Below are 65,091 nucleotides of genomic sequence, written 5' to 3'. Positions count from 1 at the left end.
TTCCTCCCCTTATACGCTACTCAGAATACCGGTCTGGTGCGATAACCACTACGCTACCGGCGGGGCGATTTTCCCATTCACTTTCTGGGGTATTTATGTTAGGTATGTTTGTTTCCTGTGCTTGGGGGTGGTAGCCAGCGCCATTCGGACTAATCGGGGTGAAGGGGACCTTCTTTTTCCACTCATTGTTCCGTTACTCTTGACTCCTTTCATTTCAAGATGACAGCCAGCGCCACCCTCATAGTGGCGCTGGCTACCCTCAAGCGTCAGATACACTTCTAGTAAATATAAATAGCCCAGAAAGTAAAGGAGAACACAGTCGCCCAGATAGCCGAATTGGTAAGGCATTCGACATGTAATCGAAAGGCGTGGGTTCGGTCCCCACTCTGGGCGCGTGTTTTTCTTTCTTTCTTCTGTATATTAAAAAAATGTTTACTTCATTAACCGTAGTGAAAAAGAAAAGAGCCTAACCACACCCCTATGCCTCCTTTGGCATTGTAGACTGCCGACCTATCTTTCTGTATTTCCTCAACTAGCCCCTCATTTCCTTACTATATATATATATATATATATATATATATATACAACCACATAAGGGGTCCCCGCTTTGTAGTGCAACAAAAATTTATTGCCCTGCTCAAGCAAAGCCAGCCACAATATGCAACGTCTTTCTCAGCTGCAGACAGTGAATTTCCTGCCATGATGCTCTCAAAATGTCTGAGCACACCTTGCCTGAAACTTACGGACGTTACAGCTGTACACCGTGAACTTGAAAAACTTTTCCCTCGCTATTTCCCTCGTTCAATAAGCCTAAAGTTCTAAAGCACACATTGTTCAAAATTTTTTTCCTCAACTTTCAGCCACGTCTTCCAACAAATTGTTTCAGCACATACCCACAGTGAGAGAGGAGGAGAGAGCGAACACTGCAGCGGTGGCACCATCGAACGACCACCAGCCAAAAGCCGTTTATTTAATAAGCAAAGGCCGACGAATTCTTAGACTCTAACAGCTTCCACATGCTCGGCTGGTAGACTGGCAGGTGACTCAAGAGTTTACCTGCTAGCTGCTCTACAAAATGTACAGACACTGTGTTTGTCTCATGAGACATTGGATGAGACATTGGTGAAATTACATACTCGCAAACTGTCAAAGACTGTCATTAAAGGGACAGACAACCGATTTTTGTCGAGTATATATTCTCTATCCCAAATGAAAGGGCATCACTTAAAGCACCTTGACGAGAAACGGTTTTGCTGATAACGCTCTAGAACTTTTTAAATCGAATTTTCTGATCTACAAGCCGTATGTGTCCCTCCCAAAACTAATGCTGGCAACAATGATATAGAGTAGCTCGGCAACATACTTTTGTCTGTATGCGAAATAAAAAATGATATTTAAAAACTTGTTCCCAGCTAAAAAAAGTGTGAATCGCAGGCTTTCCTGTTCCTTTATGTGTTTTTTAATGCAATGGTCTATGGCTGCGTCTGCTGCAACCCGGGGCTTCCGAGCCGATTCCCCCCGAACTGGCTGCTGCGCCCCACGGAAGTGACGTACATCAACAAAAAAATTGCGTAATTGCATTACATTGCAATTACTTCAATAGTATTGCATATATTTTTGGCAGTGATACACTAATATTACAATATTAAGATTTATTTTTAGTCTGAGTTTATTGTCTTTTAATATGACGTCACCTAGTTACCGTGACGTCATAGACATGCTTTGTAGATGTTTGCATTATATTTTTCTCTGCGAAACTCGAGTTTGTTATTGTTTTTGACACTCGCGTAGAAGAAGTTGTGTAAACAAAGCACTTTTTATAGATTCGCCACGGGTTTTACGGATGACCTACCGACGAGCGGCATGGAGAAGAGGCCGAATTCCATCGAAGATCGAATTTTGGCGCCGTATTGGCATACATACGGGTAGAGTTCACTCTAGTACGGGCTTGTCTGTTCCGAGTTTGTTCCGTTGGCCTATTTCAAATATTCTGGCTTCGCGTGGTGCCGAGGCAAGCAAGAATGTTACGAGCGTCGGCGTTGTGTGGAATCGCTCACGAGTGGTGCGGTGCTGCCGTGCTGCGCTGTGTTTTCGTTTCATGTGAGCTGTTCAGCTCCAAGCCTGTGTCACCGCGCTTGTATCTTCTGCAGTAATTCGCAGTCTTCAAAGTCCGATGACTATTCGTGGCAGCAACGGGAAGTGCTGGTCAGCGCTTGCGCAGAGCGCAATGTTTTCATATCAAATACGTACGTATCAGAACCAAATGTTGCCCCAAAATGTGCAGTAAAGTACGAAGCACCGTGTTGCCTTGAAAACGTGACCGATGTGTGTGGTGCCTCATAGTTTTCCATAGGTTTGTTTGTGTGAAGCTGCTGGCGCCGCAGTCATCGATGCTATCATCACAGTCATTGTTATACACGGTGTTGTGTCGGCATCACAACGCGAGGCAAATACTTTGAAACTGCTCCGTACTCGACTTGCAAGTGACCAGATTCGTGTCGCTGCAGGAGTGTATACGTGAATAATCTAGAGCCCCATCAGCTAGCAATGGTGCGTCGCAGTGCAGCGAGTTTTCGTTCGTTCGCTTCAACTTGCCATGATCCCTGTCGTTACAAGCGTGGCCAAAAAATGCGCCGGATATCTGTCGTGAGTTACTGTGGCATTTTCCGTGTGTGTTGTGTTCGTGTGCTCCAAAATTTACGATGTCGCCAAACGTACGTGATCGTGCCCATTTATGACAGGCTAGGTGATGCGTCAGTGGCTTCAGCAATAACAGATGCTACGTGCTGTGTTGAACTGTTATATCTACCTTCTAAGCATACCATCTAGGTGACTCTGCGTAGTTGTTGTTTTTATTTGCTCTAACCTCAGTTGCCTTGTTCATCTTTTTTGCAGGGTATTTTTATTTACGTGTGCACGCAGCATATTAGCACTAAATCAACCTTACACACTTACCTGTACATGCCATAACCCTCTTTGTAATCACGTGTGCATGTGCTACTGTTACCCTGCAGTATTTCGTCAGCTACTGTGCATGCTAGCAAAGATTGTTTGCATGTCGTTCTGAACCATTGCTAATAGCCTGAATTTCCTTTAGTATTACTAGCATACCTTTTTCTTTCTCACCTGCTGGCTTCGTGTTGCTTTTAAAAGGAATGAATGATTCAACGCTTATGTCGGACAAACTTGTAAAAAACAATGCACGGGATATACCTGCTAAATTTCTCAATGGCACAAAGCACGTAGACTGATCGCACAGGCTAAAAGTATGTCTGACGTGCTCCACACTCTTCGTCTGCCCCTCAACGCAGTCATGCTTGATTTTTACCCACCCGGCAAAACCACTTCTGCTCACTGACGAGCCAGGGTCACTGTCACGCCCACTTCACAACATATAGTGAAAGCAGTCTGTTCTGATTTTTACCCAACAAACCAAACCACTTCCACTCACTGACTAGCCATGTAGAGTCACTGTTAATGATTAATCGTTACTAATAATTAAAAAAATCCAGATGTAACTGTAGCGATGGTGAAGGCGGTAGTGAGAGTCCAGGGTGGGCGACTTTGACGGCGCTTGTGGGTTTCAGTGCATTTGGACTAAGAACGGCTCTCACGGGGTGGAAGCCCTAACATCCTTCTGCTCGCAAATCCATAAAATATTTCTCTGTCTCGTTGTTTAATGCAATGCAAAGTTGAGGCCATTGAAAAGCAGCATCAGAGAAACATGAGAAAGCGTTGCTTTTGCCTTCGTGGAATGAACCAAGGTGGACCCGCTAGGTATATCTGCATCCAAGCATACATTGGGTGCTACTGCGCAGCTGACTGGTACCCATTGGCAAACCTGCTTCCCACACAACAACACAAACACATGCCTGTTGCATGCGGCCTGTGCGCATTTTGTATGTCTGCGTGGAATGGAATGGCTGTGCCAGCAGGAAATAATTCATGAAGCACTGCAGGGCAGTGCAACAGTCACCAAAAAAAATTTTCATCGGCAGACTCGCATACTCGAATGGCAACTGGCAGGCTCCATGGTTCAACACAGTGGTAATTCCAGTGTGCCACCAATGCAACAAGTCTCTCCATAGTATCAGGAGATTCGAATATAGGTTGACAAGGGCAGTGTGACAACTGTCGCCGTGCTGAAAAATGCCACAACAGGGCTGTATTGTGCACAGATTTTTGTTGCCACTCCCATCCCACCTAGTTGTGCCAGCTTCCAAGTTTACCCCGTATCATTTCAAATTAACTGACGTTTGCTGGTGTTTGATTGATAGATGCAAGCACTAGTAAAGTGTGTCTGTCATCTTTAGCACTAAAATCATGTTCTCAAGGGGAAACCGAGTTTAACGAGGTTGCGGACATGAAAGCTGGCAGTGCTCATGGGGTCGTAGCAGAAAAGTTGCAGCATGGCGTCGCGCTGTTTTTGCTATGTTGGTGTTATAAAGCGCATGGTATTTATATGGGTCATACGTTTCAAACAAGGCACTAGCTGGAAGTCGTTGCTGTCCCTTCCCTTTGTTACACTTTGTAGTCGTGCTCTTTGTTTGAAAAAATTATTAGAAACTAGCTAGTGTAATTACAATTATAGAACTAATTTTCTGTGAAGGAAATGCTGCCTTGTGCCGGCTAAAGGATATACACTGTTTTGGCTACACACATCATAAGACAAGATAGCAATGAAATACTCTACAGAGCCCGTGCACAAGCTGCTGCCTTGCATTGGTCTGACCCACAGAATTGACAGGAACAGCTCCCCAGGACTGATCCCGAGCAAAGGTTCTGGCTCGCTCATGCCCCTCAACTTCACAGAAGTCAATAAAACCTTGTTACACAGGCTGCGGCTTAAAGTAGCATTGACCTGAAAGTATCTGCACACAATCGGACGCGAGGACAGCCCAGACTGCCTTCTGTGTAAGGCTGTACAGAGACAATTGATCATTTGCATAGTTTTTGACCAAAGTATACTAGTGGGTGAAAAGACCTTGAAGCAGCCTTACTACACTTGAATGCTTACCCTCTGTCTGAACGAAAGATTTTTGGCACATGGGCTGACACGAAGAAGCAAGATCGAGCTGTCAAATCGCTGCTTGTCCTGTCAGGACTCTTGGGTCTATGTGGTGAAAGTTCACAAACTGCGGAACTTTTTTTTATGGTCGGTAAATAAGTTATGCAAATTATGCAGTGATTAGTCTGTTTCTGCGCCCCATACATGCTGTAAGTGTACAAAGTTCATTGGTTGATTTCACTGTCATTTCTCATACCCTCAGTATTCAGTACCTTCCTTGCCCCAGTGGGATTTAAGTAGCAAGCCCAAGTTCAGTTTCTCAGGCTGGCCTCTTCTCCTTTCAAAAATCTTTTACTATCTCTACCTCTCTATTGCCAGCATGCCAGGTGCTTGTAGTGGTTTACTAGGATTCGCAACGGTCACCATACGATAAAAATTTCTTATGACTACTTTCATTGCTGAAGTTCACTGCACTCGGTGTACTAGGGTGTTTGGCGCACAATAGTAATTATGACTGCAGACAGCCTACAGTTCTTAAAGCCCACATCGAAATCCTGCCACGGACTCGTTCTTGCCTTCACTTCGATAAGGCTGTCACAAATGGGTTGATCAGCCGAACCTGCTGGAAGGGATGTTATGTTTTTCTACACTCTGAATTAATGTTTGATCATTGTGCATACATTAAATACATTAAAGCATTTTTGCTGGTTCTTCCTTTTTATCTCTTGACACCCAGTGCAACCAATGGGCTGGTAAAAGCTGTGGCTTATTGTCATATGTGTTTCCAGTTCATAATGGTGCATTCTGCTTGTTGCCAAAGCCAACTGCAGAAAAGTTCTTCAGCCACAATGCAGTGCTGGCGATGGTCTTTTGTGGGCTATAAAAGCAAAATGTACTGGTTGTTGGTCAAATAAAGTGAGCCAATTTTAAATGTTTCTTCCCAATGCCGGATGTGTTTTCTTGGAGGTTGTGTTTGCTTAGTCCTTTTGGGAACAGTTGAGCATGTATGGCTCATGTGTTGGCCATGAGACTAATCAGCATTTGAAGGTTCATGGGGCAGGTACAACTTGTACAGCTGGTGAGCGAAGGGATATAACTATTACATTTCCGATTTTCTTGCAACATGTCACTAGCATACAACAATTAGGATTTATAATTTAGCTGCAGTTCTTTTTTACGACAATACTGCTGTTTGCCCATTATAAAATTTATAGTAATTAGGACCAGCCGCCATACGTTGCTGGCCGTAATGTGTGCGGCGTCATCAGAAAACATGTCATAGTTACTCCCGCCGTTTACCCTGCACGCGTTTTGCGATGAGCGTGCGGCATCAACCTGGCTTGCCCGTGGTGCTCGGAAAAATACCAGGAAAACAGTCACGTACGTCTGCGCCACAAGGATGAGCACAAGACACCTCGCAGACGCCCAGCTCGCGAAGCCGGTTCTACCGCGTGCCGACGCATTTCACTTTAGGAGGAATGGGAAAGCCTGCGGACAAAGCAATCCGGGTCAGCCAGTCATGCATGCGGAAGATGGATATGACGATAATTTTATGGACCTCATGACTACTACTGCCACAGTGAGAAGCGACGACGGAACACGTAAATAAACAAATTTCGCAATACGGTGGTGTGTCATTCAGTGCTTCAGGAGGATCTAAAAAGAAATCCTCCAGCTCGCCTTGCGTCACTTAGTGCAAGTTTCGCCAGTTTTAAAGACGAAGGTGTAACATCAAACGCGAAAACTGACCGTACATATACGTGGCGTCGGCGGGGCCACCGCTGTATGGACTGGTGTACTTGAACTCATTTCGCCAGAGCAGCAGCCAAATCCTCTCACTACGGCGCTAAACCGGCACCTTGGCAGAATGGAACCTTGCTGCCACGTGCTGCCAGCTGCAGGTGCACGTGGCAGCACGTATACGCGTAAACGGATGCGCACACACAGCTCTGACTGCTGGGGAACTTCAGCGTGATGAGCATCCAGTCTGCTTTGTCAGAAAACGAAGGCCTGTATGCTTCTTTCTTTTTGGACAACAAACGTCACATGGTTGGCCGGTTCTTCATCACTTGCAGTGGTAGGCTGTTGGACAGCTGCTGCTATGACGAGAAGCAACATGCGCACTACTTACATGACGTTTGTATACAAATTATGTGCAACAACGCTTTTATCAATTTGGTGTTGACAGGAGCTGTGGGCACAGTTTATGTGGGAGACTATATTGGCGCTGCCCTTACCAGCGTGTGGTACAGCGCTGTGCTCTCGCTGTTACCAGCACAATTTTTACAACGGTGTGTTGGTGAAATGAAGTACAGTGTATCTCCTGGATTGGTCGGTGCTTCCTGCTTCGGCGTGATTCTTTCCAGGCCATCACTAACAAGGTTGGCAAAGTTGTGCTTGTGCCAGAAGCCAAATTTTTTGACACTTTAATTGTGATCAGTACTTGTAGCACTGCAGTGTACCTTGTAACTTTGGAAGCTCGGAAAAGTCGGTACAACATGACCAAATATACAGAGTTGTAGGCACGACGAAAAGAGGCATATTAACAAGCGTTACTCCAAACATCTTTTTGTCACATCTAATATAATTCAGGCCTCTTTTGTCCCAGCTGTGCTGATTTCACTCCCCAAAATAAGGCACCTGCTGGTCTTTTTATGCACAGAAAGTATGGTGAGGTTTCAAAACATTTCAGGCTGCTGCGCCAAAACTATACGGACAAAAATGCTGGTGTTCAGCGGCGCGTACTACAGTGCACCAGAGTGGAAGATCAAGTGCACTGGGCACCAGTAATCTAGACCCAAGAGAACTCTTGTCAAATGAGGGCCTTCAAAGGTATTCCTTTGGCCTATTCTTCTCCCCACAAAAGCCAGAGATTCTATGATCTAAATGGGAGCGCAAGCAGCCTTTTAGACCTTTGCCGGCAGAGTCTTCAGCCAGTTCCCACGTTTGAGGACACAGACCCATTCTTCCATGATATGGGGCGCGCACACACCTTCCAAAAAAAAAAAAAGAAAGAAGTGCGGTTACAAAAGCCGGCGAAATTAAACGTGCAACACAATCCTCCGAATCCTCCACTCGGAGTGGTTTTGCCTTGCCCGCAGGTGCGCCGTAGATACTACAACACGTACCGAACGACAGCGGATGTACCGAGGAGGAGAGTTATCAGCCTGCGCTTACGGCGCGTACAAAAAGCGCGTGCTTTTCATCGTAAACAATGAAAAGCACAGCCGACCTAAACATGAGTGCCGGCACGGCCGCTTTGCACGGCCGGCATGGTACCTCTTACTAGTTTCAGCGATCAACAACGACGACCAAATCCAAGAAATAATAACAAAAACAGGTGACGTCACTTCCGTGGGGCGCTCCAGCCAGGCCCGATCGGGGCTGGCTGGAGCACCCCGGGGGAAAGGATCCCCGGGGTGCAGCAGCCTTTGCCATGGTCTATTTTGCACGAATGCGCCATCTGTTGGGGTAGACGATAGGTAGAATCTGGCTTCACGTTGTGGAGGCGGGAAGTGCGACTTTTTTTTTTTTTTAAGCTGCCGTTGGCGTATTTGGAGACTGAAATCAAATATTTTGGCAGAACAAATGCCCCTGACTCAGACAGAATCGTCAAAGCTCCTTCGCTGGGTCTGTTTACTGAACGCTGCCGTTGATTCTGGGCATGGTGGCTCAGTTAGCCACACTGAGAGCAACCCAGCGGCGGCGGGCGGCGTGTCTTTAGAATTTTCAAAGTAATGTTTAGAAATACATATACTATTTAAGCTTGTACAAATACTTGTGTTAAAAGGTTTTCAATACGTAAATAAACGTTTCAACAGTTACAGTAGCTACTAGGTTTGCAGGTCACGTGACAGGGACACATATTGTAGTGTCAAGTTTCGACACTACGAACCGCCACCCTTCCGATTTCAGGAAGTTTGCTGCCAAATTAAAATTATTTCCGCCAGTTTGTTTAAAAATTGCTTGTTGTTACCGGACTATATAAAACGCTGGCTTTCATATGAGCTAGATAACATATACGCGAGAAAAATCGGTTGTCTGTCCCTTTAAGGAGGAGTATGTCCACCTAAAAACCAAAAGGGGGACATTTTCAATCAGGAACGCACAATAAATGCCACCCAAGCATCCGGTCATTAGCCGCGTTTACATGAATGCGACAGAATGCGATTGGAGCGCGTCACATTTCCTAGCGCATCACGAGTAATGCGATGCGCTAGCGTTTACCTGTAGCGCATTACCTCGGGTGCGATGGTGGCGCCATACGGTGTCGCACATCGAAGGTAAAGCAGCGTTTCTGGCGCTTCCAAAGCTTCCGGCACGGCTGAATCTTGTTCTTTTTTCACGACTCGCATTTTCCGGCGTCTTACACTCGATTTAGACGTTTTTAAATGCAAAGCTGCGTTTGCAGGGCTTACTTTTCTTCTCGGCATAATTCCTAATGCGATGCGCTCACGTTTACATGCACTTCGAAAGTCGACTTACGCGTCTCAATCCACCCCTGTTTGGCGCATTAATGCGGCGCGCTTTCCTAGCGCATTAGCCCCGTTTACATGGATGCGATGCGCTAGAAAATTGATGCGATGCGATGCGCCAGTTGTCGCATTCATGTAAACGCGGCTATTGCGGGCCAGTTTCATTAGATTTTTTTACATAACGTAACACAGATAACACTTGTTAGCAAATCAAGTCCCTCCGCTAAAGCGAAGTTCTGACCAGACCGACCGATTTCTGCGCGTTCTTCCCGTTTGACTCAATACTACAGTAGAGTAAAAAATAAAGAAGCCCAAGTAAGGATTCACTACATACGCAGTGTATCCGTTGATCATACTAGAGTAGCGAACTATAACCACGTCGAGCCAGCCACACCGCCGCTTTAGCTTGGTCGTGACGCTGATCTCGCCGCCGATGGTCTGCAGACGTTCGCCAATTTCCTGTAACGCGTGATGAGCAGTGGGAGACGTTCTTACTAAAGGAAATCGAAAGGCGTTACTGCATTCAGCCTGGCCGCTGGAATGTTGTGACTTCCCAAACATGACACACAAGAATGTCAAACTGCAAACCTGCCTCTACTGTCTGTTCTGGTGGGACAGTCAATTTTCTTCCAGTCTTCTTAAACCTCAAGATGTCTTTTTACAAAACGCATTTGACAAATGTTTCAAGACACATTTACAATTAATTTACGTGTGCCTATTGCTTTCCTTCATAAGGACGCTTCCACAACCTCACAGATCTTGCTTCAACCATTCAACATGTGATGCTGCAAATCGTTGAAGCATGTACGAGGCAGTGAAACCTGTGTTTAAGAATTCTGCATGTTTTTGGTTATTAAACAACTGATGTACTTCTGGAAACACCCGCAGCAGACGGAAACTTTCCCAATGCAATTCGGGGAGGTTACTAGCGAATACTCCAGAACCTATACTACACAAACAATAACGAAAAGGAGTTATTAAAAGTACAGTATTTAGAACGACACGACATGTTGGGTTACGTTGTCCACACCTCATTTAACGTTAGCGCAAACAGCCAAGTATATTATAGTGACAGGACAGCCGCTAACTCTCAGCTATTTTGCTGGGATAATCTACATGCTCTATAAAACAATGCTAGACACACAAAAAAAGCATGTGATGCTTGGGGTGAGAAATTCGCCCAATCTTTTGATGCAGACAGCTGAAATCTCTTACTGGGCTGGGACCTCGAAAGCTCACGTTATTCCTACGCTGCAATCAATCAATCAGCCTGGAATATTAATAAAGCACTCTGCATTGAAAGAAAGGGGCTTGCTACGTGTTAAAACGCTTTCTGTGCCTGAAATTAAGTGCGCTTTTCAAAAGTGGTAAATTTCTTGTCTGAAATCTTGTATGCTTTGTGTATATGCTGCTGCACTTCAAAGCCCACAGATTATCGCACTAAAATAGGCTGGGGATCATGCATTTCCTGCCGAGTGCACATTGCTGTGTTTGGGCCAGGGTTCATCAACAAAGCAGAATACTTTAAGTCAAGACAAACAAATAAGACCCTGACAACTACATCTCCAGACATAAAAACTAATCTTCAGTTTCACAGAAGTGATCAAGGTGAAGCCCGACAGTACAAGGTAGAGGTGGCCAGTGCGAAGTTGACTGAACACATGCAACGAATTCCACAACAAGGAATGAGGACAGATATGCCACTTACGTTCTTCTGTTCCGTAGGGAATGGCCCCTCACCGAGCCGAGTCGTGTAAGCCTTGACCACGCCGTACACGTTGCCGATGGCACACGGTGGCATTCCGAGACCCGTACACACTCCACCCACAGTGCAGTTTGAAGACGTCACAAACGGGTAGGTCCCTGAGGCAGGCAATCCAATCGTTGCGCGAAGCACCTCCTCAAGTACAGTTGCCACGAACAGTTTGTAGAACACGAGAGTGCTCACACATCCTTTAGCACGGCAACTGCTTTGTGCAAATGTTTCTTTGACTACTAGTAAAAAGACTCAACTATGTGCATGCTAGCAAGATAGGGTGAATCTCAGCTAGTTGGTGCATAGCTCAATATAACTGAAACGAGACAGCAACATAGGAGAATGCCCGCTCATCTGTTCATTACTGCCTTGTTCCAGTACTCGTACGAGACCCTTTACGAGAAACACACATTTAAGGTGTACAGCCCAACACGCAAACCGAAAATCTCCTCAAATTAGCACTCCTTAAACAGGCCATGCAGACAAAACACAAGTTTGGTTTATTCGAAAGATTGCCTCGTTAGAATCACGCTGACACCACTTTTAATGCACTCTTCGCTCAAATAAGCTACATAATTAGGAAAAAGGGAAATGGCCGTGCGACCCATCAGCTCATTTCCCGCAACAGAACCTATGACGTCTTACGCGCCAGCTCTGCGACTGGCTGAGCCCGGCAAAAGAAAAACCAAATTAGTTAGTGCTTATAAGCTTGCCGAACGAGCTATTTGCGCTTAAATTTCGGGCAAATTCTTTTTATGGGAGCAAGGATGGTGGGATAAACAGTGGAAGCTACAAAAGCACATGTAAGCATGGGAGTACTGATGCGTTTTGCTGTTGGTACTGCGCACACTATGCTTGTCCTGGCTGCACAGCACTGCGGCGCAAGCGACGGCGTCTTACAAGACCATATTTGTCGAGTGAGCACCATGTTTCACGAAACAATTATTTTCTCCTTGAACATAAACAAGCCAGGTACAAATACGGTCAAAAATAAGCAAAGGGAGAAAACGGCCCACTGCGGTATGGTGGCGCCATCTAGGTTGACTAATAGTAAACAAGTCTGGACTTCACACCAAGTTTAGCTTGAAGACCCGTTCTTATAATGTCATTGCAGACGTCGTTAAAACACATTATTGGGCGGGGGATTCAAAATTTTAACTTAAACAGATTAATTCCGCAGTGAATAAAGCATCGTTTGCTTCCGGACAAGCGCTGGAGGCACTATAAAACACAAAATCTTTCAAATAAGACAAACTTGTATTTTGTTTGCATGTCCCCTTTAAAGCCTCAAAACAGTGGCAATGCCCCCCCAAAAACACAGGGCACCAGTTAATGAAAGACTGATTAATTGAGCCATCCATTATGAAAACAGCTGTAAGAAACAACATGACGTAAATTGAAGTAAGGCTGTAAGCGATGAGGGTCATTCATAAGCAGAAGCAGAGATGCTAAGTTTTTAGACGACTTCTATTTCGACGACACTTATAGACAGGTATTGCCCAACAGCGTCAGCATCCATGACCGTAATAAAACTTCAGCAAAGGTTTTATTTTATAGTCCTTTGCATGACCTAAGACAAAATCCCCCCCGCCCGCCTTCTCCAACAAAAAAAGCATAATGGGCGCTAACAACAAAACCTTAGAGGAGCTTCTTGTGCCATTCTTAACTATTCCGGCCAACTAGCACGAGTCAACCAGTCAGGGCAACTTGGACAAGAGGAACTTTTGCCAGCGAACGTCACTCACCAAAGTCAATGTCCAACAGGCACGCGTTGGCCCCTTCCACGAGGATGTTCTTCCCCTCGGACAGAGCCTGGTGCAGGTACGAAATAGTGTCCACAACAAGTGGACGCAGCTTCGTCGCAAGCTCCTGCATTCCGGGAAAGGGAACAGCAGGAGACAAGGAGAAAATAAGCTCTGCACCTTCAAGAAACCTTTGAAACTGAAAAATAAATATAAAGTCTGCATTGGTGCTAGCTAACATCCCCGAAAGGTTGGGGTATCAAGTATTCCATTTTTTTCTCCCATATACAAGCGACAAGGCCAAGAACGATCGTTTGTTTGAGTGTCACGTTCCCTGCTAGGTCATGACTTGCGACAGTCTAGTCACCTGACAAGTGACCGTGTGACGACGTTCAGTCGTGCTTCATGTGTTAGCTATACTTTTTTAAAAAAAGTAGTCCCTGCTAAACACGCCGCATAATGCAACAGTTAGTGAAGTGAAAATGGCGTCTGAAATATGGACCATGTTGAAACCGTAGCAAAAGCCAACACTACATTGCTTACAGACCTCCTGTATCAAAATAACACAGGTCACAAATTTTTGCATCCTAACGGAATCTCAGTGCTACGGGGAAATATTGTACCCACCTTGTACTTTGCGAGCTCTGCATCGAGATCAACCTTGAGGGCAGGGAAGAGGTGCTGATGCGTTGCCACCAGACTCCGAAATCTGAAAAGAAAAAAATGGCCAGAGATGAGAAAATAAAATTACAAATTGAATAAAATCTGAGATCCGCGACGTTTACACTAGACTCGCTTAAATAAAACTGGAAGAGAAACGTGTTCAGGTCCGAGATACAATAGCTTCTCTGTGCATTGCATGTGTAGGAAACACGCCAAAAAAAAGCCCAACTTCCGATGTGCCTAATTATGCAAGCATAGGGTTTGTGCAGTATTGAGGGACAAGAATTCAAGGATATTCCAGGACTTTCAAGGCCCTGCCAAGACATATTCAAGGTTGCAGGGGAGCACGTGTACTAACGTTTTTCTCTGTTCTCTGATGCTAACCTTTTGCTTCTTTATATCTAACAAAAAATGACCTCAAGGAAAACCTCTTTGGAACAGCTCCACCCTAGGAAGTGGACAAGCTTGCCCCCACCCACAGTAAAACTGCGGGAGTTTACAAAGGCCTCGCCATCTTGAGCTTTTTCAAGCACTGCAAATGCTCTCAATACACAGTCTTGAATAGCGAGGAATGGCGTGGAATGCTCTCTGCCATTATCATCCCCCGAATTTCTGTGTTCATTAGGGGGGGGGGGGGGGCAAAATAGCTAGATGCACTGTGTTCTCATATTCGGAGTTCTGCTCATCTGTGCTCATTCTTATTTCACCCTCGAGTGTCAGCACCATTCGTTTTTGAAACTAGTGGGGCATAGCTACAGCGGGGCACAGCAACGGGAAGATATGTAAGTAAAATGAGTAACTGGATGAGGCAATGCAGAAAGCAGTATACAGTAAAACCTCGTTACAAGAGACACTCAAAGGACCCAAGAAACATGTCTTTCATAACCAAGGTCTCTTGTACGCAATGTTGCTAACATGTCAAACATAAGCAAACCAACCAAACCGTCTTCATTGAAATGTCTCTTATAATCAAGTGTATCTTGTAACAGTCCCTCTTGTAATGAGGTTTTACTGTAGAAATTGGAAGGGGACCTATGCGAATTTCTGCCTCGTCCAATGCGGGGATTTCGTTCTGCATGAGCCATGGTATAAAGCAGCACGCCTGTGCTTCCAAGCTCACTTTAAATTGTAAAAGCTGTGTGAAGCAGCACTACTGCAGCCGCAAGCTGGATTTAAATTGTAAAAGCATGTTTTGGATGAGGAGTGTGCAGGGCCCCACTGATATAAGCCACGAAAACCCGGTCATGTAATTGGGCCTCCTTTTTGTTGCCCAAAGAAATCAAGGGCTTTCAAGGAAAAGGAAAAAATTCCAGCCTTTAAAGGCCTCTGAAAAATTAATTTTCAATTTCAAGGGTTTTCAAGGACTTGTACGAACCCTGTAGGCAAGAATCCAGGCCTCAGACGCCATTTATTAATTAAAGCAATTGCTGTTACAACCAAGGCCGGTTAAAAAATCTACCTTGCTTGAGTCACCATTAGAGTTTTGAATCAACAATTTTCATGCGCTACAATGATGCAAATACCTTATAATTTGATTTGAACTAATACTATATGAAAAGGCTGCGTTCCACCGGCACTGAAAGTCTGCGTGAATGTGAACGGAGAGTCAGTATTTGATTATAAAATCCTGGACATACAAAAAGGGGCTTAGAATATGCAGTGAAAAAAAGCCCTAGTCATGCATTACAGCAATTATATCCAGCTGGACCCTCATTGCTTGCCTGTTAGCAATCTGTTTTTATTCCGAGCCAAGTACCGATGCTTCTCGCATAAGAACAAACACTACGCAAGAAGGCAAGAGTGCCCTTTTTGTGCCTTTGTGACCCAAAGCCAGCCTTCAAACAACGCCTTATAAGCAAGCACTCCAATTGTAGCGAGATAACGGTTGCGATGGCCGAGCAACCGTTGTGTTATGACTTCCTTCACGGAATACAGGCACGCGACCGTACTATCAGCTAACACGCCAAGCAGACAGTACAAAGACGCTTGGGCCGCCGACAAGACACCATTAAAGAGGACACTAAGGAGCGCTATAAACATCCTTGAGTCCATTTGCCGGTTTAGAGTGTTTTAAGCCCATGTTCCGAGCTTTTCTAACAAATAATCGCATACTCCTACCGTGTGCAAAAAAGTGTGCTGTAAACACGCCCTTTTCCTTTCGCTAACAATTTTTGTGACGTTGGCGGCGATTTCGCGCGCAGAAGTCCTAAAAACCGTGCTCAACGAATTGTAAGCAGGAACGTCCTCAACTAATTCAATAATAATGAAGTGCAACATCAAAAGTGGAAGGCTGAGAAGGCATTGGGCAGCATTAAAAACCACTGTGATACTGCTACATTAGTTAGTGTTGTAAAGAGCGCCAGGGTGTTTCCCAAGCTTTTGGAACAAACCAAAGGACAAAACAGAGTTGGACTTGCCAGGTAACAAAGACCTAGCTGACAAAACCTCTGTTTGCCAACAGAAAGTGGACACACGATGTTTATGCACTGCTAATTCGCTAGGTGCTATCCTTCGCCACAAGAAAGAATTGTGCCCTCAAGGTTTTAAAGAACTACCAGCGCCATCCATCCAAGCTTACTCACTGTGCATTGCTTGCATACTGTGCAGGACATTGTTTGAGCTCCCGTCATGACTTAAAGGGGCCATTCAGACAAACAGCAAGTTTGGTTCTTTCGAAAGATTGCCTCGTTAGAATCATACTGACACCACTTAACGCACCTTTCGCTCAAACGAGCTATATAATTGGGAAAAAAGGCAATGGCCGTGTGACCCACTAGCTCATTTCCCACAGCAGAACCTATGATGTCATATGTGTCCAGATGTGCGATTGGCTGAGGCCGGCAAAAGCAAACGCAAATTAGGCAGGGCTTATGCTTGCTGAGCGAGCTATTTGCGCCTAAATAATGCCTATTCATTTTACAGCAGTAAGAATGGTGGGGTAAACAATGAAAGTTACGAAAGTACACGTAAACATAGAAGTACTGATGAGCACTGCTGTTGGTACTGGGTGCACTATGCTTGTTTTAGCTGCACAGCAGTCTGCCGCTTTGGAGTTGTCTTACACGATGTTGTCTTACGTTACCCTGCTTGTCGAGCATACCCATGTTTTACGAAACGATTACTTTCTATTGTAACAAAAACCAGCCAGGAGTACATACGGTCGAAAATAATTGCAGACCACACAAACACGATTTAGCGTGAAAATCAAAATTTTAACTTAAATAGATTAATTTCTCAGTGAATAAAGCATCTTTTGTATCCTTACAAGCGCTAAGGGCACTATAAAACACAAAAATTTTTCGAATAAAACTAACATGTATTTTGTCTTCCTGGCTCCTGTAAGGGGGGACATGGCTCTTAAGACAACCTCTTTAATTTTCAAGTGGACACTGTGAAACCTGTCAGTCTTGCTGCTTTCTTCCCACTGATTTCAAATATGCCATTATTTTTTTAGTCAGGCAATTAGTTCCCGAGATAATTAGGGATAATTAGACTTCTCTGGAGGAACGATAGACAAAACAGTGGTGGTCATAAAACTGTAATCTTTATGTTTTCCGATACTATGAAACCTGGCGTACGCAAAATTCGAAGTGGTTTTTTGGGGCATTGGTTGGAACTAATTTTACACACCAATAAACTTCGGTATTTGAAATGGGCATTTGGAACGGTTCCTTGCCACTGGTATCACCAAAGTTTATTGAGCTGTAAAATTAGTTCCAAGCGATGCATTAAAAAACCACTTCGTTTATTACATTCACCAGGGTTCATAGTATTGGGAAATATAAAGATTACAGTTTTATGACTAACACTGTTTTGTCTACTGTTTCTCCAAAAATGGCTAATTATCTTGGCTATCTTGTTATCTTGGCTAATTATCTCTAATTATCGCGGCCTGACTAAAAAGATAATGGCATACTTGAAATTAGTGGGAAGAAAGCAGCAAGACTAACAAAAGGTTTGCTTGAAAATTAAAACAATTTATTTTAAGAGCCACCCACCTTAGTAGCTAAGGGTGAGCACGAAGACACGAGTTCGATTCCTGGCCACGGCGGCCGCTTTTCTGATGGAGGCGAAAAGCAAAAACGCCCATGTGTGCGAGATTTCTGTGCGCGTTAAAGATCCCCAGGTGGTGAAAATTATTCCGGAGCCCTCCACTACGGCGCGCCTCATTGCCTGTGTTGCGTCGGCGCGTCAAACCCTACAATCTATCCATCGTTTTATTAAGAGCCGTACCCCTGTAAACAGCTGTTGCCCCTAACAACTGTCTGCTAACAGAACCAAACTGTCCGCAACCCCTCTTCGAACTGTCCAAGCCTGCACACACCACAACACACGAGAGCAGACGACATCTAGCAGGCATGCTGAGAGGCGCAGGGACCTCACCTTTGCTCAAACACAGCAAAGTCGCTGATTAGATCATCCATTCTGAGACCCGTCCTCGAAGCCTGCAAGTCGAGAAAGGGGCAGATTCAGTCCTCAGTCAAGTTTCAGTCCCAGCAAAGCACAGATTTGTTGCTAATTATCCCAGCCCCCAGCTCACTAAGCGGCCGGCAGAACAGTCAATGAAACTCAACAGAACAACACAGAAATTCCCGGAATTTTCAGAAGCTTTAGTTTGCGTAATATTGTGTCAACTTTGACGTGCTTTAGTGTGAGGCTAACCATATTTTTTTTTTAATTCAACTTTTTGTACGGTTATTACTCGTTTACACCCAAAAGGGGCTGCAGACCAGGAAATGTACTATTTCCTTCAAGTAAAAACCACCATTAGAATTTGCTCTCGGGGTTTATTTAGGCAATTTAAAGAAAACCCCATAAAAACGGGAGCATTTATGAGCAAGACAATGCCCATAAACACTGATAAATCCTCCTAGTCTTCATAAATTTTCCTAAGCAATGAAATTTCTGCAAGCAAATTGATGTTAAAGATCATACATATATGCGAAGATGCAACATGGCCCAATGTTTCGGTTGTGTAGCTTTACTTTTTCCGCCGTTCTCAAGACGCATATTTGAAGAATGAGAAGACTTTGTACTTAGCATAGCCACTATATTATGACCCTCTAACAAGCTGTATAAAAAAAGCAATGACAGCTTTGATGCTTTTGCACAAGTTGGGGCATTTGTTGAAAGACATACGAGGCACTAAAATGCCTTTCAAGCAAGACATCAGACACAGAAGACCGCACTGTGTGTGGTGTCAGAGAAATTCAACTTGCCCTAAAAAAGAAGCTTCCTCTTGCACATACGACAGTAACAGCCAAAACCAAGATTCAACACGTTAAAGCAAGACAGGCTGCCTAGGCTGCAAGGTGCTCTACAAGCGAAGGGAAAAGGCGCCATTGTGACAACCTCTCAGTGCACGCCAAGCACTGCGCACGCATGCCTTCTTTGTTGTGATCGGCTTTGTTCGAAATAAAAGAAAAAATAGCCGTCAAAATCCGGCTTTGAGCAAGACATCCTGCTTCCACCACTTACTTTGCAGGCATAGGTAGGACCAATACCCTTCTTTGTGGTGCCCAGACTGAAAGAAAGAAAGAAAGAAAGAAAGAAAGAAAGAAAGAAAGAAAGAAAGAAAGAAAGAAAGAAAGAAAGAAAGAAAGAAAGAAAAAAAGAAAGAAAGAAAAAATAAATAAAAGGGGTAACAAGCACACCATCACACTACAAAACACTAACTGTCCATGCGAATAGTCTTCCCAATCATTCTATGAGAGGAGTTTTCAAAGTAGAGTTGAACCTAAAGCTCTATTGTTACGACGTAAAACTGAGCAATTGTTTCCTTTCGACAGTGATCAAGACCACGAATAATCTTTGAGAGGGTTTCAATCGAACCCCCGCTACATGAACCAGCGCCACCAGTTACACAACTGGCTTTCCACCCCTCACCTGCCTTTGACATGTGCAACTTCGCATTAGTGAGTACCGTACTTGAACGATTCTAACGTGCCCCTTTTTTGCTAAAAGTAAGCTTCAAATTTGTGCGTGCATTAAAATCGGGCTCAAAGCCGAAATCGCCTTCTAAGCGGCCAGCAGCATGTCGATGCACCTTAACGCATTCAAAAATACAACTCAATCCAATCAAAACAATCTTTTCTTCGAAAATATTTACACAAAACTTTCCTGCGCATCACAATCGAGGGCGCGTTAGAATCGAGAAAATACGGTATTACGGAAACGTAATGTTCTAAGTCTGTGCTGTCAACAGTTCTTGCGAAACATCGACAAGCCCCCATGTTTCGCAGGCACCGAAGCTGACCAACGAGTTTTCTCTTCTTCTTTTTTTCTTTTTTTTTTGTTCCCCCGCAAAGCTCCTCGCAGCAATCTACAACGTGGAACAACTTGAACGCTTTCACCCTGAGCGAACACGCAGCTTACCTCCCGGAACCCTTCTCAATCTCTTGAAGGCCGTCCACGGCTTGGTGGAAGTCGAAGACTGCGGAAAAACAAAACAAGTTTGCCCGTTGCAGTTTACCCCACTACGTATTGGCCTCGAAGACATACCGTGGCGCCACCTATGAGTGACGTCCCTTGTAGGACGCCGGGTCGTGTTGTCGTCTGCTACAACACAGTTCCTGTGCGTATGCGACCTAGTGTTTTTTAAATGCAGAGCATTTCTTTAACTCACGATGTCACCCGGCGTTGGCGTGCCTCGGCGTCCGCAACAGCCGTTCCAGGTGCGCCCTCTCCCCTACTCCTCCTCTCCCGCATCACGCTACCCTCCTCGCTCTCAACAACAGGTCCGCACCCCTCCCCCTACACTATATAAAAAAATAATACTTACCGGCGCCTGGTTTCGATCCCACGACCCTGCGAGCGGAACGCAAGGTACATGGTGCTCTACCCACTGCGCCACAAAGCCGACACAGAATTGAAGGCTACGAACGCGCCTTATATCCGTGGCTCATTCAAACTACGTCAAGAAGCTGCTGATACAACGCATTCACTACCTGTGGGCGGAACGCGAGGTACATGGTGCTCTTCCCACTGCGCCACAAAACCGACACAGAATGAAAGGCTACGAACGCGCCTTATATCCTTGACTCATTCAAACTACGTCAAGAAGCTGCTGATACAACGCATTCACTACCACCAACTCCCCAAACACTAAACGTTAACGCAATACACCCACCCCCTATGCGACGCATTTACTCGAGTCCCCCTCGCGGGGAGATGGGCCCTTTTTTTGTTGTGAACACCGTCTCCCCCCTCCTTGTGGATTCGATGCGAATTACCCAAAAAAGTGGTCTGCAGACCGAACAAAACAATCCGGGTAAGCAATTAGCGACTGGCTCGTTCCCGGCGACACCGCCGCGTTTAGGTAGTTGCTACCATCGCAACCCACAGCTCGTACGCAGCCAGCTAACGCCAAGGACGATGCAACTGAAGCCGAGAAAAGTAGGCTGTAAATTCATTATGAAATACTTGTGACGAGACATGTACGAGACTGTGTGTGTATGGGAACACCTTGTAACAGCGACGGAAACGCGTCGCTCACTTGTGATCTCCCCGCCCGTTCTGCTCTCATTGCCTGGTAAATGAATGGCTACGCGAGAACGGTGATCGGATTGCTTCGCCGCACATGCTTAAACGTGCTGCTGTGATCTAGTTTATCTTAAGCAGTGCCTATTTCCCCTACAATGTTTTTATAGTTATGCCCGGATTTTATTAACGATCACTGCCGTAGCATGTACTCTGCACGGCTATGTTTACTTTTCGCGACAACTTATCAGCAATGTATGAATGGTATGAACGCGAGTCTTCAGCGCCTTCGAGCGGATTTGGGCATGTCTATATTTACTTTTCATTATGATCTCGTCATGGGAATTGAACCTGCCTTTCTCTAGCATAAATTTCAAAACCCACGACTGCTTACAGAAGGCGAGGCTGTGTTCGAGGCAAAACACGTCGTTTATGATTCGCGGTAATGTGGAGTTTTAGAATAGAAGAACTGAACGTTGAGGGCCCCCAAGAAGTTAAGGGAACCCAAACGCAACACGCGCGCGCGCGCGCGCGACGACAGGGTCTTCTCCAACAAGCTCGCCACCGGCTTCGGGTGCACAATCGAATGTTGGGAACGCGTAGCGTCGCGGGAGATATTTCATCGCCGCTATCGTTGCAGCTGCGAATGACAGTCCCTAACACAACTTATCACCGCACTGTTACCCCCTTATCATACGTGGAACTCTGTATCCGCGGTAATTACATGTTAAGCGATCGATGATCCAGATGCCTGCCACGGCCTCGGCCAACCTTCGGCCACTCCGCAACACCGCGCGTGAACGGGCCGGCAGTGCCGGGACCGACCTTCGGGGACGGTCCGCGTAGATCGCGGCAGACATTTGAGCATCGCTTTGAAAACCACAGCTGATGACACTACCTAGCACAATTTTTCACCAAACTAACCTCCACTTTCGCCAATTTGGAACTACTTTTTCACGACCTTGGTGATTTTAAAAAGCGGCGACAGGTTTTGCTGTCGCGACCTGCGTCGGTTCGAGCCGCTCCGTCGGCCGTGCGGGCAGGCACAGCTGGCGCGTGTGCGGAGCGTTTCTGCGAGCAATACACGCTTTATGATTTCCTGCTTTATACATTTCTCACAAACAAAGAAAATCTAGAAACTTCACTCGGTGATCGTCGTAGTATACATTGTTGATCGGGGAAACGAGCCGCAGCTTACGCTTACACCGGGTTCGGTGCATGCATTCGCATACACCACACCGCTCACGTTGTTTGCGGATAATGTACCACAGTTGATACGGTTATAAAGTCCCGATGAGGTCAAACTGCGCTTGACGCACTGAGAATTAACTTCAAACGACGGAAATTAACATGAAAATATTTTTGGAACGCGCATCCTAAACGAAGTACGTGCTGAAGTGCGCAGCAAGATAGGAACGGGGATCCTACAAGTGACGTCAAAACGATCGCAGCGCCGGCCTCTCCAGTGGTGGGCCTCGCGGCCAATACGGAATATCAACTTTGTGCCCAGAAAGAGTTTCAGGTGCCAAAAAGATATCCGCAAAAATCAAAGGACGCGCACGAAATGCAACCTTCTGCGCGAAAAAGCCGTCAAAGATCATGGAAACTAGTAAAACTGGCCACAAGTCCACATTCAGAGGAACTGTTCAGTGCAATACATCTGACACACGGTATGGTGATCCTGCATGTGAGCATGAAATCCAATGCCGGCGCTATAGTACGAACTAACTGGGCCACCATTGATGCAACCATAATGGGAATAATCCTACACAGTTCAGGAGCTAAAGATTAATCACGTAATCCACACGGTGTCTTCACTTTATCAACTGTTATGTTATCAGGTGTTATCTTTCACGGGAGTTCACGAAATCGTCAGTGCACTCCACGAAGCAATATTTCAAATTCTGGAAGGAAAAGAAAAGTCCCCCCTCACCTATGTGGCAGCGGTCTGAGATGAGAAGTCGGGAGAGAATGTCCAGACCCTTCTCCTCATTGGCCCTGATCTCGTCAAAGAGCTGCGGAACATTGATGACCACGCCATTGCCTGCATTCGGAAGAGACACAAGCACTCTTCAGAACACCGCTCAACAAAAATATACAAAAGATCTGAAAATTTCGAAAGCCGACCACTTCTCGTTTATTTTTCTATTTTTATCGCTCCAATAAACGTTTTTCTTCCTCCTCCAATAATTCGACAAACCTTGTAACCCCAAACCCTCTTCTCATACACTGAGTGCATTGAGCAGTCAGTGTACGGTATGGGGTACCGTGCACTCTGCCGTACACTGTACCATGCCGTATACCGTAACGATAGTTCCCACATGTAAGCATGGTAATGAAAAACAAGCCCCCCTCCTCTCACTCACTAATAATGGAGTCATCAGCAACAGGGCATCTCAGACGTAGTCGCATTTCTATTTTTCCTGCAGTGTTCTGCATTGCAGGGTGACAGCAACCCTGCATGTGATCACGGCTTTGCTAACCCTGTTAGCTAACTGCAAGGAAGTTTTTTATTCACACTCTTTCGGTAGCTTGGGATTCTGCTACAATGTTCCGTGTGTGTGTGTTGTTCCTTTTCAAGAACAACACACACACAACAAACAAAATTCTGAAATATGCAAAAGGTAAAGACCTTTGGCATATTTCAAAATTTTGAAGTTCACACTGTGTAACAAAAGCATCAACGAGAATAATGACTTTCGCTGCTTGCCTGTCCTCTAGTTTAACAGCATTCTTCCCCTCCTTTAATCTGTGGTGTACTGGCATGGACGGCCCCTCTTTCTATCCCCTTAAAGGATCCCCTTAAAGCAAGCCATAAATACCGGGCTCAAAGCCTGGGTCACTCACCGATGATCGCCGTGCACTTGGTGTTGGGCAGCCCACTGGGAAGGAGGTGGAAATCGTAGCGGGCACTGTCCACGATGACCGTGTGGCCAGCATTGTTTCCCCCCTGCAAAGATGACAACACCCGTTCCACCACTGCCCATGACGGCACGTGAACCAAGAAACGGCTCATCAAACGTTTGCACCCCTCTGCACCTCCATTCGCAAGCTCAACCCACCACCCCCTTGTCTCATTTACTGTTTTGTTTTCTTTCTCAATTCCTCCACGCTTATTCACTGAAACTCAGTAAGCCCATCTGGTTTACTACAACTCGGTCAAAAACGAATTCGCAACAATCCCCCCCCCCCCCCCTTTAAGCAATACCCCACAAACAGATTGCTTCTAAGTTTGCAAAGAATGTCTGTTCGTGCAATTTTAGTTTTAGAACCAGAAATTTAAACCCAAAAATTTAAACCTAAAAACCCGGAAATTGAAAACATGAGGAGTGTGATGTGTGCCAGAGTCGCCTCAGGCCTACGAGACAAGCGGACAACTCGAGGCCAATGTAAAGGGCACATGAAGACAAAATGCGAATTTGTCCACTTTGACAGAACTAGTCTTTGGTTAGGCATTCAGCTCCACTCCAGCCACAAAACACGCTTGTTTTTAAGCAAAACACAAGAAATATTGAAAAACGTTCAAGTTTCGTACCACAGTGACAAAATATGAGCAGGAGTGATGTAATATGGTCCCCCAATACAAAATTAAAGCCGTTCCACTCAATGTGAAAGCTATCGGAACTGCAGAGCGGTAATTCGCCTTAAATTGGGCTGTAGCGTCGTTATCTGCTCACTGCAACCACCCCATTCAATTCAAATTTCCCGCCTTCACAGTGCTCACACACCCCCAGCCTGAAACTGCACAAGCGGGAGTTCTGTTCTTTTTGTGCTTGCTTTTCCTCCCGCCCGTGCCAGCGTTGCACTGCCACTTTTTTCCGCTCGCTATCGCAAAAACCAACCCAACGAGCGGTCCCAAAAGGGAACGCGGGCGTTGCCGGTTAATTACGTATATCTTGCCTGAAATGTGCCTACAGTTTTCTTTGCGTTAAACAACGGGGAAATGTATGACAAGCGCCAGCGATTCATGAGTTTCGGATGCTTATGACTACATAAACCGCTTGGCTTTCGAAGCCTCTGGGTTACGCCGCTACGATGGAACGCTGTGTGGCTCTATTTGGGTCCAGCGAGCGAGCTACGACGAGGCAAGCTTCTAAAGTGCTCTGCACTTAAAACACTTATCAGTGTTTTAAACGCACATTAGCGTTTAAGTGATGTGATGGAACAGAACTAGCAGCCCCACTAAAATTGCCCAGTCATGTTTCTCGGCTGCGTTTTAGGTAAGCGACTGCCCACCACAAACAAAATTCTATTCCAGAGAAATTCCAGAGAAATTATCGGAAAATGGCCGAGGAGTTGCCACTTCTTGATCTGTTTTCGTTAATATAGCTATTATTCGTCTGAAGTTTGCCATAAAAGAAGTACCATCGTCATTGGGTCAAGGCTGTCTTATTAATGAAACAAACTTGTATTAGGTCTTCAGGGCCCCTTTAAACATTCGACAACAGGTCACAAAGGCAAGTTAAGTACACATTTGTTTTTACCACAAATGAAGCCGCAAGACAAGAATGCCGTGAGGAAGCTTTGTTCTGTAAGCATTCAGCAACTGGACTCGTTTTTTCATGTCAGCAGCAGTCACGGTAACCTTTGTAGCTGTTGGCCAAGTAGAGACAACTAGTGTGTATATCACAAGTCCACCAAACTGGTGACTACGTTAGTTTAACAGTGTACAGAGGGAGAAGTCAGCAAAAGCAAAGAGCGCGTTATCAGACAAATCCTCCCACCTCCACATTTATATAATTGACATAAATTAGATATTTATATATTAGATATATTCTAATATATATATATATATATATATATATATATATATATATATATATATATATATATATATATATATATATATATATATATATATATATATATATATATATATATATATATATATATATATATATATATATATATATATATATATATATATATATATATATATATTTTATATATTAGACATTGTGGCTTGCCAAGACCACAAAGCTTGTCAATGAACATAATTGACTGGTCTTTCAATGAAAGGCAACAAGGAATATGTTCCTACGAAATTTTTGCCCTCGCTAATTACATCTGAGCCTGCAATGTTCTTTCTGTGAGCAAAGTCTGAGCCTCGGTCCAGAGGTGGAGTAGCTTCACAGCTCGCTACAGCAGTTCGAAAACCAGTGACAGTTATCTTAAAATTTAAATTTCCGAATACGGTCGTTAGCGTAAGGCAACGCCAGAACTCGTTACTGTTATCCTAAATTCCAACTTGGCTGGGGGGGAGCCCTGCTGTCTTGCAATTTCTTTTCTTGCAATTTCTTTGACTTAAAAAGTGTCTTTCATGGCTGGAATGGAGCTGACTAAGTTAGCCGTGGCTAGTTCTTTCAAACAGAACTAAGTAGTATTTTGCCAACCTGTCAAAAGGCATGGGAGGCAGAAGCCACGAACTGCATTCCAATTAATTTTTCTGGTTAACCCATACTGACGCGCTTCAATCAAGTGACATTCCTCACAGACAGGATGTGACCTGCACATCCTGTGCACATACTGTGCACATCCTGTGACAGTGCACTTAAAACCAACATCCAAAGGTAATGCGACGTATATTTTTTTTTATTGTACGGTTCAACGCGCGGACACAACACAGGCAATGAGGCATGCCGTAGTGGAGGGCTCCGGATTAATTTTGAACACCTGGGGATCTTTAATGTGTGACGAAATCTCATACACACAGGTGTTTTTACTTTTCGCTTCCATCAGAAAAGCGGCCACCGCGGCCGGGAAACGAACCGGCGTCCTCTAATGCGCCTTATAGCTAAATTACGACAGATCGAACAAGAGAAATAAAAATTGACCGCGTATCTGCTGCTTCTGTAGCAAATGTCGCCGAAAGTCCAATCCCTGCCAAGTAAAGGCTTCCCTTCTCTTTCCCGCTCACCACACATACTGTTCCTCTATCGGTCTCGGTCTTCCCAAGATAACACGCTAAAGGTTTGCTCAAGACAGTTTGCTCAAGACAGTTGAGGCACCCGACAGCTCCAAGTCTGGTGCCTCAATGCCAGCGCTGCCGTACGGCTGAGATGCGCGTGAATCACAACCTTAATCATCGCCTCCTGTATTTTACAATGCCAAACCCATCGCGCGCTTCCCAATGGGAGTGAGTGGTACGCCTGCAGTGCCCGCCTGTCGTAAGGTGGTGCCTCGAGCTGAACCACGATCACCCAACCGTAACTGAACTCGAGAGTGGCTTGTGCCTGGTTGCCAAGGCAACCGATCTTTGAGATTGCCAAAGTAGTGGCGCTCGCGCCAGCGTTAGAAAACTCACAGCCGCGGCGGAGCTCGTTTTGCCAACATTGCCGCTTTCCACCGCGCGTCCCCCCGATATGAACCGATGACGTGACTAAAGCGCTGGGAAGCCTTACAGATTGGGGGAAAGTGGCCGGAGTAGAAGGAGGGGGCTTGGTTGGCCGGTCCGGGATGATGCATTTGGCATTGTAAAAATACAGGAGGTGATGCCTTAGAACCACACTGCCCCACTCCACGAGTTTTCCCTGCGGAACGTTTAACCTATCCAGTGCAACATTTCGTTCCTGTTGCCGTCTTATTTTTAGGGGCGAAGCTCCTTCGGGCGTGGGTCTGTCCATCCTCGACGTATGTATGTAGCCACCTCTAGTTTAGTTCTTGGATTGTTTACTAGATGGCGTGGCTACCTCTATTTTAGTTCTTGGATTGTTTACTAGATGGCGGTACTTGTATATGATGAAAAGATGCGCTTGGATTGTTTACTAGATGGCGTGGCTACCTCTAGTTTAGTTCTTGGATTGTTTACTAGATGGCGGGGAGCGTTGTAATAAAATCCGTTCGCTGTTGGCGCGCGCTCGGAGTCGCCCGATGGATAAGGCTGCAGATGTGCGAGCCCGCGAGGCAGAAGCGCTCCGTGAAGCTGCGCGACGCCGCCGCCAAGATCCTGCCGTACGAGAGCGGGAGGCCGAAGCGTGTCGTCTGGCTGCGCGACGACGCCGCCAAGATCCCAGCGTTCGAGAACGAGAGGCCCAAGCGTCACGGCAACGGCGCGAGGACCCTACCGTACGCGAAGCGGCACGGCTGCGGCGCGAAGAGGATCTCCAAAACGTCAGAGAACGGGAAGCGGCGAGAAAGCGCGCGTATCGGCAGGCAGACCCCGATGCAGTGAGAGCTCGTGAGGCGTCTGCAAAACGCATCAGGCGAGCTCAGCCCCAAGGTGCCGACGCGCGGTTTAAGCGAGACTTTCTAGACGTTACGTTCGGACACAGATGTAGTAGGCGAACTTTCACTGAAGAGTCACGGTTTTACCGATGATTTCCCCTCAGGAGCTTCGCCCATTCATCATCATTCACCCCGTGGATATGCTGTGAATTTTTTTTTCTACCCAGCGCTACGCTTCTCTGTTGAGCCGCACTTATGTAAAGCGCGACGGAAATAACAATTTTGAGTAATATTTTCCAAGCTGTGCGACGTCGTTTATTTGGCTACGATTGCAGCGTAGACTGAAAGAGAGCAGCTTGACTCGTGCTGCCAGCTGCGCAAATGCAGCAGCGGCTGCAGCAAAACACCGACGATCGTATCGCTTACTGAATTCAAGGTCATCACATGAAGGCACCGATGAAAACCACTGCAACAGCGTGATCTCGTTACTGCGCCAGAAACAGCCGCTTTCACGGGAGATGAATCGTTCGGTCTGTACGAGTTTCGTGCTCGAGTGACTCACGTTCAGGCAATTGGGCGGGAAATACACCCCACTGCGTGCTACATTTATACTTTGGCGGCCTTTTGGGGGTTGCTGTAGGATTGTTCACAGCCCCGACAGTTCGGAATGAAAGCAACAGAAGTGGACGAGTAGAATCTTCGAAAGCATTCGATGAGTGGTGAACTCGTTACTGCTTCAGGTGGTTCGCACGGCAGGGTGAACTCGAACCGGCGGCCGGCATCGGAAGTGATCGCGGCGCCAACAGGTTGCATGGCGCGCTTTGCGATCGCGAAAAGGGCTAAGCAGTCAACCACGTGTCAGAAATAAGGGGCAGGGAAGCTGTCGTCGAGGTAAAAAGAGCGGCCAGCGCGCTGGCTCACCTGACACCGGCACACGATCTGCGCGTCGCTGGCTAGGAGATCGACGATCTTGCCCTTGCCTTCATCACCCCACTGGGCGCCGAGGACTACGTTGGCGCGCGTCTTGGGTTCCGGCGGGGCGCGGTGGAAACTGTCCGGAAGGCAGCCGTTCACGCCGTTCGAGCAGCTGAAGTTGATATAGCTCGACATGTTCGCACACCAACCACTACGGCAAGGGCTACGGCAACGAAGAACGAGTGAGCCGTGGCTCAGTAAAAGTGAGCGGCGGTTCTTTTGGAGAAAGGGAGCCCCTTCTCGCCCCCTCAGTGATCTGTGTAGAACGTGGCGAGCCACAGCCCCACAGCACAGCAAACCGTGGAGAAAGAGCCAACGGAGCCGAAAAGCCGGTTCAAAGCTCTCTGCGCCAGCTATTCCGGCGCGAGAAAGCAACTCCACTTCCGGTCCAGCTGGGGCCCGTGGCTCGAGCTGCTGCGCGACGCGGGGACGGAACGCGCGTTTATCTAGGACGTAGCGCGCGTGCGCGCGTCATAAATTGGCCGGTGCACTCAACTCGCTTCGAGCGCATCGAACACGAGATAAGGACATGCGTTTACAGGGTTTACATTTTTTTGCGTGTACAGGTTTGTATTTTGGGCTTAGTGCTCGCGCAAGATTGCTTACGCATTAAAAAAATGCCCTATTATTCGCTCGTACCGGCCGGTTTAAATTTGACAGAAAATTAATCGCGAAGGTGGGTTCTACAGCCAATTGACGGAAGCGCAGAAGAGCGCACACACTCTCGCTTCGGCCGCGGAATAAAATTTCGGCGGCCCGGCGAAATGCCGACGCGATGCCGCGGCTTGGTTGGACTGGGCGAGCGCGAACAGAACGCGCGCCGCCCGTGGCGATGACCGCGCACTTCCTTCGCTTGCCGCCAGATGCCGGAAACTTGACGTTCGCCACGGGCTTGTGACGGTATCAGGCTGCCCCGGGAGGGTCAGTTTCCCCTCCTGTTTTATTCTTGCTCCGTGGCTCGAGCTCATAGCGATTCACTCCTTCTGGCGAATGCTGCAAACAACAGTATTGCTTTTAATACCTGTTAATACATTCAACCAGGTGCCGTTGTCATATTGTTCGCCGCCGCAGCTGCGGAGCTCCGTAGGTCACCATAGTTATCATTGTGACATTATCTGGCCGCTCGATCGCGCCGGCCGCAATGGGCGTTTCCTTTCCTAGGGAGTTTTAGAATAGGGGGCCCCAACGCTCTGGGGCCCCCAAGCGTCTTGGGGCGTCGTACTGCGCATGCGCAGAACCGAAGCCGTCATTGGGGTACTGGGTTTGCGTCTAGCGCGCACGCTATTTTGCTGAAATAGCGGGCGCCCAAAAGCTGGAGTTTGCGTGCTTGCGTCGCTCTCGCAGCCAGCGAGACTGCGCGTGACCATGGCTGAAGCGAAACTTGCGGCTCGTTCCTCGACTCACCCGATCAACTACGACGATCGCTGAGCTGAATTTGTAGATTCCGCGCGTCGTTCGCTAGAAATGGACAAAGTAGGTAATCGTGAAGCGTTTTCTGCCTTCAGAAACAGTCCGCGCATACGCCGGCCGCGCCTGCACAGCGCGGCACACTCAGCGGCTCGACCCGGCGCAGACCACCGCAGCAACCGCTTGTCGCTGCTCTTCCGAATGAACCTGATCGCTAAAAAGAAGCTCCACACGCGAGAAAGTAGGTGTTAGTGTGATGAAAAATTGTGCCAGGGATTGTTGTCAGGGCTTATTTTAAAAGCGGCGATCAGATATCTACCGCGATGCTAAGCCTACACTGACCGGCCGCGGACGTTCGGCGATCCGACCGATCACCGCGGCGCGCGGTGCGCCGAGTGGCCGAGAGATGGCGCTACTTGCGGGGAATCATCGAAACATTCTACGCAGATGTCGTGGTCACCGATCGCTCGAACGGCAGTTATAGCTGAAATAAAGTTCCACATGCGCGAAAGGGGATGATAGTGTGGTGAAAAGTTGTATTACGTATCGTCATTCGCAGTTGCACAGATAGAGGCGATCCGACACGATGCTAAGCCTGAAGTTCCCATCACCCGAGCCGACCCGAGCAACGCAAGCCGGTTGCGGGCTTCTGGGGGCTCCCCTCTTCTAAAACTCGCCGCGCGCGAGCGCCTTAATTGCGTTTGGGTTCCCCTAACCTCTTGGGGGCCCCAACGCCGGCTTTCCCTATTCTAAAGCTCTATATTCTTGCTCTGTGGCTGGGGCTAATTTTCCAAATTCCTCCAGCTCTCCCTGTCGTGGGAGCAGACAATTCGAGCCAGGAGAACCGGATGCAGTTTTGACCCGTTCTTCGGCTCTTCCGGCTCTTCCGCTCAGTTACTGAGCCGAAGAACCGAAGATCCGGGTCAAATGAGCCGTCTCTCTGCGCCATCTATTATCGGCGCGGGAAAGCAACTGTACTGCCGGGCCAGCTGGGGCTAATTTTTCAAATTCCTCTAGCGCGCCCCCTGTCGTGGGAGCAGACGATTCGAGTCAGGAGAACCGGATGCAGTTTTGACCCGTTCTTCGGCTCTTCCGGCTCTTCCGCTCAGTTACTGAGCCGAAGAACCGAAGATCCGGGTCAAATGAGCCGTCTCTCTGCGCCATCTATTATCGGCGCGGGAAAGCAACTGTACTGCCGGGCCAGCTGGTGCTAATTTTTCAAATTCCTCTAGCGCGCCCCCTGTCGTGGGAGCAGACAATTCGAGTCAGGAGAACCGGATGCAGTTTTGACCCGTTCTTCGGCTCTTCCGGCTCTTCCGCTCAGTTACTGACAACCTAATCTAAAAACGTTGGTTACTGAACCGGAGAGCCGAAGAACGGCTCCCGCTCTTTTCAAAAGCCGCTCTTCGCGAAGCGGATCTTCTGAGGCGCCATTTGGGAACCGCGGAGGCGGCGGCGGTGAATGACAGATCGGGAGGCCGCAATGGCAGCAGTGAACGAACTGCGTCTGTCTTTGCAAAGTAATAGGAAAATCAACTACTGTGACCATATGATTCACCACAGTTACATTTGTGCGTGCAGCTGTTGTCCGAGTCAGGAACGAGCCGGATCTTCTCAACCGCTCAGTTCCGCGGCGATTCTCGGCTCCCGGCGGTTCTTTGGCAGAGCGGCTCGGTGACAACTTAAGAACGGCACCGGAAGTTGCCGCTGTGCCTTATCACCGTAGCCGGATGTTTCTCCGCGCGGCGAAAGTAGGGCGTTACTGGGAATATTTTGAACATGGCGTGAGCCGTTCCCGTGATTTTTTGGACTTAATATGCTTATAAACGACTCCAGTGACGACAAACAAACTGCGTGAGACAAGGCAGACGATATCACGCATTCATAGCAAACCCCTTTCAAAACGCACGCGCACTGACGTCATGGGTCCGGCGCTTTGGCGGAGTGATACACTACATGAGGTGGTGCCGTTCTTGAGTTGTAACCGAGTATAAGAACCGACGTTCAGCGGCTGCTCGCTCGATTAGAGAATCGTGCTGAGCATGGCTCTGAACGAGTCGTGTCGGCACGTTCCGGTAAAGCTATTAGAGGCGTATCGGCCGACCCAGCTCGGTCTTGTGTGCAACTTTCGCGTCATCTATTATCGCTGCCGAAAAGCGGACCCGTCTCGCTTCAAATAACCTGAACAAAGTGTTGTTCACCACCACAATATTAAAATTAGTTTCTTGTATCATGTTTTCCAGAATCATTTTTTCTGCCGTCACAGCTCACTAGTAGAGATCATATCTGTGAGGTTATAAAGTTGACACAAAATTGCATTTTTTTTATATCGACCGAGAGGGATTCTGAAATACCACTGACACATAAAAACCTTCGTAATGATGGTGAGGCCAATTCTTTTCAGTACAAATACACTGGATGTTGTTACAAAATAAATGACTCAATAACAATTAAGTAATAATTTAGATTATGCATTGCTAGACTTAAATGAACCGCTGAATCGTTCAAATGAACCGGTTCACTTCAGTGAACTGAGCCGTTCTGAGCCGCTCACTGAAGTGAGCCGTTTTACCTGGTTTTGCCCATCTCTCTCTCTCTCTCTCTCTCTAAGGGAAAGATTGCAAATGGATGGCTGCCGCCACTCGTAGCCGCATTTTCGTATCTCCCGTAGTCATGTGATGCTTTTTATGAGGGCAAAGGCTGCTGCACCCCGGGGATCCTTTCCCCCGGGGTGCTCCAGCATCGCCCAATCGCTGACGGCTGGAGCGCCCCACGGAAGTGACGTCACCTGTTTTTTTTTAATCACATAAAAGGCTGCGTCTACTGCAACCAAGTTGTTTTTAAAAGTAAACTTTGCAAGTTAACGTGCCATAATCTGTCTATCACGGTAATATAACTTGATACATACAAATATCACGGTATACTGTGTAGTACTCTTACTCTCTTTTACTCTTACCCTCCGGTTGACGTCTTCATCAGACGCCCCTCCCAAATATATTGTCACGAAGCCAAAGATGAGACAGTCGTCTTGAAGGAAAAGCACGTTTATTGGAGCGAACTTGTGCTCCCCTAACAACTCAAGAAGTACACAGGCGGCGGAGCAGCAGTCAACAAAGTGGCGTGCGTCGGCGAGCGTCGGTGAGTCGAATGAATGCCGCGGCGTCTGCTCTGCTGGCTTTCATCTTTCGGCGCGAGTGTTTCTCGAAACGTCTATTTACATCCACAACATTGTAGATCAGAGGTCTCAAACACGCGGCCCGCGGGCCGAATGTGGCCCGCGGACCCTTTTATTGCGGCCCGCGGCCCTCTCGTGAGTGTCTTGGTCCATTTATTTTTGTTTTTTAAGCAAATGCGTGAGTGCGCGCCCTGCTTGTGTAGCCAAAGACGCAGATGGCCAGAGACTGCCCCAAAACGCGTGGATGTCGTCTTTCACGGCTTTGCGTTACCAGAGTGGACACCCCTCTTTTCCGGAGGCCCCTCAATTCGGGCGCCATTAAGTCGGGTGCACAATGGTCGCAAGCAACTGCGACTTGTGAATCGAGCACTCTACAGTGCGTACCTCTTTTCCGGAGGCCCCTCAATTCGGGCGCTATTAAGTCGGGTGCACAATGGTCGCAAGCAACTGCGACTTGTGAATCGAGCACTCTACAGTGCGTACAGGGCTGGGCGAGCACAGGCCGCGGAGAAACTCCCCGCGGCGTTTTATGACCCTGCGAACGGGGCTGCACGCCGCTAATGAGAAGACGGCGCCTTGACCGGAGTTTTCCAGGCTTCCCCGAAACTGCAAAGGTTTCCGGGCGTTGTGTGGTGTTTGCGGATATTTGCTTTCCTGTTCGTCTTCGTGTCAAACACTTTTACTTCGCTGGAGATGTGGCGAAAAGGGCGCAGCCACACGTCGGATTCTGGGTTCGGGCTCCAAAATGCACCCACGTGCGTTTAGGGGCGGGTCGCAGCGTTATTTATGGCCTGGGAGAGAGCGAAATCGCGCTGCTGAGGAAAAGACTGCACATTGGACGTCGAAACTGTGTACTTCCAGACATCAAACGCCCCATATCGAGACTCAAAACTAAGCGCCTATACTCCGACTCGCAACTAGTTGACAGCACTGTGAAAGGTAGCGGCGCCCCAAGTCAATCATTATAGCGCGCACTACATAATTGTGCTCCTACGCGCCTGTCGCCTCCGTAAATGTGACAGGTGTCTTTTTGACCTATTGTTTTTGGAAGATCTTCAAACGACGAAGATTTCTGCTGTGGAAGTCTAACGGACCACAATGTCCAAGCAGTCTGCAAAGTGCAAAGTGGAAGACGAGAAGAGGTGCTTTCAGGAGCGATGGTAACTTTTTTATTTCTTCACGGAATCAAGAAACAAGGTGTTGGGCTTAGTCTGCCACCAGACTGTGGCTGTGCCGAAGGAGTACAATGTTCGACGCCACTTCATGTCTTGTCATCACGAGAAGTATGGTGCTCTTACTGGCAGCGTTCGCGAGCACACCGTGACTCAACTGAAGGCGGCGTTGGGAAAGCAGCAAAACCTGTTCAAAAAGGCGGCCAAAGCAAGCGACGAAACGGTAAGGACAAGCTTCGTCATTTCTGAGCTTATCGCCAAATCATCCAAGCCCTTCACTGAAGGTCTGTTCGTGAAGCAGTGCCTGCTCGGAGTCGCTGATGCTACCTGTCCCAGCATGAAAAAGACATTCGAGAAAATAAGCCTCTCTCCAAACACAGTCGCCCAGAAAATTAAGGAGATCAGTGGAGACATTGAAAAAGGGTTAATCAACCGATTCAGTTAATCAACCGAAGCATTCTCTATTGCAGTTGATGAAAGCACTGACATTGCATACAACGCACAATGTGCTATTTTTGTAAGGTGTGTCGACAAAAACCTGCACGTCACTGACGAACTTCTGGACTTAATCCCAATGAATGGCACGACCACACGGGCGTATATTTCTGTTCTTGAAAGAGTGGTCGAACACGCTGGACTACTATGGGAAAAGTTGGTTTGTTTGGCTACAGACGGAGCGCCATCAATGGTGGGATGCAAGAGCGGGCTTGTTGGTCGATTGCGGACTAAACTCGCTGCACTCGGAATCACCAATCCGCGGTTCACTGCATTTTGCCACGGTTCACTGGCGCAGTTCACTTCATTTTGCACCAAGAAGCGCTGTGCCGCACGTCTCTGCAAATGAACAGCGTCATGGAAATCGTGCTCAGCGCAGTAAACTTCATCCGTTCAAGAACTCTTAACCACCGCCAATTTGTATCTCTTTTAGAAGCGGTTGGCAGCGAATATGGTGAAATTTTGTACCATAGAGGTGCGATGGCTGAGTCGTGGAAGAGTGCTGAAATGATTTTTTTGATCTCCGAGACGAAATTGACGCCTTCATGAAGAGCAAGAACAGGGCCATTGTTGAGCTATCAGACAAAACGTGGCTTCTCTCCCTTGCGTTCCTCACTGATATCATTGATCATTTGAACTGCCTCAACGTTAAACTTCAGGGAAAAAACAAACTGATCACAAAAATGCATGATGACATTCAGGCCTTTCAATCCAAATTGCAGCTTTGGAAGAGACAGATGAGAATTCAGAAGTTTGATCATTTGCTAACCCTGAAGTCGCTGGAGAACGTGGATAAACAATCCTGTGATAACTTCGCTGACCTCCTCAATGATCTCCAAAGAGAATTCGAGGGGCGCTTCCAAGACATCACCAGCCTTGCTGATGAATTCCGAATTTTTTCGTTGCCGTTTTCGGTGCCGGTGGATGACGCCGCGTCCGAGCTAGAGATGGAACTTCTTGAGCTGCAGGATAACACCCCGTTGAAGCAGACATTTCAGGACGTGGCTGTACTAGACTTCTACAGCTTTCTTGACGACGCAAGTTTCCCGGTGCTACGTAAACAGACTGCCAGGATCATTACCATGTTCGGAAGCACCTACTTGTGCAAACACCTACTTTTCTTGTTGAAGGTGAACAATTAGTCAGCTCTCCGGTCGAGGATGACCGATGAGCACCTGCGATCGACCATGAGGATCGTTTCCGCGGAAGAAGTTCATGCGGACATTTCTTCTCTAGTCGCAGCAAAGTGTTGCCAGGCATCAAGCCAGCATGTTTAGAACAATAGCAGCTATATTGTTCTTCTCAAGGAATAAATTTTTGTGAATTTCCTAAATGATACTCGCAATATTTTCTCGTCTATTACTATCAATAATGCTTTATTCTAGTAAGATACACAGACGCAACTGCCTTCAAGCCTTTTTTTGTGAGGCACCCAATGCGGTCACCATGTGTTGAAGCATAATTGTGGAACGAATATTTTATATTTCAGATTCGGCGTCCCCATTTTTGTCATCCTGTGGATCGGTATCAAATTCTGACGCCAATTCTATTCAGGAATGACGAAGCATATGTACAACATATGCGAAAGACGAAAAGACCTACCTGGTTCTTTTAAATGGCAGCGTTATCTTATATTTTGTTAACCCCCCCCCCCCCCCCCCCTTCGTTTCAACCTTCTTGACTATCCCGGCCCTTGCGGAACTAAAATTCATGACTGCGGCCCGCTAACTCGTGTGAGTTTGAGACCCCTGTTGTAGATCAAAGAAGATTATTCCAGGCCAGTTGACGTTCGGGCGAAACGCTTTCCTTATCCGAATGAGATAACCCGTGCTGCATAAAAATAAAGAATGTGACATGCGCTTCGCATGGGACACAGATAACAGAGCCGGGCGCTGCTGGGCGGTGAAAACAAACCATAAACAAACAAACAAACCAAATGCATGGTTCACGGCAATATCTTACACTTACTCTTGCGTCAGCCTATCCTAATACGATGCTTACAGTCCTCCGCTTAAGGCACACTGCGGGATCATTCAGCGTTCACACGCATGATATCAAGAGAGAGAGAGAGAGAGAGAGAGAGAGAGAGAGAGAGAGAGAGAGAGAGAGAGAGAGAGAGAGAGAGAGAGAGAGAGAGAGAGAGAGAAAACTTTACTGAAACGCCTGCAGAGCGGTTAGGCTAGCCCTTCACCGTGACGTGGCCTGGACGTCGTCGCGATATCAAGTAATGTATTTGTAAACGTTCATGGATATTTCGTTTAAGAAGACACATTCGTAAGACTGTCTCAGTTCGAATTGTTATAATGCTTCGGCCTGGTGTCGGGTGACTTCCGCGTGCACAGACTGGGCATTCGGCTGCTCTGCCCTGTTAGCCCCATAACGCTGCGAATTCCCATACATGCAGTGAGTAGCCGCAGAATCCCAGAGCGGTTTCGAGGTCCTCCCGGAAGAACTTGCGGTCTACCTCATGCAGAAAGAACAAGTCGCTCTTGATCCGCTCACGTGGCAACGTGAGCTGCCTGTAGGGCGCTGTTATTTGACAGTATGCAAAGGGCACTCAAAAGGTGGAAACTTGTGGGATACGTAGAGGACGGAAACATAAAGGATTCTTGGAGTACGCAGAAAGTCGGTGGCTAAATTTCAATACAGGGGACACACAAGGGACGAATGCGGTCTGTTGCCTTGGAGACATACAGGGGACCCACAAAGGCCGTATGGTGTCTGTGTTGCCTTTGGAGGACGGAAACACACGGGACACTTGGAGGACGCAGAAAGTCGGTGGCGAAATTCCAACACACAGGAAACACACAGGACGCACGCAGTCTGTTTCCTTCGGGACGTAGACTGTCTTTTGACTGGACATAGAAATTTTCATAAGGGTGATTCCGGGACGGTTGGCTTGGCCGCTTATCCTACTTAGACACTAGGGGGGGGACGATGTACCGATGCAGGCTGGCGGTGGCCGTGTGGTATACGAGCACCGGGTTTCGTTCCGCAGCGGGCAATCTACGGGGCGCAGTTGCAGCGCAGGTCTGTGTGAGCGGTTGTCCAAATTCCGGACGCAAAGATCTTCGCGGCGACCGGTGGGGCCGCTGCCGTCTCCGCATTCCCGGGTGGCAGCTTCGATCGCTTCCGACTCGACCTCTTCTTGACCTTGTGGCCAGATTCGCCCAGCTGTCGGAGCTTCCGTTAAAGTGCCCTGGGGAACACGACCGCAAGGCCTGGCTCTGGACAGGTAGGCTGCCGAGGTCCCAGAAAGTCGCACTCCCCGGCGGAGTCCTTCGACGAGATGGGCGCCGCGAGACTGTCTCCCATGGCTGAAGACGCAGCGGCAGGAGGCTCGAAGAAGGCTGGGCTTGGGAAGCTGACGGGGGACGCGTCGCCCGCTGCTGCTCCCGCCGTTGCGGCATACCCGGCATCGTGAGTGTGCCGCCCGGGGTGGCCGGGAGGTGAATCTCCAATGGCCGGTTTCGCGAGCCAGGGACAGACAAGGAAGCGGCCGCTGATGATGATCCGATGCTAACGGCACTCGAAGAATTCCGCGAGCGGTTTGGCACCGAGGACGTAGCGACGAACGGCCTGCTGAGATCGGCAACGACCAGAAGAAGCGGGATGTGGACAGCTGATGCACCGTGAGAGATTCCACTCGCCGCTGTTCCTGTCAGAAATCAGCTTCAGTGGTTGTAGAGAAGAGGACGTCAGAGAGGTTGGAGTGTACGTGGTCCAATCGGGCTCTGCCAGCTCATTCGCTCGTGGTCTCGTGCAAAGCGCTAGTTTTACTTCTTCTTCTGGGAGCAAAACACGGCTGTTTATTTTTTTTTGTCCAATGATCTCCGATCCGCCCTTTTAAAAGTCTTTAATGTTTACTTTTATGCTCGGGCTTTTTTGTTTTTATTTCAAACTTTGCGAGTTAAACTTTTAGTTTTCCTCTTTTTGACTGAGACGCATCCCGTTGTAATTTGACATAAGGTAAATTGAGTTTCAAGAGATAATACGAGCACTGAATGATACAAGAAAACGAAAACGACACAATTTGAATTAAAATAAAGACGCCGCAATCACGTAAAAGAATTTCGTAAGAAAAATTTGCGAAGTTTCCACTGAGTCGCGCAAGGCTTGAACCATAACGAAGCTGGAGGACACACCTACATGCATTGCATTATATATATGTTTGCAATTGACCCGCCGGGGGGGCTCAGTGGCTAAGACGTTGCGCTGCTGAGCACGAAGACGCGAGTTCGATTACCGGCCGCGGCGGCCGCTTTTCTGATGGAGGAGAAAAGCAAAAACGCCCGTGTGAACGAGATTTCGGCGCACGTTAAAGATCCGCAGGTGGTCAAAATTAATCCGGAGTTCTCCCCTGCGGTGCGCCTCGTCGCCTGCGTTGCGTCGGCGCGTTAAACCCTACTAGCAAATCAAATCAGGTTTGAAATTGTTTATTCACATGTTCCGTCGTCGCTTTTCGCTGTGGTAGTAGTAGTCATCGTCATATCCATCTATATCGTCGTCTTCCTCGGGCATGGCTGGCGGTACCCGGATCGTTTTGTCCGCAGGCTTTCACATTTCTGCCAAAGTGGAACGCGTCGGCACGCGCCATAGAACCGGCGGCAACTGGCTTCGAGAACTGGGCGTCTGTAGCGCGAGCTGTCTTGTGTTTTTCCTTGAGGCGCGGACTCACGTGAACTCTTTTCTTGGTATTTCTTTGCTAGCGTCACGCGCAATCCTGGAGGACGCCGCGGGCGCTCGTCGCAAGGCGCGTGCTCACGTGCGGTCAACGGCGGGAGGAACTATGGCTCATGCATTTTCTGGCGACGCCGCACACCACACACATTACGGCCAGCAGCGACAGTTTCGCTGTTAAAAAGGAAGTTCTGATGTTTTGATCGAAATCGACAAAGACCGTAAAGGTAGTTGTCGGCACATAATTTTTCATTTGGGGTTTGCTTTTGCCACGGGAATGGTTTTGGCGTCATTCACTGCGTTATTTCCAAAACAGGTCGTCTACCTTGTTGGTAAAACGCATCTACATGTCCAATCTTTCTCCGGAGCGATGAATTAACCATATCCCTTGAAATAAGCTCTTTTTAAATGCAGAGCATTTCTTTAACTCACGACGTTATGCGTCCGTAAGTCGGCGTCCGCAGCCAGCCAGCCCGTGCCCCCCCCCCCTCCCCCCGATCCTCCTCGCTCTCAACAGGTGCGGGCGCGCATGCGCGTGCTCCAGCGCATGAAAGAGGCGTTGCAGCAGCAGGTGCTACCTCCTCTCCCTCTACTGCGCGCGCTACGAATATACTCGTTGCACGAGCGAAGGATCCGCGGCCCGACGTTGACGTTTGGCCGCGGCTTCTCGTGCAGGAAGTTCGGCGTCGGCAGCGCGCCGTCTCGATCCAACCGATTGCCCCGCAGAGAGGGTGGGGTGCAAACGATGGCAATAAATAACACGTTACGTACTTACGTCTCTCTCTCTCTCTCTCTCGTCTCGCAACCCAACTACCCAACCCCTACGACAACAACTACAACTACGACCGCCAACTACCACAACCTACGCCACGTGACCCCCCCCCCCCCCCCCCCCCCCCAATGCTCTGCATTTACTCGTGTCCCTCGCGCGGGGGCATGCGACGGACGATTTTTATCAGGGCCCGGGTAGCGTCACAGTTACGATGGCCACCGTCTGTTGAATGGGCAAAGTCGTTATTTTTTTTTCTGTATATATAAGTAGGTACGCGCGGTCGCTGTTCTTTCAAACGAAATAAACTGCAACATGCAACCTTCGTATAAAGATTGAGCATTAACAAAGAAGCAGCCTTTCAGCAAAAATATTAGACTTATTTATTGTAACACCCTGTACAACCCGAAAATACAGTATTATTTGTAAACTTATTTCGCACATTCTACTTTTCAACGATTTAACATAGCTTCAGATGGGGCTGGCACTCCAATAGTCTCAATTTTTACTGTCCCATTTGAACATTGCGTCTGAGTGCCGGCTCGCGGTCGAGCACCTTCCCTCAAAGCTCTTTCAATCGAGATGCGTCTTTGCGGAATACTCGGTACGTCTAATTGTCCTTGAACCATTTCACAGCGGGCATGGAACTGGTGACCACAAGCAAACAAACGCCCCATCTATCAGGGTGTGTAGATTTTCCCGCACACACGGCACGGCCTCTGCACCGACTCGGGCACCCTGGAATCTCTGTGGACCCCGAAGTTGTCGCTTTCAGCCTCGTGTCCGGAAAGGTGAGGCCAGCCAACCAGGCCGGACCCATTTCGGCGCTCTTCTTGAAAGCGATCCGGAGCTGGTACTTGCGACGGGGCCATAAGCGAGCCATGCTCGAACGCCCTGTGGCCCAAAGTGGTTGTTGATGCAGCTCTTGTCGCCTCGTACATAGGGTGTTGGAAGGAAGGTTCAGCAAGCTGGCGATTCCACGAGTAGCATCTCGCACAAGGAGCCGGAGGGGGACCGCCACTGGCCATGGCGGTCACGGTGTCCAAGTGCTGTGCTGGCGCTGTTGCGTAGGACTTCATAAAGGGCACGTCGACGCCAGATCCAGGTGTCAAGGGCGAGGCTTGCGCGAGCCTGGCCGCGCCGAGCAAGATTGCCTCGCAGAGTTCAGTGGACACGCGGTCACCGAAAACCCCGCCGGTGCTAGAAGGAACCTGCCAGCTGCCAGCCTCACTTGACCAATGGCGGCTTGGACGGTGATGGGGGCCGCGTTGCTCCCGGGATGGGTGGCTTGGCGAAGGAGGGTACTGAAACCCAGGGGGCGGCTCGACGTACCGAGGCTGCCTAGAGCTCACCGTGGGAAGCGGGGTCCTGCGCTGGAACCTTGGCGGGGGTGAACTGTGTTCCCAGACCCTGGATGACGAGTTCGGCATGGTGGTCGGTGGGGCTGTTGGCGCCTGCCCGGATCCGTAAGAGAGCATCGACCTCTTGTGCCTGGCGCTCTCCGTCAGCTCTTGGCCAGGATCGCCTTGGCGTTTGGGGCCCGCGGAGTGAAGCTCCGTCGGGAATCTGGCTGAGAGATACGGCTCTGGGTGGGTCGGCCGCTGGAATCCCAGGACGTCAGGCGCCCTGCGACAGCCCGCCTGCAAAATGGCGGACGCGTAGCTGTCTCCCATAGGCGAGAACGCTGCATGAGGGGACTCGTACTGCTGATGCTGGTACGGCATCTGGCTTCGGAAGCCGGCCGTTGCCATGTCGCCCGCCGCTGCTACAGCCAGCAGTGGAGTGCATGGCGTAGTCGTGAAGGGGCCGCCCGGACTTGGCGGTGGCACGATCCGCAAATCTCGGAGGCGGGGATCCATGGTGTGGTGATGGCGGTCCTGCCAAGCCGGCGGCTGTTGATTATTACGGGCTCCGAAGTACCACTCCTCCATGTTGCGTCTCCTACGGGCTCACGGCGACTCGTTTGCTGTTCGTCACCGAGGACGTTCCGATGAACAGCCACCTGAAATCTGCAGCAGAAGCAGGGAAGGCCGAGGAGTAGGCGCAATACAATCGAACGCCGCCAGCGGCCACGCGCTCGTGGTCTCGTGCAACGCGCTACTTCGTTTTCCTTTGCAAAGTTGCATCATTCCGCCAACTTCCGCTGTTCGTCCTATCTCCTTGTGCTGCCTTTTTCTCGATTACTTTGTGGTCTCTACCTCACAATATGCACCACCCTAGCATTGCATAAGGCATGCACTCATGCACATTGCGAGGAGCCACCGCGGGTTCGAGCTATTTGAGAACGCTCACGGAACTGAGACGCCGTCGCGCCAGCTCAACACCGCCTCTGTTGGGCAGGTGGAGTAAGGGGCGACAAAGGAATAAGCCCAGTGTAGTACATCAGAAGGCCAACCCCTTCAGTTACATTTCAACATCCCCGTGGGTGAAAAGGGGCGATGGGCGATCTGGCGCCACGCGCAAGTGTGCGCGTCCTCGGCGCGCTGAACCGGTGGGCTCAGCAATAAGGGCAAAATCTGGGGTGCTGGCCGATGGGCTCGCAATAGAAAGACACTGTCCTTTCGTTCCCAGGCGCGTACCGCACGGCGCGATCGTCGAGTGTCAGGTACGGCTAAACGCTAGCTTTGCACAAGGCAGGCATTCATGCACACTGCGAGGAACCACCGCGGGTTCGAGCTATTTGAGCACGCTCACGATACTGAAACGCCGTCGCGCCAACTTAACACCGCCTCTGTTGGGCAGGTGGAGAAGGGGGCGACAAAGGAATATGCCCAGGGTACGGAGGGAAGACGTTTATTTTATACTAACGTTCTAGTCACATATTTTACAGTCCCAATTACACAATTTACAGCACAGGTACGTACTTCCCGTTAGGTGAAATAGGCGATGGGGCGCCACGCGCAAGTGTGCGCGACGTCGTCGGCGCGCAGAGCCAGTGGGCTCTTCTGTCAGGGCAAATTCCGGGGTGCGCGCTCGTTGTGCGCGCGCGCATCGCCGTGCTGGCCGGATCGGCTCGCAGCAGCGAGGGAGACGGGGCCCATTCGCTCACAGGCGCGTACCGCACGGCGTGATCGTCGAGTGGTAGGTACGGCCTTACTATATGCAAGCGTAGGGGCAACAGGAGCAGCCTTAGGCACGGGCCGCAGCCGGAAGGGCTGGTGGGCTTTCGCCGCCGCAACAGGGTTGCAGCCGGCTGGTAAAGAAAGCGTCACATACCTTCGGCCAACGCCTTCGGCGTCCTGGAAGCGTCTCCCCGAACGGACCCCCGCGCAGGGCGCGCGTTCGCGTCCTGGCGAGGGTGGTGTTCGGGCATCGTTCAAACGGGCCAATGAGGTGAGGTTAGCTCCAACACCAGGGCGGAGCCCCCGCTGCGTGACAGTGTTTTATCGCCGCAACGGTTGCAGGAGTTTTAGAAGACGGCTCGGCTCTACACAGCGGCGCCGAGACGAGCCAGCAACTCGAAGGAGACGAAGGAGAAAGGGGGAAAAGAGCCGCGCAATGCCTCGGGCGCCAGGATCCCCACAACTTTTCGCACTGACTGTTCTGTGGGGCAGTCCAAACAATAATGTTCAGCTATATTCTGCGGTCCAGACCACAGGCTTATGTTCTGTTTTGAGCTATACTGCTAAAAGAGCTTCGCTCATCGGCGTCTGTGGCAAAGTGCTGGAGTTTTCGGTTTTGGCGTTAATGCCCTGGGTTCGAGTCCCAGCAGTTATGTAGTTTCTATACTCAAGGAAAGTATTTGGTGTAACCTGTTGTTTTAAGTAAATTCTACCCCCTATGCATGTAAAAAGCGTGTATTGGTATATTTTAGGTCGCTTTAGACGGATAAGCATAAACTATACATTGGTTTGGTCCCATGAATGACCCTGTGTTTATGGCCATCATTATCGTTTACCGGTGTTCAACGGTTTGATAGAGGAGGAGGAGGAGGAATAAACTTTATTTATGCGAGTCTTAGGTGCTGCTGTCTGGGCACCCGCCTGGTGGGGGGTTTCCTCTAGTCCGGGATACCCTGGCCTGCACTGGCCACCCCGGCCCTCTCTACCAGGCTACGCTGGGAGGAGAGGTCGGAGCTGGTCAGTTGTGCCACCCACTGCTCGTAAGTAGGCTGGGGATTGGGAGTAAGGGACGGGGTTTGTTGCACCCCCATACCAGATGGTATAGGGTGCCAGGATGGGGGCGGTATTTGCAAGATGCGGGGTAGAGGGTGGGGTACATTGCATGGAGTAGGGTATTGTGGGGGTAAGAGTTTGTTTGTAGTCACCGGAGTATTGTACCTTCGGTTCTAGATAGGTGTGGGTGGGGTGCTGGGTATTGTTGGCGCCCGCGCCGGTAGTGGGCGAGTATATCGGCATATTTTCTCAGGGGCGTGGGCTTGAGGATGTCGCCATCTTGAAGTTTGTCACCCTCTCGGGAAACGGCCCGGTGTGTACGCGCGCGGGCGGCTATCAAACCGGCAAAGGAAATGAGTCGGTTTGATAGAGATGCGGCCAAAGGCGTGCATAACTTGGGCCGTTTCGGCGATTTCGCGCTATTACGATCGGTGCCATCCCCGTGAGCCGATTTCCTCATTTCCTGCGTTGCTTGAAACGACCGTGGCTCGAGTTGAGAAAATTTCTTCACCCAAGGCTGCGAGGATATTTGATGTGCTGGTGGCGTGTGAGATGACGAGCTGGTTTTACCGTGCCACCCAGGCATGTTGAGCGCTTCTCGAGGACTATGAGAGACGGTGAGATGCTCTGGCGAGTGTTCTGTGCGTTGAACGCACGAAGGTCGTCCCTTTGAGCTCCTAATCAGGCGGAACAATTACGCACAAGGCCTGCGTAAGAACCAAAGCGATGTATAAGTATACGTGATAAAATTAGGCATGGTGGCAATGACTAAGATCCTACCGATGATTTTCAAGTGTTTTCCTTAGGGTAAAGATGAAGCGGAAATTATAAGCAGGACAAGATTATGGAACACGCTTTGGCTACTTCGAAAGCAGCGCCAGTTTGTCCCTGCATACGTTTTCGTCTCAGTGCTGTTTTTAAGTAGTCAAACTGTCTACCCAGCGTCAAGCTTTAGTGTCTGGTCACGTAACACGCTTGGTCATTAGAGAACAGTTGAAGGCGACGAAGAATTGGATGCCCGCAATTACCTGGGAAGCGACATTGCATGTACGCACTGTGTTCACCTCAACACTCGAAGTAGCCCATGTTGAGGTTGGGCGCCCAGTATGGTTCGTCTCGTCCATAAAGTACGCCGGCTACCTTAATTTCTGAACATTTTAAGCAATGCGTAATGTTTCAAACATGTGACGAGGTGCGAGGTGAAAGCTCCGACGCCCACCGTCCCGGGGCCCACCTGAATGAAACGGGCCCCAATAGATTCGGTACTGATTAGCCATATTATTGATAACTTCTTTGGGAATTTGTAGAATGAAGAGAGACTGTCTTCAAGCACTGTCCTAACCGTCTCTTCGAAACAGCAAAAGGAAGAAAAAAAAAACGCGCGCTTGATTTTGTCGGGCGGCCTGCTTCGGGTCTGCGGTTGTAGGAGACAAGCGCAGTCCGGAATTTCGAAGCGAAAGCAATGCTAGCTACTCGTTACGTCAAGGCATTCGCAAACCCACAAAACACGGAGAAAAAACCCCGTCCACACGAACGTTCTTGCCAGCACCACGCTGCAAACCACGTTTCGCGTCGGGAAACACGCTGCCCGCGCGGCGGAGTGCAATCGCAGGTATGGCGTCGTCGCCGCCGCGCGGTCCAAAGCCCTGTGAATACACCCTACACAAATTCTACATTCACCTGTGTACGGTCCTGGGTAACAGTGGCTGCAGGTTACAGGGCTAGGGAACGTGTGGGACTGGAGCAAACGCCATGCCACCGATTGCCACTTAGATAATGTTCTGTGCGGTGCAGGGTGCTTCGCCCTCTCAAGACTAATGATCAAGTATGTCCAGATAAGACACCAACGGGCTGGCGCGCAGTCGATTTGGGCCCCTCCGACTCGATCGCTGCAAAAACCGGCCTGTAGGATTTCGAGTGCTTCGGACGCCACGCACCAACTCGAGAAATTTAGGATGGCCGACTTGGAGCCGCCATTGCCAGGGCCCTGGCCGCCTCCTTCCCCGACTTCCGGCGACGTCGTGAAGATTGTGACGGAAGCGACTGAATCGCTCTGTCCTTTTACTATGGCAACGGACGCAGTGTCACGATCGTCATAGTCAGCGGCGTCCACGTAAACCACATCAGACCTCTCGATTTTTTTTTTTTTTTTTTGCAGTGTCCGTGCTCTTGCGCTTTTGCGTTTCGAATTGTGTGGTGCGTGTTCTTAGGCAGTCGCGGTACATACATGCTCGTCCTGATCTGTTGGGATGCCAAACTTAGCCCCAGCTAGAGGTTTATAGCTCATGCTAAGGGAGCCTAAAATGTGTCGCCCAGTCTGGCTCTTGGAGAGCCTTTCCAGTTTTGCATACCTCTGAGCTTCGATCAGTTTGCCCAGGGTGTTGTACAGGCCCAGTGCCTCAAACCTGTCATTCGCGGTGGTGATGGGTACGCCTAGTGCCTGTCTGAAGACCTTCCTGATCGTGGCATCTATTTTGTTTTTTTCGTCCATCCTGACCTTCAGGAATGGGGCGACGTCGACCACATGGTTCACAACAAAGGCCTCGCTAATCTGGTGAGGTTGCCTTCCTTCATCCCGTGGTGCCGGTTGGCGATCCGCGAGAAGAGTCGGGTCATTTGATAGAGGCTTGTCTCGAGTGCCCTTATAGTTACAAAATTATGCCCGTTAGTTGATTACGTTGCTTACCTGTGGGTAGAATTCCCCACAAGGTGTGACGGTTCCACTGTGGGTTTTCAATAAATGCGCCTCCGTGAAAACTGAAAGAGCATTTGTAGCAAGAAATCATAATTTACCGATTTATTTCTGACTAGATTTATAGATTCTAGCTGGAATGAAGTTTCGAACTATACAAATTCTTAGTCGAGCTAGGGACGAGTACTTACAGCTTTCAAGTTTTTTTTTTTTCCCAGCTGGACTGACAAATACCAGTTGCGAGTAATAGCTGCCAGCCGGAAGAAAATCTCAATCCAAGTAGAAATGAGCTAGAAACTGAATTTCTAGCCAAAAATTCTGCCTATTTCTAGCTAGAAATATTTCTCGCTAAAAGAAGAAAAAATATTTTCACCACATTCTGTCCGGCCCTTCCCAGAGTCTGGCAGTTTCGCAGCGGTCGATTCTTTTTTCTCACCTACTCCCACTGCTATAAACCCTCCTCTATTCGAGCTCACACACTTTCGGTTTTATTCCGACACAGCGACTTAGGTGCACACATGCTATTGGCAAATCCTTTCGTCTCTATTATTTTTCAAGCAGCTAGCTTTTCATTCTCAGTAGATTCTTTAGGGCACAGTCGGCATTCGAGTTGATATATCTTTTTTGCCATTTTATTTTAGATGCGACTGCATCTCATTCACTCGCCTTGTCCCTCCATACGGCGTTGTTGTTGTCCGTCCACACCCTCCCCCATTCTCCTCGCCACGCGAGCTGCGCTCTCCGCCGCTCACCCCCTCTCCGATAGCGAACACTCTCTCGCGAGAGGCATTGGATTGGATTTGATTGGGTTGGCTTGGATTAAAGTGGATTTTGTTGGATTGTGTTGCGTCATAGCCGTCGTCGTTCCAGCACCGTCCAAAGAAATAAAGAATACATCATACGCGTTCCTCACACGTTTCACGCAATTAGAGAATCAACCCAACGGAAACACCAAGTGAACCCCCAAGATGCGTCGCATCTCCACAGGGTTCCCCTCGCGGGAAGGTGGGGTAATTTTTTGCAACTCTTTGAACTGTTTCAACTTATTGCGCACCGATTATCCTGGCTTCACTTTAAAGGCTACGTTTTGGTGCAAAGTTTCCTTTGCCACATACCACATTTCATTTTGTACAAATAGGATTAACGCCACTGAACAACAACGAGTGCTGTTTCCAAGAACACATTACAACCCAAGCTTGGCACAGTCTGTGTATTCGCTTTATTGTATTTTAACATATTAAAGAAGCCTTCAGGTTGGGCCCAGGTACAGTGTGGGTGTTGTTTCTAAGCTTCCCTGTCTTCCCGTGCAAACACGGAGCTGACACAAATTAAAGGGGGTCACAGGAGGTGACCATTCAACCACAGAATTGCGGAAAGCGATGAGGGAAACAGCTAACAGTCGTGACACTGCGCTGTGACGACACCCGTTTCCCACCCTGACACTCGTCCCCTTGTCAGCCCTGATAGTTCCCTCGCCCAACGGTTCCAGTCCTTCCCTTGACCACTCGCACAACACTGCCAGTTCGGTTGGCCTCTCGCCAAACCAGTCAGGGGTCCTCCCAGTTTGATGGTCACGACGACCATGGAAGAGTCATTGGTTGTGGGTTCTGCAGATATGTCATAACCACGGCAGAGATGGAGAGCCTGCACATGGGTGAAAGAGAGAGAGAGGAACAAATTGTGAGTCGCTTTCTTTTCCCACATCCTTCTTTTAAAGGAGCACTGACACCAATTTTCGGAATTAATATTGTTGCACAGTTCGCTTCCTTCACTCAACAGAATACCCTAGCTGAAATATAAGCAGCCTGCGATGCGAAGAACATAGTTCGATTGGATCTCATTTATCGCGCCAACGGAGCAGCGCGTGGAGCGGCACTCGGCAAATGGACATCAGCGTGACATCACCCCGCGAAGCCAAAAGAAGTGGTGTGACAACGCTCGTCAAAAACTCGTGACGTCACTTCACGCGCGCGGCCCCACGAGCGGCGAGCGGGCGCAACACCCTCTCAAGCGGGCGCTGGTGACGTCCGCACAAAGCGGTGAGGTCAGGCCGGGATTCTGTCATATGTGCCGTTCGGGATGAAAGCGCGGGAATTTGAAAAAAAAAAAAAATAAATAAATAAAAAAAATAAAAAGAATTGCAGGCCGTTCAATGTAATTAACTATCGCGCGCTAAACCTGAAACAGCACCTGAAGTGCTGTTTTAGGTTCGCCAGACCATTAAGCATCGATAAAAGCAATAAAAGTGTAACATAAAATTTCGTGTCAGTGCTCCTTTAAGGGGGACACTGCTCAAAACGGCTTCCCTTAATTGTTGAGTAAACTTTGTGAAACTTGTCAGTATTGCTCCTTTTTTTCCCGCTGATTTCAAATATGCCATTGTTTTTCGAGTAAGTCAATTAGTTACCAAGATAATTAGAGATAATTAGCCATTTCTGGAGCTGTATTCTCGTAACTGTCCCTTTCGAAAACTTCCCTTTTGCGCCCCCTTTCATCGTGACGTACTTCCGGTTAAGCAGTGGGCCTTTGATTCAAATACCGCAACTGTTCTTGCAAATGCATTTTAAAGAACTAAAACCGTATCAGAGTATCTTTAATGTGTTTATTTGAACGTATTTTGAAAAACTAAATGCGATAAATTTTTTTTTTGTTACAACATTGAAAGTTTTCACCACACGGGGAGGAACGTCCAAACATGGCAGCTGCAGTCAGCTGTTTCCTTGTGACAGTGAAGTGTAAAGAATGCTGCGGCTACTCTGTTTTTCGCGGCTGGACTCCGCGTTGAGGTCGGTGACAATGCCCGTGCATCAAGATATTTCGGCATCGACGCATTTGTGGCATCCCGACGCAGGCTTTTCCAAGCACCTGGAATGGTGCTTTACGTCGTTGACATTTTTGTGGTGCTCTACGGGTGAAAAAATGTGTAAGAGGGGGGATTTTCATTTCTTAATGACGTACCTGTTGCGCGAGAAGTCTACGAACGTTAAGCTGGTATGTGTGTGCGTTGCGTACCAATAAAAGTTTATAAATGTCATGCGGAGTGCTTGTGTAATTTTGGTCGTCTGCTCGACAGCTATCAAGCTCGCAGACAATCATTTATTCCATTGCACCAGCTGACCGTTAGCTAGCTCGCAGACGATCCTTTATTTCACTGTGTGGTGGTGGCGTAGATGCACAGGCTCACGGAGGCCTGCGACGGCGATATCGTTTCTTCGTTACCGGCAGCTGACTGAAAGCCACCGGTAGCAAAGAAACGAAGGGCGCATAACTCCTCGACGCTGAGCCCGCGCGTCCGCTGACCAAGTTCGTCCCGAAGCTCGTCGCACAGCCACCGCACGGTCCTCCTCTTTGAGAGGCCCGGAATGCTGGCGGAATGCTTCTTGGGGCATATCGAACAACGTCTGCATTGCTTCTCGACCGCTTGTTCCGCCGGCGAGCCAACAACAAGGCGATAATCGGCGCATTCATGTCTGCTTCCAAAAACCGCCTGTTTGAAATTCAAATCGCCTGCTCGAAGAAGCCGCGGTCAAACGCAGTAGGTCCGCCGTGCTTGCGTTACGTCACGTCCGGTTGGTTGCTTTTAGCCAATCAGGGCTCGCTCAAAAGGGACACTTTTGAAAGGGACACAAAAGGGACAAAACACGAGAATACCACCCCTGGAGGAACAGTCAACACAACAGTGGTGGTCATAAAACTGTAATCTTTATATTTTCCAATACTATGAACCCTGGTGGGTGCAATACGAGAATTGGTTTTTCGATGCACCACTTGGAACTAATTTTGCAGCTCATTACACCTTGGTGGCAACAAACCAATTCGAATGCCCATTTCAAACACCAAAGTAGTGACACAGTGACACTGAGTGAATTGTGACTTTCGCCTTGCAGTCAGTGTATTCTACTTGACAAATATACCATTTTTCTGTCTACATAGTATGTGATGTGTTGCTTGAGCAGTAACTTCAGTGCAGCCTTTCCTGTATCAAATTTGCGGGCAATACGCTGGGATCTTTCTTTTTTTTCTTTTCCGGCAGGCTGAAAGGGGGTGTGGCTTATATGCAGGGGTGGGTTATATGCGCGAAAATACAGTAGGCGCCCAGTTCAGTGCCTCTATCCCCTTGCGACTAACCCGCCAAGGTCACGAGAATCGACGGCGAGGTAGGCTGTTGAGGGACGAGAATGGTGATAACAATAAAGATGCTGCTGGCACAGGAACGAGGGCATGGGCCTAGCTCACGCCTCCAACTCAGGAAGTTGCTCGTAATCAGCCCAGCGGACGGACGACTGGCTGTGTGGCTCTCTTTCCTGCATCGCTATCCGCGACATCCTGGGCCCTGGGTCCAGTTCCTCAACAAGCGCAGAGGCCAATGAAGGGGTTCCCTTTGCTGCCAGTGCACTCGGATATGGCGAGGAAGACCATTGCAGCGTGTTGGATTACGCACCTCCCAACACATTACAACCATGCCAGCCTTGAAGAAGCACAGAGAGGCCTAGAATGTTATGGGGTCGTTTTTGACGACGTTAGAGGATTTCCTCAACACTGATTCGAGAAGAGGAAACACGCAAAGGACCCTGGCAGTGACATTGACACCAGGGACTCAAGGCTGAGACCTAAGTAACCTCAAAGTGCTTGATGCAATTGATGTCCTGCGGCACTACGCAACTTCAATTGGGCGATGCAATTCCCATGGGCCTACGAACGCAGTGCGAGGTCATCTCTGATAGTGAAACAGGCGCAAAGAAGAGTCACCGATTGCTTTCAGAGAAAATAGGGGCCTTTTGAATGAGTCTTTACCTTCACGTACAATTGCAGCATTTCGACAAGCTAGGTGCTCAATTTCGATGCAACAAAATTTCATTATAACGAAGAAAAGTGCCATTTTTGTGACTTCGTCATGTTGGGATTTAACTGTACAACCCCGAAAGAAAAACTGTGCTGGCGTGGCCTTTGTGACCTGCTTTCAAAAAGAGAGAGAATTTTTTTGACACCCCAGGTAACAGCATGTGTTTGTGGGGCGAAGCAGTGGTGACGGGTGACCAAAGATACTGATATTATTGTAACAATGCTGCTTTGCTTTCCTTTTTATCTTTTTTTCCTGTCAAGGTGCCTGCTTATGAGGCGAAAAACAAACCCGAGTTGCAAGCCAGCGCCGTGGTTATCCTTCCTTCAAATGACGACAACGATAAACTTCACTATGAATTAAAGGGGTACTGACACCAATTTTTTGAGTTAATATTACAGCTTGCTTCCTTTACTCAACAGAATACCCTGGCTGAAAGATGAGCGGCCTGCGATGCGTTTAACATACTTCAACTTGATCTGATTTATCGCGACGACGGACCAGCACACGGAGCGGTGCACAACAAATGGAGATGAGCGTGACATCATTCCGTGAGAGGGAACAGAAGTGACGCAGCCATCTGCCTCCAACGCTCATCAGAAGCTCGTGACGTCACTTCACAAGTGCGGCCCGGCGAACGGTGATTAGGTGCTGGCGCGTTCACGAAGTGATACGCGTAGCCAGAGCTACAGGCATAACCGCTGCTCAGAAAGACATTCTAGCCAAAAATAACGTTCCACATACAGGACAGGAGCCGATAATAAAGCCCAGAATCACAACAGAAGCCGCCCTCAGGTCTTTTATCGAAAGCGATCATCAATGTTCCACCGCAATGCTAGGCCTAACGCCTTCAGATAGCTAAAACCCAGAATCACAACAGAAGCCGCCCTCCGGTCTTTTATTGAAAGCGGTCATCAATGTGCCACCGCAACGCTAGGCCTAACGCCTTCAGGCAGCTCATGCGCTCAGCTACGGCGGCAAGGCAATCGAAACAACGCCTCCTCCGATCTTTGTGGTGTTTCGACGTCCGCACAAAATGGTGAGTTCATTCTGCGATTCTGTCAAATGCGCCCTTCGGGCTGGAAGCGCGGGAAACCAAAACGGACGATGTTCAGGAGGTTCAATTTAATTAATTATCGTGCGCTCAAGTATTTAAAGTGTGTTTTGGGTTTGCCAGGCTGTTAAGTACTGATAAAATCAATAAAAATAGAACATAAAATTTTCGTGTCAGTACTTAAAGGGACCCAGAAAAGCTTTGTGAAGGTCGCAATCAAATGCATTCAGGTGGTAGAACCCATAACAGGGGATTTTTTAGCCAAGTGTGAGCCCCATACGTTGTACGGATAATTTGTAAACAATTTTTGAAGATCGCCTTTCTCAGCCGATGAGCGCGACGCCGCAGCGAGCCAACCGCGGCGGACACAACGGCAAGGCGCCCCCCTGATTCGGGCGATCGTCGGCCGCCGGCAACGTCACTGCCATCGGCTTCCGGCTGCTCTTCCGCTCTTCCTCCTTCCTGCGCGATCCCGAGGCAAAGGCGGGTCCGCAGCGATTGACGCGTGCCTACGCGCAGGAATGTAGCTAGCGGAGAATGGAAGTCGAGCGTCGCGATGTCACATGGCTATTCCCAGTGTTTCCAGCTGCTATGAAAGAAGCAGAGAGGGAGGAGGAATCGATCGGCAAGGGGAAAGAGGTGCACTTAATTGCTTCTCGCGCAGCTAATACTGAATGTAGATCAATATTCCAACGGCATTGCATTGCTATATGGGTACTACACGACAATACAGGCCTTATGTAACATTTACAAAAGGCTTTTCTGGGTCCCTTTAAGCCTAGCACATTGGAATGCGAGTCAAGATCAGGGTGAATTATTGAGCCGTACAACCCATCCAACAATTTAGTATACCCCAAAGAGACCTGTTTCTTCTCCGTTTAATCAGCACTTAAGATTCCCCACGGCGCCACTGGCACAAATACTTCCATTCTGTCATGGTGGACAAAAGTCGAAACAACTGCAGGATCCCGCACCACTTACATGAAGCTGCTCAGTATTTGCTTGGTGTCGTCGTTGATCCTCGAATTGGCGAAGCTGATGCTCGAACAGTACAGGGCCACCCAGGCACACCACTTGAGCTGCAGACAGCGAGAGAGAGGGGAGAGGGGGAGGGACATGATCAGCACAAACCACAAAATGTGCGCCGGACATCTTGCATACAGGCGAAATGTACTGACAGTTGCTGAACAAGCAACAGTGCCCGATTACAGATCATGGTGGTTTGGGGTGTAATTTTTCGAAAAAAGTTTCTTTGCTAGTGGGTGCAGCTGTCCATAGAATTCGATCTACGTAAGTGTCACCCGTTGCGGTGGCTCAGTGGCTAGGCTAAAGTGTTGCGCTGCTGAGCACAAGGACGCGGGTTCGATTCCCGCGGCCGCTTTTCTGATGGAGGCGAAATGCAAAACCGCCCGTGTGTTTGAGATTTCGGCACCCGTTCAATACCCCCACGTGGTCAAAATTAACCCAAAGCCCTTCACTACGGCGCACCTCATCGCCTGCGTTGTGTCGGCACGTTAAACCCTAAAATCAATCAATCAATATCTACGCAAGTGTCACCGCCCTGCTGCAGCTATCAACTGCCAGTTTTATCGCGCGCCGTGCCACCAACCCCCACAAAAAAAGCCATCGAGGGTAATGGCGCGCCAACAAAGGCAGAGAAGATAATGGTTTCATTGGTGAAGTTCACAAGACATAAGTGACGGACTGTGTAGCTGTCCAATCAGGTTGTAAATTGAAAAGAGAAAGCAGACACCGATGCGTCCTTTAAAATTATTTTTCTTCTCGGCTTGTCTAAGGAGGCGAGACTTCAGTGTGAGTGCCGGAAAACATTGGCACAGTATGGCACGTCTGGGTGACAGCTGGACAAAAAATTGTCACTTGCTGATCGGAGCCCTAGTACACACTGCAAGCAGACCTAAAATCAAAATTGGTGCGCTCACAAACGCCTCACTGCAAAGTGCATATCAAAAGAAGCCACTCGTGCCATTTCATTGTGGGCTTTGCCTGTATATGATTCAATGAGATGCGAAATGCTACGATAAAAAACTAGTACTACCCCGTTTGTTGCACGCTGATTCAGGTATCAGGCTAGAACTTAATGAACTGAAGTCCAAATGGCATTTTTCTAGCAAATCCCCCACCCCCTGCCAAAGGAGATGTCTTGTATGCAGCTCTGATCACAGAACAGCTTAAATTTGTACGAGTTAGTACATAACAGAGGAAAAGCCACTTGAACCCTTGACAGAGGCACAAGGAAATACAGAAAAGGTGTTTTAAAGACGATAGTCTTTCTAGGGGCTAATTAACCCAGAAATTTTGGTCTGTCTATACGTCTGTGTCTGTGACTCGATTCCGCCACCCGGCCAAAGTAAAGCTGGCATTGCGCAATAGTCTTATATACTCACAGCCAAACGTAAACGTCTAAGACCGGTTTATATGTTCATACTTGTCAACTTTGTTGAACAAGAACAATACATTACGCAAATATAAGACAGGAAATTAGTGAACAAGGGATATTTACAGTGTTCCTTTATTAGAAAATTCATGGATGCTTGGTTTTTCAATACCAAATGATATTCTACATCTACGGCAGAAAACCGCCGCCTGCTGCTGTTGCCCACGCTACCTCCTTGCGGCATATGAAAAATCACGCGGCAACAGCAACGAAAGATTCCACTAGCTAGCTTCCGCGTTCTGCTTGGAACGCACGTGGAGCACGGCCACGCGGTTTTATAAACCTTCAAGTCGGCCGCCTCCATTCACGCACGTCTCCGCTGTACTGCAGCGCTGGCATCGAGGAACCCGGCCCGTAGCAGTGGAACGCGGTAAATTCAAATCGCCTTGCACAAACCTTTAGTGTGTTCACCTTGGGATGAGCGCGACGGTACAGGAACAGCATGAGGTGAGCGGAAAAGCAAAGAGGGGCATTTCCTTGGCAAATGTCTACGAAGACTATCGTCTTTTGACGACATTTGCAACAAAAGGAGCAGGTGCACTTTCACATTCTTCCCATCGGGGAAATGCGGGGAATTTTCTTTGTCGCGGCTACCTCGGTTTGCAGAACCATAAGCTCGACTACACACTGGGAACCACAGTGGGGTTAAAGAATAAGTCGAGTTCGGCATTTGTGCACCCTTTTCAAGATTGAAATCGCAGCCCAGATAATAGCATAAACCAACAAGTGCCCCAAATGGTGCGCGTCATTCTCACTGCACTGCCCTCCAACGGCCTTAATCGTGCATGCCCGTGGCAACAGAGAGCACCGTGCAACTTTTAAGGTTTAAGAGCCCCACCTTGCGAAAAACCGTCATTTACATAAAATGGCCGCCACAGCAAAGAGCAGGTAAGGGACACATTTGAGCTCGTACAGGATTTGAATGCGAGTCCGGAGTAACAGTCGAGTGCTGTACCACTGCGGAACCACCGCAAGTTGGCAGCAGAGAAACAAAAGTTACAATAGCACGTACTGCGCTATGTTACACGTGAACGTGACGTCACATGGATAGAACAGAAGGTCTCTTTTTTTGCCTGTCTCGAAGCAGCTCAAAGCTGCTTGGAGCAGCTACGAAGCAGCTCTTGAACCGGAAGTTACGTAGAGGTCACGTGAAGAAGCAGCTCAAAGCTGCTGCTCTGAGCGGCCAGCGATCCGCCGCGGTAGGCGAACTGTGGAGGAGCAGACGATTTGCCGTCTGCTCGTGTCGGCACCTTGTGCAAGCAGGCGCTCAACAACGCGAAGTTAGAACCCTGATAGTTATTATTTGGTCACAAATTGTGACAACGAATAGTTTTTGAAAACGGCTGTCAAAGTAACTACAAAATTTCTCAGTTGCGTCACGAAGCGTTGTCGTCGCAACCAAACGCGCCGTTTCGGCGTGTACGTGACGCTGTTTTCATGCATATTCCGTTTGCGGCTGAGCACATTTTGTGATGTCTGCACTGGCGTGTCGAAATGAACTGTTCACCTCACACTGCCGGTATATTTTGGATATACTCAACTCCTATGGTGACTGCGACGAAATGGTGGCGTACCTCGAGGAGAAATTTGCACTACGGTATGCAAACCGTTGCAGAATCACATCGCATTTGCTAATCACATTGTTCAAACGTTGCCATTTGTATGTATATACGTACCGGCAGACACGAAAACCTAGTGCGCTTTAACACCGGTGCGCTGCCTTCGTCAAAGGACCGCGGACACACTGGCATCTTAACGTCAATTGTAATCGCTAACTGCGAAGGAACAGCAGACAATCCCGCCATTATCGCACTGAGTAGATGATCAACTGACGCCAGGACAAGCGAAAACGCCAACGAGACCCCGAGTGACCTTTGCATGTGTCATCTGCTCGCGCGTCATCTGCTCGCCTTTCTGTCGTCTGCTATCTGCTCCTCCTCAGCGGCGAGAGCAGTTTGTGGCAGTTTGGGGCAGCATTGAGCTGCTCCCTGGTGCAAATGAAATACGATTCAGCAGCTCCGGAAGTGGTGGGCGGAGCCAACGCGGCGCTACTCCTGCAAATAAAATACGGAGCAGCTTGGAGCTGCTCAAAGCTGCGTCGAGCAGGCAAAAAAAAAGAGACCAAGAGGCGCCCCAGCCACTTAGAACAATGATTTCAGGCAAGCTGTGGCATGCGTTACCAGTGCCCCCAGAAATTTTCGCCCACAGGTCGCGCAGTGCTTCTATTGCAGGAACTGCGAGTGAACTGGAAGCTATTTCATGTGCTAAAAGGCGCGGACTTTGCCGACAGAAAATGAGCAGCGTAAGGCGAAGATCCTCGGGGGGGGGCCTACGTCTACCTCCTCACCTTGAGCATGAGGCCGCACATGCTGAATATCATGGACAGGACGTTCATGTAGTCGGGAGTTGGGTCATCCCCTGGCGTGCCGGCCGCGGGTGCTTTGTACCTGCAAAATACGCTTTCGGTAGGACCAGCTCAAACCCCCCACTCCCAGCTTTTCGCAACAATTTTCCGTGACTCAGCCTTTCGTTCGAACAGGCCTTGAGTGCCCGCGTTTTCTTTTTTTTCTTTCTGTGTGCGCTTTGAGTCCGTTCACGATACGATGACCGTTACAAGGAAAGTCGCCCCGAGAACGTTATCCGTGCTTCACATATTCGAGGCAGCGTAATTATAGGCTCATCGGTAAGCAATTACCGTAGCATGCTAGCGAAGAGCTTTAACACGGGACTGATTCTGGTCATTACAGCATAAATTAAGCGTTCGTACAGGTACACTTCAGTAATAACCACCGGCCTTCCTTCAAGAAAGATTCAACAATTCAGTTGTCTCAACCACGCCGGTAAGTTGCGCCGACTGCTCTTGTTATGCAGTCGTCGCCTTTTAAAACACACTCTATTTCAAATTTTGAACATTTCGTACTTTGCAACACAAATTGGGCGGAATTATCAGCTTTTCGGAACGAAAAAGCGTCCGTTTCGAGTGCCAGAAGCACGGACAACGCGAAACCGGAAGTGTCCTTGTCCCCCTTCTACATGCGCAAAACGACGATTTTGAAACGGCGGTCAACTACGTACCTGTTAATTTTGTCCCCACGGCGTGGATCGCTGACGTTGTTGCTGGAATGCATGCTGAAGACTCCGGTTCGCGTTAGGCAAGTGTAGGGCGGATTTGTTACAGTTAATACCAGGGGAAGGCTACGGGCGGTTTGACGGTCTCGACGTCGTCATCCGAACGTGCGCGATTAACTACAGCCTCTTATACTGTGAATGCCTGCATATCACCGGCGAAGGCCTTTGTGCCGAGCCATCAGAGATGGTTTGCAAAGCCGCCATCACGCGGCGCGCGCAGCCGTGGGTGCAGCAGACGACGCAGCCGGTGGGGTAACACGTTTCATGGAGAAAATACAGATTTCCGCCTAGCTCTTAATCGCTGGGCTCCGTCATTCTCAGTAAAGGTGCACTGCGTATTTACAAGGCCATGAAGAAATGTAGCTTTTCTTTCTGTATTCGTGGGCAAACAACCGACAAAAATCTGGCTGCAGAGCGTTGATTGTGACATCGGTAGCACGCAGTTAAATTTCTGGAATTCCGAGGAAAATATGATTTCGTTTCTTATTTTATTTTTCGCGCAAAATTTCAACAGCCCATCTCCTCGTCGATGACGACAAACCATGTGCGGGTCACCATTAAACACCCATTGCGGATATGTGCCACAAATTTTTGGGCAAATGGGCATGCATCACCTAGCTACAACAGATTAAGTGCGGGATTTCTTTATGGCTTCATGACGTCATCCCGCCGGATGACGGGAACGAACAGCTAGGAAGCCCCTGGCGATGGCGAGTGAGCTAGCGGAACTAACCTCGGGGGGGGGGGGGGGGGGGGGGGGGGGTACTGTACATAGGGCTGGGCAAGTAATATGACAGACAGACAATTCAAGAGCAGTTTAATAAAAGGTTCAACTAGGCTTCCCTTCACATTCTGAAAGAGGTCTAAGCATCCCCCGCAATTTTTACGTCAGAGTAGGTACCTTTACCATCTATAGTTAGAGACAGAAAGAATGCAGTTTAAGGATACTGACAAGGTCTGTCCAGCAGGGGGCCAAACATGCTACGTCAGGTGAAAAATGAGACGAACAGAAAAAGAAAGAAGAAATAAAAGAGAAACATTGAAATAAAGATAGAAAAAAAAAAGTAATGAACCAAGTTGACGTGTGGAGAGAGAGTTCAGTCGTTCAGTGTAAAAAAAGGGTAAAATACAACCGAGAAACTGTTCGGTTTAAAAGTTGGACAGAGTTCTGAAACCACGCAGAATCCACGCACGAGCAGGGTATGTTCAGCACTAGCATAGCAGTCATGCTGAACACACACGAAAAGTTCACTTGAAACCCCGCAGAGTTTAAGAGATGGGGAACACGGTCCATAGCATATGTAGCATCAGTCCTGGCATGAACAAGTTGGCCAATCCCCCTCCTTGAGGGCACACCCTATTGACATGTTCACTACCACACGAGCACTGTAGGTCCGGGGGAAGGACGATGATCCCCGCCTTAGGCTCACAACCGTTCCCCTGCAATGTACAAGGTAAAGTATTCCTTGGCTGCTTGTTATCTGCATGCGTCCTCTTAGGGTTGACCCCCTGTATGGGTTTACCCCGTGGAACAGCCTCCAACAAGTGAATGGAGGACAGTGCAAAATGTCCGGCACAGCTTAGACTTCAGTGCTAACAAAAAAATCCCGGGCCATCTCCACTATTGTGAAACCTGGGGAGGGGTGACGCATGCAGTGTATAAATGTATTCTTGGCACTTTTGCCAACGGAGATGAAACCGTTGGGCAGTAGAGGCATACAGCTTTGCTGTAAAAGTCTCTTGTCCTTGAAGCACGAAGCTCTCTAGTGTGAGGCGCAAACGGGTGTCCCAGTGTTTTTTAGCATGCATTGCGAAGCGCTCTAGTGCGAGGCATAAACGAGTGTCCCGGTGTGTTTTAGTACGTCTTACATTCTAGCGCAAGGCGTAAACGAGTTTTCCAGTGTTTTAGTACCATGACAACATGAGACGACGATTAGGAAGACAACCCTAATACTAATTACTTCATAACAATGACTCTGCACAAATTGTTTCGCAGTAACAGTATCCACGCCCTGCCTTATCTGAGGCTAGTCATATGGATTGATTGAGGTTTAACGTGCCGACGCTACATAGCCGATGAGTCGCGCCGAGGGCTCCGGATTAATTTGACCACCTGGGGTTCTTTAGCGGGATTCAAAATCTTGAACACAGGGGCATTTTCGCTTTTCGCCTTTATCAGAAAAGCGGCCGCCGCGGCCAGGATTCGAAGTTGCGTCTGCTTATCATATCAAGCCCCGGTCCTGATCATGCACTTCGCATCTAAACATGTCCCATTGGAACGTTGACCTAGATTGAATGACGCCAGTGTCGACACGAATGATGCAAAAAACCGAAGTGAATCAAGGAAGGCCAGGAGCAAATCAAAGCATCGCAGCCGTGTATAAAAGATGATTTATGATTTCCAAAGTTGTAATAACGATTTATTGACATGATTAGTAAAGTGGGATTAAGATGAATTAAGATTAATCAAGCCGGACTAAAGCATGTTAAAATGGAATGATTGATTGGTCATTTCTTGTAACACCTAGTAAGATGGGTAAGATGAATTAAAATGGATTTAGGGGGATCAGGATAGATGAAGATCGGTAAAATAACGTGGCTGCAGTGTCAATGTTTATATAAAAGGTATCCGTTGCAATACGCCATGCTATCGCTGTCCAAGCATGCAAGAAGACTGCCCCGAGAATTTTGTTTTATCAGTGAAGCCTACCGAAATGTGTTCATGTGTTCAGCACTTCGTGTGTCCTCTTGCTACCGTCGTGTGTAATGTCATTTGCACTGTGATTCAACATGCATCACCAACTTGCCCAAGTTTTCACATGTGTTCATGGGTCTGTTCGATTCACCTTTCACCGCTTGAATGAGTTCATGGCAGTTCAGTGTAGGTTCCGCCACGCTGCATGAACATTGGAACCAGACGTGCACTTTTTTTTGCCTGCTTCTCCACGTCCTCGGCCGCGAGTGCAGACAAAACTTGTCGTAGCTTGCTCGCTGGACCCAAGTAAAGCCACATGGCATTTCATCGTTGCGGCGTAACTTCAGAGGCTTCGAAAGCCAAGCGGTTTATATATTTATAAGCGTTTCAAGCTCATGAATCGCTGGTATTTGTCTTACATCTCCCCGTTGTTTAGCACAAAAAAAAAAAACTAGGTACATTTGAGGCAAAATAAACGTAATTAACCAGCAGCGCCCGAGTTCATTTAGTTAGGAACGCTCGTTGGGCTGGTTTTTACGATAGTGAGGGGAAAAAAGTGGCAGTGCAACACCGGCACGTGCGGGAGGAAAACAGGGGTGAGACAGCTGAAGCAGATTTGGGAGCAGTTTTTGGAGCAGCGAAATATCGATGTTGGAGCAGAAGAACCTTGATTTAGAGCAGAAGAATGACATTTATTATATCACCTTAGGATTTAAAGAAATCAAATTTTTGGCAACTCACGGGTGAAAAGTGCACTTTTTAATTGGTTTTGAACATACATAACACTGAAACAGCCTTTCAATAAAGTTTTTTCTACCAGAGTATCACAAGGTACGAACTGCACTACCTTTTTACTAGCCAGTTTTGAATTCTTAGGCTCTATGCATAGATAGCGTGGAGTTCCATTGATAATAGAGAGTTTTAGCATAGCGGCTCCCGTACGCTACGCTAAGGTTAGCGGGACCAGACTGCGCATGCGCGCGCGGGAAGTGCGAGGAGGTTGCCCCTCAGTGGAGGGAAAGAGCAGGCATGGCGAAGGCAGGCCGCGCGGAACTAATCCACCCCACCATGACGAATTTGCTCTCCCCAGTCGCGCCCCGCCGCCGTAGCGTTAGCGGACGGAGCACGCTATGCTAAAACTCTCTATTATCGAATTGAAAAATTAAGCGATCGTAAGGCATTTTTATTGTCATGTGAATGCCAAAATTGTTATTTTTGTAATCCCATGCAGACTCGTCTTTACGCACAAGTGTAGAGCCACGGCCAAAGCGAGGTCACAGACGTCGCACCCCACCAGCCCTCCCATTTCAATCCCCAAGGTGCATGTTCACTACGATCGTAATCTGAGTAACGCTGGTATGTTTATCCACCTCCCTTCTTTTGGCAATAAATTTCACTTCAGATAAATGAACCATTATTACTAGCGTGCAATAATAGCCCATCCCGCTATCGAAGACTGCTTGAACATTTCGTGGCGATGTAGCCTGCGCCGCCACTTCTGCAGCGTCGATCGTCCCATTCCCGTTGGTCGCAAGTCCGCTAGGAAAGGCATCAATAACTCAGTGTTTTACAACACCGCAATGAGTCCGAAATTTCACTTCAAGCACGTACCGGCCTCACACTCAAGGCCGAAACACGGCGAATTCGCGGGCGTCATGTTGTTTTGGATGAGCTCCCGTCTTTTGAGTTGCACCCCTTCCAACAACCGAACAAACGACTACATGTAAACCCAGCCACCCCCATAACTAAAACCAAGGTAGAAATTGGCGAAGAGCGCTCTGCCTGAACCACAATGAACTGCTTCGCCCGGCGGCCATGTTTTCATATCTTCATCACACCAAGGTGGCGGTGCCCAGTAATGTCGTTCCGGAGATACGGCGCTCCAAAAATTGCCGTTTTTTTCATCTACTTGCACAAGCGGTTTGAAGCCTTAGTACACCTAAGCATTTTTTCTACTGGACTTTGCAATGGTTTTCAATGGGAAAATTTTAAAAACGCACAGAATATAACATGTGCAACCCGACATTGTGACTTTCGAAAAAAACTACCTCGGGGACAATTTTAAGCAGGTTTTATGAAATGATCAATCAAATAAACCTTTACAAAATTTACAAACAGCATCACCTTGGGGGTGCTGGAAAGTTATGCCGTCAGTAAGCATTTTTCCACACTGGAACTGACGGGAGCATTAAAATCCTTGGCTCTCAGACTGTTTTGGAGCAGTTTGGCGCAATTTTTGCGATTTTCAAGCTTTTAGAGCAGCCTGGCACAGGAAAACAAATTTATATCACATCTGCGCAATATGCGCAGCTGTCTCACCCCTGGGAAAAGCAAGCCCAAAAAGAACAGAACTCCCGCTGGCGCAGTTTCAGTCAGGGGGCGCGCGAGCACTGTGAAGGAAGGAAATTTGAATTGCATTGGGTGGTAGCAGTGAGCGGATAACGGCGCTACAGCCCATTTTGGCGAATCACTGCTCTGCACTTCTGACAGCCTTCACATTGAGTGGAACGGCTCTTTCAATTGTTCACACTCACAAGAACGCCTAAGGTGTCATCATACGTGGTGAGCAAAAAATAGTGCACCCAACTGACAAGTCGTCAGACGAATAATGGACACAGGCAGCCAGAAGGAGAACTGAAGATGCTCTGGATTATTATTTCCGCAGTAACATCACAGTCAGGCGACATCAGTACTCCGTTGACAAAGGAAAAAGTAACGCTTAAAAAACAGACAACTGAAAAACGTGACTCTGCCACTCTGCCGAAATAACTGGGCAAGACATGTAATACTACGTCGGTACTTGCATTACCGTTTTACTGTAGGCCGCAGAGTAGTTGCTGCGAAGCTTGGTTACGTCTGCGAGGCGACTCGTTGATAGTTAACATCGACCGTGCAACGTTGACGTTAACGCCTACAGTGTGTCTGAGGAACACGTTCGTGCTTAGAAAATGCATGGCATTGTTACACAATCCCAGTAACTGTTAAACACATCACGCAACAATGTGAAATAGACTTTGTAGATAAACTTCAGATTTCAATAAACAGCGACAGCACTAAAAGTGAAAACTTGAAAGTTACTCCAGTGTGGTATTACTCCCTCATTAAATTGCCGCACCTACCCTGCTTCAATCATTTCATGACCAACAACTTC

The 65,091-nt window shown here is 48.4% G+C and overlaps 3 protein-coding genes across 3 annotated transcripts in view; all 3 read right to left on the bottom strand.

Moving 5' to 3' along the window:
• Window positions 1-9,678: 9,678 nt before the first annotated feature.
• On the bottom strand, window positions 9,679-29,685 carry LOC144137683 (adenylosuccinate synthetase-like). Its single transcript, XM_077669627.1, has 10 exons — window positions 29,209-29,685; window positions 23,971-24,073; window positions 23,057-23,167; window positions 20,020-20,077; window positions 19,123-19,168; window positions 18,028-18,089; window positions 13,609-13,690; window positions 12,985-13,108; window positions 11,192-11,346; window positions 9,679-9,942 (listed from the first exon to the last, which is right to left on the bottom strand). Exons 1-10 carry the CDS (start codon window positions 29,395-29,397, stop codon window positions 9,694-9,696), a joined length of 1,179 nt encoding a protein of 392 aa, XP_077525753.1. The 5' UTR covers window positions 29,398-29,685; the 3' UTR covers window positions 9,679-9,693.
• A 19,553-nt stretch (window positions 29,686-49,238) lies between these two features.
• On the bottom strand, window positions 49,239-59,384 carry LOC144137684 (PAT complex subunit Asterix-like). The gene is made up of 4 exons (XM_077669628.1): window positions 59,192-59,384; window positions 58,464-58,563; window positions 54,643-54,740; window positions 49,239-49,411 (listed from the first exon to the last, which is right to left on the bottom strand). Exons 1-4 carry the CDS (start codon window positions 59,242-59,244, stop codon window positions 49,339-49,341), a joined length of 324 nt encoding a protein of 107 aa, XP_077525754.1. The 5' UTR covers window positions 59,245-59,384; the 3' UTR covers window positions 49,239-49,338.
• A 5,185-nt stretch (window positions 59,385-64,569) lies between these two features.
• Adss (adenylosuccinate synthetase) overlaps window positions 64,570-65,091 on the bottom strand; it is a 45,654-nt gene continuing 45,132 nt past the window's right edge. The window contains exon 13 of the mRNA XM_077669626.1: window positions 64,570-65,091. This exon is cut by the window's right edge and continues 1,616 nt beyond it. The gene's annotated coding sequence lies outside the window, so the exon portion shown is untranslated.

Source organism: Haemaphysalis longicornis, unplaced genomic scaffold, assembly GCF_048455015.1.
Source record: "Haemaphysalis longicornis isolate Haplotype H1 unplaced genomic scaffold, Haemaphysalis longicornis Haplotype H1 scaffold_444, whole genome shotgun sequence".
In the NCBI taxonomy this organism is placed as follows: Eukaryota; Metazoa; Arthropoda; class Arachnida; order Ixodida; family Ixodidae; genus Haemaphysalis; species Haemaphysalis longicornis.
This window is presented reverse-complemented; position numbering and strand designations above follow the sequence as displayed.

Excerpts from the sequence above, each read along its gene's own strand:
- LOC144137683 (XM_077669627.1), bottom strand. The coding sequence starts at position 29,397 with ATGTCGAGCTATATCAACTTCAGCTGCTCGAACGGCGTGAACGGCTGC. Across the intron at positions 19,169-20,019 it reads ATTGAGAAGGGTTCCGGGAG|TCTGGGCACCACAAAGAAGG; the intron begins GTAAGCTGCGTG and ends TCTTTCTTTCAG. Across the intron at positions 9,943-11,191 it reads TCCCTACGGAACAGAAGAAC|GAAATTGGCGAACGTCTGCA; the intron begins GTAAGTGGCATA and ends CACGCGTTACAG.
- LOC144137684 (XM_077669628.1), bottom strand. The coding sequence starts at position 59,244 with ATGCATTCCAGCAACAACGTCAGCGATCCACGCCGTGGGGACAAAATT. Across the intron at positions 58,564-59,191 it reads CGTGGGGACAAAATTAACAG|GTACAAAGCACCCGCGGCCG; the intron begins GTACGTAGTTGA and ends CGTATTTTGCAG. Across the intron at positions 49,412-54,642 it reads CAAATACTGAGCAGCTTCAT|GCTCTCCATCTCTGCCGTGG; the intron begins GTAAGTGGTGCG and ends ACCCATGTGCAG.